The sequence below is a fragment of the Crotalus tigris genome, unplaced genomic scaffold (genome assembly GCF_016545835.1).
Source record: "Crotalus tigris isolate CLP2741 ecotype Arizona unplaced genomic scaffold, ASM1654583v1 scf7180000018549.3470463, whole genome shotgun sequence".
Taxonomy (NCBI): domain Eukaryota; kingdom Metazoa; phylum Chordata; class Lepidosauria; order Squamata; family Viperidae; genus Crotalus; species Crotalus tigris.
The window spans coordinates 834,558-902,070 of NW_024097072.1; the positions used below are offsets into that span (position 1 = coordinate 834,558).

The window sequence follows — 67,513 nt, forward strand, 5'->3', positions numbered from 1 at the left end:
TTATATTCTTTGTGTGTTCTTTGTGCACTCAATGTACTCTAATGAGTTTATTTAGTGAATGATTGTTTGAGATTATTGTATTTGCAGCTCAACTTTAGTTCTCCTGCCTTTCTGTTCATAATGATATTTTGAAGAGCAATTAGGAGAAGATTGCACAAATAATGGGCAAGAGTGGATAAACTAGTGACTGGGTGCAAAAGCTAAAATTTCATGGGGCATCCAGATTCTCTTTCTCTCTTATCTATTTCTTCCTTGCTTTCTAAGATATCATCTTTCTTCCTCTTCATATAAAAGACAAAGGATAGCCCATTCTTGCCACAATTATGAACCATTGTTGCAGTGGTGTTGGTGTTTGGCAACGAATGTTTCATACTTCGCTAAAGATTTGCAAAGATTTTTATTCTATAGTCTAATTTGATAACTTTTGTAAATAATGTATATAATGTATTGCATTAAATATTAATTTGAGGTGAAAATTGGGGTATAAATGAAATAAGTAAATGAGTATATCATGGCTAAATTCCATCGTTATAAATTTTGTATTAACAAGAAGCCTGCATTAAAATTTGTATGCGTGTACATGAACATCTAATATATTTATTTTCCAATGTACTTTTCCTAGTTCAAAGAATTGTATTAAGACATTTTGTACTACTGTTGCTCTAACTTCGTTGTCCTTTTTAAAGAGGCCTTTCCATGTGCATTTTATGAGTTGTAGATTACAGGGAAGCCTTCTGAAAGTGGGGGATTTCATCAGAAGTGACCATCCAAATTTATTGAAAACCTTACCTATTTAGACATCTCTCTCCAGGTTTTTTTTTAATACCATAAACAGGATGAAGAATTTAGAGGGATTAATTAGAAGCAGAGTCAACCAATGAAATTCAGTCATGGAAATAAATCTCTATTCTTGTATGTTTGTTTTCATTTTTACAGAACATATCATTCAACTTTGGAACCGGCTACCATGAGAGGTGACACTAGTTACCAGTTTAGCTGGTTTCATTGAATATAGAATCATAGGGTTGGAAGGAACCGCAGAGATCCTGTAGTCCAACCCCATGCTCAAGGCAAGAGCCTTAGACTATCCCAGTCAAATGGTTAACCAGTCAATTGTTGAAAGCCTCCAGTGATGGAGCGCCCACCACTGCATGAAGCAAGCTATTCCATTGATTAATTGTTCTTACTGTCAGATATTTTCTCCTTACTTTTAGGTTAGATATCTCTTTAATAAGTAATCCCCTCTTCACTAGGATAGTCCCACAATTACTGGAAGATCATTATCGTGTCCTTCTTAATCCTTCTCTTTGATAGGCTGTACATACCTAACTCCCTCAATTTTTTTTTTTTTGCAAAGAGTGATACTCGGAAGGTATGTAAAAAATACTGTGTTGAGACCTATTTCTTCAAAACCTATTTATTTTGAAATGAACCTATTGCTGTTTGGCTCTTCTTCATGTTACTTTCTCAAGAGCATTTATTTCTGAACATTGTGGCTGTTTACCACCCATGCTCCTTCCTTGTTTTAAAAGAGTAGAAAATTGTTATTTACTGCAGTGGATCAAAAGATAATTGACAGAAGAAGAGAACATATTTTAGCTCTTTTGTCTCATGAATAGCCTTGTCCATGTAATCTTACCTGGCACTGTCCACTTTTATGTTTACAAAATTTTCAGTATGACTTGTGATGGCATTTCATTTTCTTTTGGAGATGGTCCTAATCCTTGAAAAACAAATACAAAACATTTATCAGGCTAAATCTCATCCATGCCAAGAACCTGTAATAATAAATACACATGCTGATATTTAGCTTTCTCATGGCAGGGATTAGGAAATAATAGGAAAATATATATACCCTAATCACTTCTGCAAAGGAACTGTTTAACACAGTGAACAAGCTGAAGCCCTTATTTAGATTTTACTACTGTCCTCTACACAAGGTGATGGCCCTTTCCCTGGCATTTGATAGCATTTTACAATCTTATCTAATGCCTCAGCTCCTGTTCAAAAAATAAAAATAATAACTTCCCTGAATCACCCAGCTTTTCTTAAGATTTTAGCATTTCACAAGTTAGTATTTTTCAAATAGATCTTCAGATTTCAACTTTAAAAAAAATAGAAGTATGCACTTTGATTTGTGGACACCCTCCTCACCTGTAAACATCTTGCTGCCAACTATTGTCCATTTCCCATTGGGATTATTGCAGCATGTTCTACGGGGGGCTTCCCTTGAAGAGTAGTCTAGAATGTTGTGGCACAGAAAGTTTTGGAGACCCCTTGGGTGGATATGTAATGCCATGCATGAGCTGCACTGGCTGCTGATCTGTTTCTGGGTGCTATTCAAGTGTTGGTTGTTTATGCCATGTCCAGGATATCTGCAGAGCCACCATAGGATTGACTTGACCTACTCATGCTGGCAGAAGGGGGCTACTCTGGATCCTTCTGCCAAGAAATTTCAGCTAGTGGGATCCAGAAGAAGAGACTTTTCTGTCATGGTTCCTGCCCTTTAGAACAGGGCAGGTATTGTCCAACAGTGTACCATTGGAGAACAGAAATAAAAAATTCTCAGTTCTGAGGTAAGATATAATTAACATACTCAATATCTATATCAAGTTTTCCATTTTGGTTCTTCATTTCTGGATTTTATTTATATTTTATCCCCATATTTATTATTTTTTATAAATAAGTCAATGTCTCCTGGTTTCTAGACCAGTATCTTAACCACTACACCAAACTGGCTCTTTATGACTCCATTTGTTATTCATTTATGAAACTCTCCAATTGTAACTACGACTAACAATATCCAGTGATTTTCATGAGTTTTGACTGCAGCTATGGGCATCTGCAGGGAGGGTTAATAAAAAAAAGTGCCAAGATGGTGGCCACAAAGCCTTCTCTCTTTCATATTGGCAGGTGAAATGTCTGCATCCTTGACTGCCACTAATTCTAATGTTGCATAAGCCCCATATCACCCTTTACAGCTTTGGAAGATAAAATCAAAACAAGCAGAGAAAACAAAGAAATAAAGAAATAGATCAGGGAATAAAATGGTTCTTTTCTATATTCTCTTTGGCACTGATCTCCTTTTAATCTTCTTTAATCTCATTTTGTTGGTTATTTTCAATCAGATGCTGGCAAGACACAAGGCAAAACAACTGTCAAAGAATTATTATGCTTTTCCTTTTGGAAATCAGTTATTATTAGTGTTATTAAGGCTGTTTTTTTTTTAGGATGCAGGCTTTAATACTGTAAAGCGATTGTTTACAGTGCTGATACTACTGCTGTTTTTAAGCAACTGTTGCTCATGAATACTGTGGGATCCTTTTGTCTTGCACACATTTCATTACCAAACTAGGTAATATCATCAATGCTGGAAGTGAATGGGATTTGCTCTCTATTTATATACAAGTGGCTTTCCTTATTGGTATTGGTGGGAATCTTTGTAGTCCCAAGGTTTTTGCTGCATACCATTACTGTTTCTAATTCAAAGGATACTAGATACTGGAAATGCCACTCCTTCCTATTTTCTGGGATCTTATCCTGCCTGTCATCAGAACAATGTGTGTTAAAGTACATCTGGCAAAAGAAATGCAAAGTTTACTCTCTTTACATTGTCAACATCCACATAATTAGTGAGCTTCATAGTTGTATTGTTCCCAAAAGCTTCTGTTTCCTCTGCTAGTTGTGTCTGACTCTAGGGGGCCTGTTCATCTCAGATTCACAGCTGAAGAGCTTCTGGGGTCACATGGCCCTCATGAATATATGCAAATAGAAAACAAATATCTAGAATGTGTTTAAGACTGATGTACAGTAGGAATCTGCAATCAGGGAATTTCCACCTTTTTGAATCCAGAGAATCTTCACTAGCAGTCAGCATTTAGAATTGTCAAAGAATCATAGATCTGGAAGGGAGCTTGGAGGTCTTCTAGTCCAACCCTCTGGCCATGGCAGGAGACCTTATACCGTTCTGGAGAAATAAAGGCCTTGAAAAGCTCCAGTGATGGAGCAGCCACACCTTCTGGAGTCAGCCCATCCCCACCCATTAATGGTCCTCACTGTCTGTGGAGATTCTCAGTCTTCCAAGTCAGGGCTGGCCCAAAAGTGCTGTTCAAAAGGCAAATGGACTTTCTTGGTTGTTGTTGATTTCTGAATATTTAAGACAGAGATATTAAATCTGAAGGTTGTTTTAGGTATTAGGGACAAATCAATTGAAAAACAATTTGGGACATTATCACTTTATGTTATGACTGCTGTGAAGATTGTACTTGCTAAGCCCTGTGCTGACTGTGGAAGAATGGATCTTGAAATTGTCTGAACTAGCAGAGATGGCAAAACCAACTGCTTTGATAAGACAATGGACTAGAAGGTTTATTAGAGCCTGGGAGCCATTGGTGGACTTTCTACTGTTGAACACAATAATAGATGGATTCTCTCCTCTGGAATATTTGTTTGTTTAATATAGTATTTTTGTCAAGTAAGGATGGGAAAGCTTATAACTATTTGTAGACCCATTACGTAAGAGAAGGAGAACCTACCGTTCTTTTCAATGTTTCAGAATCCAGCCGGGATGGGCTCTTTTTGTTCCATGTCAGACACGAATGAAGGAGAACATAATGTTGCAGGATCCAGTCTGGTTCAGTCACCAGGACCAGTTTCTGTTTCCTGACCTTTTGGACTCATGCTGGACACAGAGACGGGCTCTGAGGATGGGCTCCAGCATGAGACTGGAAGCTTGGAAGATGAAGCTTCTGGTCCTGACGACTGACCCAGATTGAATCCTGCAATATTACATATATTAAACATTTAGGTTTCCCTACCTTTTTTTGTACCCATTTAAAAAAACACTTTATTTTTCTTTTTTCTGCACTCTTATGATGGTGCTCATTTTTCTGTTTCTCTGTTTTCATTTTATTCATGTTGACAAATGAAAATAAATATTTTTTTACAAAAAGAAAATGTTTTGCTTCATCCAAGAAGCTTCTTCAGTTCTTCACTTGGATGAAAAGTGAAAGATTTTCAAGAAAAAAAAAATAAGAAGGTCCACCTGCCTTTTGAAAAGCACCTTTGGAATTGTATTGCAATATGTGGATGATTTATTGTTCTGAGACAAAATATACTATATTTTGAATTTTCTGGATGAATGTGAATAAGTTCCTTATAAGTAGACAATTCACCTGATAGTTTACCTCAGGATTGCATGCAAGTTCTTGATGCGGTTTACTTCACAAAACCATATTTGAAAGATGAGCTTTTACAAAATGCAGAATGAGAATACTTAGTTTATTGATGAAAGCAGCTACATGTTGGAAAGCCAGCATGAAATTTTGACTTCGAATACACCAGCTCAAAAGCCAGAATTTGTTGCATTAAATGTGCTTGCAATTGGCAAACGGTAAAATGGCCGTTTTTTTTGTTTTTTTTGACAGCAAACAATCTCTTGGTGTTGTACATGCCCATGGAGCTTTGTGGAGGGGAAAAGGTTTGATTACAGCAAAAGGTAAACAGATTAAATATGGAGAAGAAACATTGCGGAATTTGGATGCCATCTGGAAGCTAAGGGTGGTTTACTAGAAGGATGCAGGCAGATGGGTCTCTTCGGACTTGAGGGAAGTTGAACCTTCTGGAAGAAGAATCTCCTAAACCAAATCTGAGAGAAGTCACAGCAACACACTGCCTGTTGCTGCAGGCCTGAAAGTCAAAGCAAGAAATTATCAATGGAGTAAAACAGAACTTTCTGAACTAATCAAAACTTCTTTCAGGTTCTCTATTGCATAGAAATCAAGGGAAAGTGATTCCTGATCCTTTGAGGGAAACTTTGGGTTTGCTTCATTGTTAGGTCACAACCAGCTCTGTCCTGATTCTCTCATTTCTCTCTTCCACCTAAGCACAAGGCTCTGAGAAGGCCAGGCGTTTTGTTCTTGGAAGAAAGATACAGCACTGTGACATTGAACTCATTTGTTGTGGTTGCTGTTTGAAGAAAAAAACGAACGCTAGATCAATACTTTTTCTTCTATGTAGATTCACAGCTTTCAGCATTGATCGATTGCAAAAGATTTTTAGCAATCACCCCTTGGAATCAGACTACAGAGCACAGACATTAGAGGTATTCTTTTACTAACCTTTCCATCTCCATTGTTGTTTAGCCATAGAGGCCATTTCTGGGACAGTCAGCAGATTGGCCAGTGCAGGTATCGTCATTCCAATCACCCCTTGCTACCCGGCATACTGTTCCTGCTTTTATAAACTGTGGGTGAGAATAAAAAATACTCCAGCTATCACTCTTCAGCAACAGAGATCAAAGAGTCAAACTATGATTCACAACACATTTCAAATCCTCCTCTTCATTTGTCTTGTGGATCACCAGGCAAGGCATCCCTGTCCTGCTACAACTGTGTGTGATGCCTAGAAGTCCCAGTCTGTCTTATTTGCTGTGGGGAAATGGTTGCAATGAAAGGCTCAGTTCCTGAAAGACAAGTTCTACCTGTTGGCTAACCATAAAGGGAAAATCAAGTGGGCTGCCATGAAAAAGCAGCAAAAAGTGAATTGCTGAACTTCTCATGATATATTTTTATTTCTCTACATAGGAAGAAGCATTCATAGCATTTTCTGTCATATGCTGAAAAACATGTGTCTCCCTTCTCTTCCTGTGAATCTAGGCTTGTGATGGAAATATGGAAATAACAAAATGTTTTGGGCCACTCTCCTCAAAAGGTTCACTACAGAGTCTTTGTTTAAACTGGTTTCCACGCAATCTCAGTTAAAGAACAAATATATTATTTTCACAGATATGATTTAACATGGTGAAAGAGTGCATTTGAGGTTGAGAGCAGATTGAAATTTTATTAAATTACCCTCCCTATGGATATGTTCATAAGGGTCAGATAAATTGGAAGAAAGGATAGGAATAGGGTTGAAATGTTTTGATCATAGTAAACAGCCAAGAGATATTAGATTTCTATATGGCTAGCATGGAGCAGAATAAAATCTCTCCTGATGTTAAACATAAACAAGTCTTACTTTGCATTGCTCACAACAGTCTCCATGTCCACACTGTGACCCTGATTTCAGTTTACACGTTGCAGCATCGCAGCACTCATTTTGACAATTCTGAAAACCAAAACATATCAAATGATGTCAGAGAATTTTCTACCTGGTCTTTTTTTACTGGTCTATTTTGAAAAGGGAAACTGACAAGGAAAAAGACATTTCTGCAATGTGTTCCCTCTTATGGGTTCATGCTAGCAAATGCACAAATTGTTTGTTATTGCAACAGATAATGACATCTCTCTGTGAAAGAACCTTACCTGATATTTCCTATGTGACAAGAATAAAACAAAAATATCCTCATTTCCTAATTCTGAAGCCCATATAACCTACAGCCTCATTCTTTTCTTGTTCATGAGGGATTTTGTACTCATCATGCCAGCCTTTGAGGTAGTCCAAACATGAATATTAACACTACCTTGATTGAAAGGTGACAGTAGCAGAATCTTTCAATACTGAAAGTATATTTCTACCACCTCATCTTTGAGACCAAGAGAATGGGTGGGAGGTGTTCTTCTTGAGAAGTTTGCCATGCCTCATTGCTTCTGCAGGCTAGTCTACATCTTATATGACCATTAAGTAGATATTTTCTCCTTCTTTTGTCTCTCAAGGACATTCTCACAGACCATTACAAGTGTATTTAACAATATAAAAAGAACACTAAATTATAAAATATTATTAGGATCAGAGCATAGATTAAAGATTATCAGATATGGGAGAAAGCAGCTCAAGAAAATAGTGGGACAGATAATGTGGCCATGTCAACAAAATGGGAGTTTTCAGGAGGGAAAGATTTTCTTGGAGTGGTCAATCACCCATTTTTAAAAATACGTGGTCTTCTCCAAATGGTAGAGAGATACTAGTTCTCCATTCCTCTACAACTGGTTAGCCAAATCCAAGAAACCCCTTCATACATGCATGTACATAAAAGGCACAAATCTATGCCATTCACAGACTGACCTCTTGGATGGCTCAAACCACTTACAAAGCCAGACGATTTTTCAAGGATTCCCATTTTTGAGAAAATTCTGCATATTCTTATTGATTTTTTTAAAAAAAGACTTACTTCAGGAGTGCCACAGTCACATTCTTCTCCCATCTCCAAAAGTTCATTTCCACAAACTGGAGGTGAAATAGTATCTGTTCTCAAGGGTTCATTGAGAATGCATTCTGGGTTGTGATTCATAATAAAGTCCCAACAGTCGAAATAACTACAATTGCTGAAAAATGTGGAAGGTTCAGGGCTGTAGAGATGAACCAAAATAAGACCATGACATCATCCATATTTGGACTAGGAACAGAATTCATTGCAAAAACATATAAGACGGAAAAAGGATGGCTAATGAAGAAATGCAGTGATTTTTTTTCTCTAAAGCTAACAAAATAGATAAGAGAACCCTTTGTAACCCTTGATCTAAGTCCCAGATTATGCTCCCTCAGTTTTAATTTAATTTCCTTTCTTTTCTAACAAAATACATTTGCAATGAGAACTCCATGTGATATTAGTTGATTGAGCTGCATCTTGTGACATCATAAGCCCAGCAAAGCACCTTCCTAATGTTAATTCAAATCATTGGGGATATAATCATCGGCCCTCAAGTTATGGGGTGGAAACAAGAACACAAAGAGAATCTGCTGGTGGCCATTAAATAGACAAGATGTTCTTCTTCCAAGGTCAAAGTTGCACCAGACCCCTTTTGTGGGGTTAATTGAGGAAAATTGTTTCCTAAGCAAAGTCTTCTGTACACAACACCCTGAAGTGTCTAGAAGTATTAAAGAGAAATCATGATGTCTGGAAATCCTTCAGGAAGGACAGGAAAGGCTACGTGGCATTCTCCATACTTCCTGGCCTCCTTGCCATTGCATGAAATGGGAGGCAATGAAGTTCTCAGGCTTTAGCTGAAGAAAACAGAAATTGATCAATAGCTGAGATGCTCACTGAGCCTACACAAAACGCTTACACAAAAGTTTTGGGGAGTTTTGCAACAGACAATTGCTGAGAAGGTTTTGCTTCCTTTTTCCTTTTCTTTTCCTTCTTGATGAAGTAAGGCCTAAACTTCCACCTGGAAGAAAATATTGGTAGTCCTTGACTTGCTGTCACAACTGGGAGCAGAATTTCCATTGCCCAGCAAGCCAGTTGCTAAGTGAGTCGTGCTTAGTTTTACAACCAGTTTTGCTACTTTATTAAGTGAACCACACAATCATTAAGGGACCCAGCTTACTCCATTGGCTTTGCATATGGGAAGATAGCTGGGAAAGTCCCAAATGAGGATCCCATGAATGCAGGATGCTGCAAGCATCATAAATACATGAGTCTGTGACTGAAGGGAGGCTGCGATGGCTGTAATTGTGAGGACCGGTCATAAGTCACTGTTCTCAGGGCCATTGTAACTTCGAACGGTTGCTAAACAAATGGTTGTAAGTCAATGACTTCCTTTACATTTCTACCTGCTGATTTCAGAAGACTGCAATCTATGACAGAGATGTAACGTATTCTACCTTGATGAAAGGGCGAGGCAGAAAATCCCCAAGGATGCTAATTTATCCTTTTCTTCCTGCTGTTGCCTGGTCCAGAATATTTTTTCCCCATTCTGCTTCCCACTTTAGGAAACTCTTTAACGTCTAACTTGGTTTCCTCTTTTATCCATCACAGATATTAATGTTTGGTTTCTTTGGCTATGCTTCCTACGCTGTTTCTTTAAACTCTGGTGTTTTGGAGGAAGCTACTGAAGGATGGCTATTCAAATGTTGAGGACATTTCTACCTTTTTAAATACGACACATTTTAACTACACAGGGTAAAGTGACACACAAATGACCAAGACCTTTGTTTTTGTACCTCCCTGACCTTTTCATTTTTGTAAGTTCTCAGTATATTTAATTTAACAATTAATTGCAACCATTTAAAAATAACTTGATTGGAAAGGCATTAAAAGTTTTCCTCAATCCCAAAAAAATGTATGATTGGTTAGAGATAAGGAGGATCACTGAGATGATTATTGATTGACTAGCTGATATCGTAAGGACTTCTTATTAGTACCTATACTAGGACACAAATGATAGATATGTAAATACAACATTGACGATTGAAAGATGGTTTATCAAAAATTTACAGATGTTATACGCACAGTTTTTTATATTCTGTCCTGTTATAGAATGTATTTTAAATTTCTGTTTTTCTTTCTGTAACATAAGGTAATGCTAATAGCACTGTTGAAGCCAGGGAAGTTGAATCATGTCCATTTTTGTTTTTAAAATGTACATTTAATAAAATTTGTATAAAAAAAAAGTTTTCCTCAATTCTTACCTTAACACGGGAGACATAATGCATGAGTAACCACCGCAAGAACAGGAATTATTGTCATGACCCATGCCCAGATTATGACCCAGCTCATGGGCCATTGTAACTGCAACCCGAAGATTTATTTCACTATGATCCTGAAGAAAAGAGAATACTTTGTTTATTGTTAGTCTGCCAAGAAAGTGAAAGTGAATCCAATTATTATTAGCACTAAGTGGCTAAAACTGGTGACTAAGTGACCAATTTTAAGTTGAGGATACCATCTCAGGATTCCTCTAGCTCTTCTGAATGTATATGGGCCCACCAAGACTCCAGAACATATACAAATACATCCAGAAGGAAACTTTAAAGCCCGGAAGCTACAGCACAGAAGATCAAAACTTATGCATCCATTTGCTGTCTGCATTTATTCAGTTATTAAAACTTACAGGCAACTTCAGTCCAAAAACTAATCAGTGTCTTTTGCTACAAGCTAGCATTTTCAGAATATTGAAGGTAGCCATCCTAAACAGATTCATTCTTGAGTTGCTTTTTCTGAATAAAATGACCTTGAGCAAGCAGATTTACGAATACCTCCTACTATCAGGATCCTAATTCTGCTTAGTAAGAAACAAAACTTTATGAGCTTTGCTGTATAAGTTTTGTTTATTACCAAGATACCAACTCTGCCTTTTAAGAAACAAAAGTTTATGAGTTTTGTTTTATATGTTTTGTTTATTGCCATCTCTCTCCATTCTTTCTACGTGAACAAAAAGCTAAGTTTACTGTTTCTCAATAAATGCATAGCATCACCACAACTAATATGGTTTTCTTGAAGGATCTTAAAATACTGGAGTTTTTTTTCTTTTTTAAGTAGATTTTCACAATATACTTTAATTCAGTCACATGCAATCTAGATACTAAATTTCTTGGAATGATAGAAGGGTGATTCATGTTTGTCATTAGGACTGCTAAGAATATTGTTCAGAAGTATTATTTGGAAGTATTGTAACATGATTTGATCTGCTCATTTGCCAATCACTTTGACTCTTCCTGATCCAGAAACAGTATAATATATTGTCATCTTTGACATATGGCTTATTGCATACAAATAGCTTGTTCTACAACATATTTAGAATGCATTGTACCAAAATGCCATCAGTTGAGGCAGGACCTGGAGATGTCAAATCCACAAATAAATATGGATGAAAATGACATAGATCAAAAATAAGAAGAGACTTTATTTATAAAGATGTTTTGCCTGTATGTAAGTTTTTTCTTGAGTAGAAATAGATAACAGGTATCCTTTTTTTCCTACTAACCTGGACAATTCCTACAGAACGCTTCAGGTCGCACATGCCGTCTATGTTAGCTATTCCTATAGTTGTTCCATCGAGGTCAATGGCCCTATAAGAAAGAAGGGGAGGGGGACAAAATTGATAGAAGAGAGAAGCATATTTTGTAGTCTTAGGGCATACAGAACTATGGCTTTTTGCAAACCCCTCATCCTATATTAGAATTCATTCTAATCTCAGAAGCCATTTAACTAAGCAGGTCTGTTAAAAATATTCAGGATGCATTTTCACTGTATGGTGAGTTTGGCTGGTGTTAGCATGAATGAGGTTGGGGAGAAGGGTTAGCATGTTGTTTGAATCCAGCCCATTGGGTTAATTTAATTCCATTAACTATGAAAACCCCAAATATATATTTATTTAATATATTTTGTCTATCAATTTAGCTGTGGGGTTATTGAAGACTAGATGGTTGGGTGGAAAATAAAATTGATTTTTCTGTTATTTTTTAATATTCTCACTTGCACTTAGATCTGCCCTCCATCTAGCCCCTATTTCATAAAATCTGTAAGATTGCTCATAACACAATTGTTATTTGTGCAATATTTTATAGATATAAGAGAATAACCATGTCAGTTTCCCACTCATAAAAATGAATGACAATATATACTGTAGGCTGATGGGGTGTGGAACTGAGCAGTGAAGACAGTGGGGTTGTTGACTGGAAGGTGGACAGTTTGAGACCCAAGTTCTGCCTGATACAGTGAGCTCCTGTTACCTGTTCCATCTCCTGCCAGCCTAGCAGTTCAAAAGCACACAAACATAAGTAGATAAATAGGTAGCATTTTGGGGAATGTAATAGCATTCCATGTGGTTTTGACATTTGATCATGGTGGCCACATGACCATGGAAGCATCTTTGGACAATGCTGGCTCTTCAGCTGTGAAACAGAGTTGAGCACAAATTCCTAGATATTACTGGCAGGGAAACATTCACACACACACACACACACACACACACACACACACACACAGAGAGAGAGAGAGAGAGAGAGAGAGAGAGAGAGAGAGAGAGAGGTATATGTATATATTGCTAAACACTATGAATAGATTGGATATTTTATTATTTTACTTTATTTTTGGTTTATCTGTTGTATAATGCAAGTGTTCATTTAGTTGGTGCAGAACAGGAACTAAAACATCACTTAATTGAATTAAAAATGCATGTGTAAGTAGGGCAAAAATATAGCAGGATAATCATATAAGATTCAATTTTAAATCCAGGTGAAATGAAATCAAGCTGAGTTTTTCACCTTCAATCATTCAAGGACTTCTCAAAAGCAGCTCTCATCTACAAAATAAGTGGTTGACTTTGACCCAGAAGTATAGTTCACACATAGTTTAAAGCACAGAGCATAGAGTAGAAGCTCTGTGCAAGCACTAACCTCCCCATAACCCTCCACTCCAGCCACCCCCACTCCCTTTCCCCACAATGAGACTTACGTGAGTAACTGAGCATTATCATGTCTTTTGCGCTTCAGCAAATCTGTCGCTCTCCAGTTTCCAAATGAGTCCAAAGCAACATTTGCTGCTGACGTCATGGTAATCAAATCTTGGTTGGACCAAATTTCTAGGCCAGTCAGAGTTACGCGAATATTCAAAGGTCTGAAAATCTGTCAGGTGGACATGGCATCAATCAGAAACTCAAACACAAGTAAACTTTGAGAAACATTTCAAGATTAAAAAGCATCTGACATTGGCTTCTGTAAGCAGGTTTCTTCTCAGAGATAATTTTCATAATCAACTGAGCTTGGAATAGGCTGAATCAGTCCATCTCTTTCTGACCTCCCAGTTCAGAACCATTAACCACAGCCTGAAAGAATCCAGCTACAGATATAGTTCTGATTGAATTTTTGCAACACTTTTGGATTAGCATCCTCCCAACACAGTGGCTGTATTCCATAAGAGGCTTATTAACCTAGTTACTGAATTAACCCATTTTCTGGATGGCCTCACATGTTGGATCACCAGCTGGCCAAATGACCTAGTTTTGCCTCACTCAAAGCCAGCAAAGATTGCATTCTTGTAGAAATCCATCTTAATAATAGTAATAAAAAGTTGGAAAGGACCTTGGAGGTCATCTAGTCCAACCCCCTGCTCAGGCAGGAAAAGAAGTGTGTTGTGTGAACACAGTGAAAATCTGGGCTGGGGCTGAGAGATGTTTAAAATCAACAACTGAAATGTATTTGCCTTGTTCTCTTACATCATTCACAGTGTTGGCAAGTTCATACATTCTTGTTTTTATCTTATCTAAATCGCCATTGTTTTTCGTGACCTACAGAAAAGATAAAAATGTTAAGATGAGATTATAATTATAGGAAGGGAAAGAAGGAGGGAGAGAAAGAAGATATCAGTGAAAAGATCATTGAATTTGTTGATGTAATAATAATTTTTATCCAAGCAGTCCAAAGAATTCTTTTGTGCTGATTTTTTAACCTACATTTGTGCCATTAATATATTAAGGTTTTTAACTTTTCAGCAGCATTCATGGGCTTTTTTCCTGGTTGGAGAAAATTTTGGTCAGCCCACTGAAATGATTTCCTAAATTGGATGCTATATTTTCATGTTCAGAGATGTGTGAGATAAGCATTCTTCACTATGCATCTTTTTCTTTGTGTGTTGTCAATTTGGACAAACAAAGAGTGCAGGAACATTTCAAAGAAACCTACAGAACTGTTTAACCAGTGTGGGATAAAAATAAATTTAGATGTTATCCAGGAAGAACAAATGTGCAAATTAGAGTATATTTACAAATGACTCTTAACTTTGTAAATATTACTTGGGTTCAATAAGAAAAATATCAAAGTTTATGATAAAGCACATTTTAAGAGAAAGGATGTTTTTTAATCTCTTCAAAAATGCCCATATTTTAAAAGGAAGAAACAAAATGCTGTGCTCAATGCAGAAAGAAAATGGAGAGATATCCAGGATACTTACCATTCTGTGATCTGGTATCCAGAAAGAACAAATGTGCAAATTAAAGTATATTTACAAATGACTCTTAACTTTGTAAATATTGGTTGGGTCCAATGCAGAAAGAAAATGGAAAGATAGCCAGGTTACTTACCATTCCTTGGTCCACAACTAGAAAAAGCTCAATGTATTTATAGGGTTTATATCTTTGTTGCTAAACAGAACAATAAAGAAAAGGCTGTTTAAACATGTCGCTCCCAGCAGCCAACAAGAATGTTGCTCAACCTCAGATAATCAGAAAAGTGCTTGTTTTACTCTCTGGTCAAAATACTTGAACTTTCAGAAATATTGGTTCTTTTAAGAAGACATTTATAGGGAGACAGCTTGTTAAAATTTTAGCCCTGGGCCTTGAGCCCTTCAGAAGTGGCAGGTGAGCGCCTGCATCTCCACTTCATGACCAATGAGTGAGCATGGGAGGGTGTGCTCCATTTGCATGAGTGGGTGTGTGTGCCCACTGCTCGCACAAATCCAGCTGTGTGTACGCATGACCCCGCTGCTCACGTGGTTGGAGAACTCTGACTTAGAGAAAGTGCTGACACAGTTTTGAGGAAAAAGTATATTATGCAATGGATTGTCAAGCACAAACAAAAGTGGTCACCTTGAAAAAAATTCACTTTCTTTGTATTAATAAGGTTTTTCACTTGTTTCCAATTAATCTGTTTTTGGAATTTATGATGCCTACATTTAAAGATAAAGGTATATATGAATACCTAATTCTGAACAGAATTTAATAGGAATAAGAACAGGCATGTGAGGAAATTGCTTTCTTTGATCTATTTTTCAGCCTGTCTAAATGATGCTCCAATGACTTTCTCATCTTTCCTTCCCTTTCTCAAACAAAGGATCCCAACCAATCACGTGAGAAACACGGTGATGTGGTCATGCTATGGAACCCATTAGACCTTTCTAATTGTACCTTTATTCTGATGTAATTATAAAATGATTACTGAAATATCCTTTCAGGCACAAGGAACAAGAAACCATGGTTAATTGGTCAGAGTAGTTTCTTTATTGCTGTTCTCATGTAGACGGGAATCTTGCCAGACTAAAGCACACTGTGTGTAACCATGAGATACACCTGTGAAGGTTTTAGGGAGGATCCCTTCCAGGCTTCTTTCTGCCATCTAAGGATTCATTGCTGATCTGCCTCTTATTTCCCTGGGAAAGAGCCCCTCCCTCCTGCATTCCCCTGCTAGATTCCACCACTAGAGTACCCAGATTGCTCAAGAAGTAGACTTATGCTAAGACCTGAAGGTGTGAGGGTGCATTACTTGCTTCTTTCCCTAGGAAAGTGTACTCCTGTTTTTTCAGCATACAGAACTACAAGGCCAAATTGCCAATTCCAGAGTGCAATTTCTCTCCTTGCTCTCTGACAGCCACTTTCTTAACTCTGCTGCACAAGATCCAGTTTGAATAAAGTGATCATGATCTGACATTGAGACAAGAACATTCAAGATAGAGGACCAATTAATGTATATAACCACAACTTGCTGAGGATAAAGAAACTTGAACTGCCAGAAACACTGAAGCCAAAAGACAAACTGACTTCACAATCAATTGTGGCATCTGCACTTGTGTTTTGGTATTCCATGGTAACAACAACTGTTGTTTCATGTCAACTTTAATATTTTAATAGAAAACTTGAGGTTTTGAACTTCTAGATATGTATCAGCCAGTTTCAACTTTTGCCACCAAAAGGAAGGAATGAAGTGTCACTTTGGATGCAATGTTTTGTTTTCTATTTTTTGTCCCTCCAGTAAAGGAGGAAAATATTGGGAGCATGAAGGTTAAATGTGACCAGATTCAATTTTTCACTTTTTATTCAATCATTGCATCAATCCAATGTGATGATTCAAATCAAATTTGAAAATGGAGTCAAGATTATGTAATGGTCTTATCAGACATCTCAAAACCGTTAAATATTTCAAACCAGTTTCTCCTCCTATCCCAAGTCCTCTCTGCATGCATAAAAGAGGCATTCAAATTGATAATTTGATTATTTTTAAAAATTGATTTAGAAAGTTGAGATTATTTGGAGATTCATTTAACTTCATTTGGATTCAAATCTCCAAACTAAGTTTGTATCACCAAAGAAAATGCTATAAGCCTGGAACATGTATTTTCTATTCATCATATTTCATTATTTCTTTTATACCATGGCTAGAATAAAAAAAAATAAAAATGGGGGGTCCTTCCTTTTGAATTCTATCTAAAGAATTTCTCTCTTACTTTATATTTTAGAAACAAGTAAATGAATCCCTGTTCTCAAACCATGTTTGCTATGAGACTTACTTCAGCAGTAACATCTAAATGAGAGGTCTTTTTGATGGGCTCATATGATTCCCAATTCTGGGTTACCCCACACATTTTGGGGGCCTCATCCTCCTTTTCTACATTTTCATATTTGAAGACTGCATGGGCTTCACTGTCGGGAAGCTCCAAGGGTTCAATGAGGTACATCTCCCCTTGAAGCTTGAAATGTCCTCTGTAAAACAATGTGGAAAAGGGTGATCAGAGATGGAGAAGCGGCAGAAGAGAATATTGTTAGGTCAGAGATAACCTGCACTGATGATGTTAGCTAGTTGGGTAATGAAACTCAGCTCTGAGACCCATTTTTAACTAACAAAGTCAACATTCTCTGTGTTTTTGAATTCTTTCTTAACACTCAGCACTCATATTGCTTTCTCATACTTCTCAAAGATACAGCTATGAACAGAAAGATATAAGAGATTTCACATACAAAATACAACCATGAAATATCTGTACAGTATTCATTTGGAGATACTTTTGCATGAATAACCTTTTAGCAAGGTATTCAATTTGAAACCTATTTATCTTCTCTACCTGTAACATCACCTCCTATATGTAAAGGAGACAGGGGCTTGGAAGCTCCTTTAGACAGATCTGATTTAGCTCCCTTGTATCTCTACTGGCTGGCAGTAGCTCTTCTTGATATTCAACCGAAGTCTTTCTTAATTCTGCAGAAGTCTTGGATCACACCCAACTCATTTGCATGAAAAACTGATGTCCTCCATTTTAACTGTGACAACTCCAAGACCAGTATATTATTTTTAATAAAATAAATAAAAGATTAGAGACTATCTTACTTCAAACCGTTGCATGCACTGATGCTTGCAGTTGAGTCAGCATCATTCGAGATGTGTCCATGATAATAGCAGTGATCCTGGAGGGAGGCAAGAGGACTCCACTGGTTAAAGCTGGTTTGTAGTGTGATTTGATGAGCAGAAGTACAGTTCCAATGTATTCCACCACATCAAGGAAATATTAAGACAGCAGTTATTCAGAAAATTTTGATTCAGGGGGACAGAAGACCTGCTTAATATTGATTGTTGCAAAATAAACATAGGATAAATGCAAATCTCCATAAATCAAGTCACACTGCAGGGGGAGTCCCACTGATGGCACAAAGATAAGAACTTTTGGCAGACAACCAACACACAAATATAAAATGTTTTCTTGAAGGTCAGCTTTAGTGCTGAACCACAGGATTTGCTGAAGAAACTTTCAGACTTGATGGTTGTCCTATGTTCTGAAATCTTACCATAATGTATAGAAAATTCCACATTTACTAATGATACCAAATAGTCATTATTTTCTTGAGCTCACACAAGGAAAGTTTCAGAATATACAGAGAGATATAATTCCTAGCATTATCTGGAAGCAGGATCCATGTAGACATTAAAATGAAGAGATTTCTGTTACACACTAAATGGAAGCAATTTGTATGACCTTTGAAGATGCTAAGCCAGAAGTAGATAATTTTGGGAGACAGAGAATGTGCTTTTAGATGAATTTGGAGGCAAGGAGCCAAGGAATTCACAAAGCATGTTAGTGTGTCATTTTTTTGCAGCTGGTAGGGCAACATTTTGCACTAATGTAATACGAAAGATATTATATGGATTTCTGTCTAGAAGCAAAGTTGTTATAACTTTTGGTATTACAAATAAAAGACTTTGCATGTATCCCTGTAGTCTGGTTCAAAAATGAAAATATAGACCTTATAAACCTGATCTTCTCATAATAAATCTATTTGTGAAACTCACTCCCCCAAATGCTGGCTTTTAACCAGTAGGAAAGAACTGGATGATTGAAATACTGCCATGGTAATTCAATGAGTAAAACAAACTGGGTTTAACAATCCATACATCCTTATAAGTCCATATCAATATAATATGGCCCTTCTTTTTTGAGTAGCCTGGTCTCATTCTTGTATATTTATAATATTGTGCACAAACATTTGCTTCAATTTACTACTACTATTACTACTACTACTACTACTAACAACAACAACAACAATAAGAATAATAACAATAATAACAACAACAACAACAATAATAATAATAATAACGTAAGACACTTAAAAATAAGACCCTACCTCAACCGAAGGGTTTGTTGTAATTTCTCTGCCATCGGGGGAATAATGAGTCTCACTGTAATCTTTTGAAAAAAGTCCTCTGCAAAGAAGAGAATATCTATGTCAAGAATTAAGTAGGACTGAGATAATTTTATAATAAGTTTACAACTTTTGTATAATGGCATATTAAACATCTTGTTTGTTATCAAAAGAATGGAACAAGTATTTCAATCCCATGGCTATATAAGAGGAGGTCAGTGCATACTAGATTCACCTGAAGAAAGAGATTTACACCAAAGAAGCTGTGCAATTCTCTTCATCAAGGCTCAGAGAGGAGTATGATTGACTAGGAGAAGACATTTTGTGTTGCGTCTTCCTTTTATTCTTCTGGTCTATGAAATAATCTGATGAAACTGCTTGGTCTATAAAGGGGAGCAGTATAGCTCTATTTAATATAAAGTAAATGAAGCCACCTCAAGGAAATGGATGCCTTGAACCTTCATACAGAAGCATATCTCTTGAAGCTTTAAACCAGTATATGGAGTCACATTCCACTCCTGATGTCACATCATTGCCTTCCATTTTTCCAGTCTAGAAATCCTTGCTGATCTTCCCCCTGTAGCCCTGCTTTGCTTCCATGCCAAAACAAGATCATCCAGATGCTACCCTTGAATTTCTGAATAGACTTCATATTTAAACAAAACAAAAGGGGACACTAGAACTTCTAAAGCACACATTAGAATTTAGCATACTCAATATGTATATCCACTTTTCCTACACAGTAACATTTAATTTGGTTTTAATTTCCCAACAAAGGAATGTTATTATTATTTCTCTTAGATTGTGTCCAGGAATATACATTTTCCACATTGACCACATAAAGTTAACAAAAAGTCTGAGTTAACATACTTATTTTTTTCCAGGTGAAGGACCACTGGCTCTCCATTCACCTTAAATTCATATTGCATGGCGTCTTCATACTGAAAAGCAAAGAGTTCAGGCTGGTACTTTGAACTGTAAGATCTTAAAATAACTTTCCTGCATAAGTTCAAGATTTCATTTTCTAATTGAACATCTTGGTGAGTGAGGTTATGCTGGGACAGAGAGACTGACTCAAAAGAGACTTGAATCTCATTCTCAGAACTAATCTTGAGTTGTAACCACTATACCATCTTCCCCTAGAAACACATCTTTTATATTTCTAAGTGATGCATGTAGACATGCAGAATTTAAATTAAGCACTTTACTGTATTCTGCCTATTGTGGGGGAAATTGCACGTGCAGCAAACTGCCATGTTTCCCCCCCCACAAACCTCATAACCTTTTGATACCCTTTGTCCTAGTGAAGCAGCCAGAAGGTCATACCCTTTTGACTTAATGCCTTACCTATCTAAACAGATAATATGCTTAATTCCTTCTCCTATCTCTTCCTGTCTTTGTTAGTTCCTTCTGTTTTCATCTACCTGTATTTATTCTTACCTGATCTTTGCCCATATAATGTGTTACTAGAAAATAGTTATACTAACTATTAGTATACTAACTATATATACTAACCTATACATATTAGGAAATTCTATTTGTAAATTGCCAGGAATCTCCTCAATCTTGTGTGAATTGGGCGGCCATATAAATTTGTTTAATTAATACATAAATAATTCAAGGAGGAACATAGATTGCAATGCAAAATCCAGATAACCATTAGATGGCAGCAATGAAATAACAAAATTTCTGGGGGCTGACAAGAAATAATTTGTTGATGAAAGAAAGATCTTTTTCTTACCTTTTGCTGAACTGCTCCTTTGGGCAATGCAGTGACTTTTCGTGGATAGACTATTTCAGAATCATTCACGTTCCCAGATTCCAGAATTATAGAGCTCCCTTTGTAAGGAAAAAGAAGGTTTGGTTTACTTTGGGATGTTATTCTACCATTCTCACACCCACAACACAATTTGTTATTTGGTTATCAGTGAAGAATGGAATCTTTTTCTAGTGGGACACAGCATAGAAATCCAGATTTTCTCAGGGAATGCAATTTGTGAATGATGTTTGGGAGCTGGAAGTCTAAGTGGAGACATTGTTTTGGGCAGGTGCAAAAGAAACATTTTGGAGCTTGAATAATCAGAAATAAATAAATAAATAAATAAATAAATCTCAATCAATCTGGAAGTTTGTGCACTGAGTCATAAGGATAACACCAGAAATTGTAAATCACAATAATCTGATTCACACTATTCAGTAAACCATACTGCATTATGGTTTAGCACAGTGATGGCGAACTTTTTAGAGACCGAATGCCCAAACTGCAATCCAAAACCCATTTATTTATTACCACGGTGCCAGGTGGGCGTGGCTGTGGTGGTCATGGCAGATTGGGTGGGTGTAGCCAAGGTGGGCGTGGTCATCTCAATGTTACTCGTGGGGAGGGATGCCTGTGCGGGGCGGGCAGGGTTGGGAGAGATCCAGATGGTCTCTAGAAGGTGGGGCGATAGGCAGGAAGCTTGTCCTACGGGGTGAGGTGAGGCAGGGTGGGGGTGCCATTGCCATGGGGCAAGGCAAGGACCAGGGTAGTTGCTGCCTGACACAGAGAGCATGGGGACCGACGGTGTCCGTCAGCAGTCACAGTCTGCCGGCCCCTCGACCAGCACACTCTGGGGCTCCACAGAGTAGGCTAGCAGTTCAAAGAAGCCACCTCTGAGCTGGATGGCTGGCCGACGGCTGAGGAGGCAATGCAGTGGGTCATACCTGGGAAAAGGAGAGCATGCAAGACCAGGAAGGATGAGACGTGAGAGAGGGAAACCAGTGGCAAGTTAGCAGGAGGCTGGTTGAAGAGAAAGGGTTGCCATCTCCCGGGCATGGCTCTTGTGTCCACAGAGAGGGTTCTGAGTGCCGTCTCTGGCACACGTGCCATAGGTTCACTACCACTGGTTTAGCACTACACAACCACAATAGCACTAGCTTTTCTTTGGCTGAATATTATGCAAGCTTAATTACAGGATGTCTAATTGACATTGAAAGAAAATTAAAACGGAAAACACTTTATTTTTCTTTAACATTTTGCTTTCTGAAATTTTCTTGACAAAATTGGCTTGACAAAATTTAAGAAAATACCAAGAAACCATTTGTGTAACTTTAGAACAAATGTGATCCTTGAGACCATTCTTTTACTAAATCTGTAGAAACTAAAGTGGAGCAAATTTGGATTAATTGTCAAAAATAAAACCCAAAACAAACCCATCAACATAGCAATCTGTTGGGTGCAATAGTCTTTTAGCAGTAAGAATCTGAACAAGGGAACCAAAGAGAACATCTTACCTTGATAAGGAAAAGCTGCTAAGCATATAGTTACCAATAGAACCTGGATCATTTTGGAGGCTGGATTTGGCTGGAAGACAAGCAATCTCTTCCTGCTTTCAAGCCAACCTGAACTCTTCCTCTGTTGACTATGAGAAGCAAGGAATGAGTCCTTCAGCTTCATTCATGCCCTTATATGAGAAGGTGTTTGCTAAAGGATTTGCACAAATTCTGAGTTGTAACAATACTACTGGAGGGCAGTTTTCCAGCTGGCTTACCACATGTCATTCCAAAAATGACAGCTGGGAGGGTTCGTTCAAGGCATCCCCAAAGCAAAAGCCCAAAGGAGGCTATTAATTGTTCACAGCAGACCTTTCCCTGGCTCACCTGTTAATACAACTAAATTTGGGGCCTCTGGTGCATGGGGTCTTAAATGCCAAGAGTTGGTTTTTACAGTATTTTGTGAGTAAGAGGCACTTTGGGAGCAATCTAGCATCCTTTCAATATTGCTAGCATTGACTGAATCCATTCAATGCATTTGCCTAAAGGATCCCTGATTTCACTTTGTGCCTTAATAGATTCTCACTTTGTAGAGAACTCAAGAACTTTTGTTATCTCTTCATATAATTCCTTGAACAGGACCTCCAGTTTCTGAAACAGGGGATTTATATGTTGATGCAAATGTCAGCTGCAATAATATGCATTCAAATTGAGGATAATTAATCAGTGGAATGACTTGTTTTCAGAAGTTGTGGGTGCTCCAACATGGGAAGTTTTTCAGAAGAAATTGGACAACCCTTTGCCTGGAATGGTATAGGATCTCCTGTTCGAGCAGGAGGCTGGACTAGAAGATCTCCATGATCCCTGTTATCCTATAAAGATCATTTGAAGGGGAACTCTGAGATGAATCACAGAGCAGAGCGAATCATTTCAATTGCTTTAAGAGGACCCACTTTCCCCCTATAATCTCTCCTTTTGTCTCCACCTGGGATAGAAAGCTATAAAGGCACAATAAAGACCAGTGTGGAAAGAGGGGCACTACCCACCCTCTTGTTAAAGGCAAAGCAGAAATCTTTGGTGAATGAAAAGGAAAAGAGGAAACTCTACTTTTGATTAGTCTGTTTGGCAATTTTAGGGGAAAGAAAGCCCACAGTAGAAACAGCAGCTTCATTCCAAGAGGACAAAGGCAAAAGAACCATCTCTTCATTTAGAAACAAGGAGGTATGGGAGCCTTTGAAACTCTCTTTGGTGGCCAACTTGTTTTCTTTCAGAACTTCTGCCCTTAACATCACCAGCGCTCCTCTCTTGAAATAATTCCAGACTAATTAAAATTGCAAAGCCTGTTTGTTAGGGGGAGAGTTATAAAAGTAGCACCAAGCCACATCTTATGCTGAATTTAACTTTTCTGTTCAAGGAGAAAATAAATGATAAACCAGAATTACAAAGTGTGCCTGCTTCTACAAATGTATACCTTCTTTTAATGCTTTTCTTATCTCAGTTTGATGCTGAGTCTGATCTAAAATTTCTAAATACTTCTCTCATAATAAAAAAAGGAGGAAAAGCTTTCCCTTTCAATTACCTTAAACATGAGTTACCCAATCAGCTTCCCTGAAGTGAGAACATGGTTCTGGTTTAAAGTGATCAAAGAATGAAGAGAAATCCAGAATTCCAGGATTGAGGTCATTCCTCATAGCTGCTACTCACCTGAACAACCTCATCTCCTCCATTAATTTGTCTCTCTGTAGCTCTATATTTATTTCTGAAGGAGAGGTCATCACTCACATCAGTAGACAAGGAAATTTCTAGATCATCTCACATTTCTCCCCTAGGATAATTGTTCTTCATTTCCAGGTGATTCAGATTAATTCTGTCTAAATTATTATTGCCTGATCTCAGTTTTCCTTTCTCTGAATGTGGCTACGTTTTCTGTATTATTTATAAAAAACCCTGTATTTGGACTGTACCATTTATTTAGTTTTATTGATGTTTTATTTGCTAGAACTAGAATTTGTCTTTTTCCTTTGTGTGAATTGGTCAATGACTGTAAGAAAGTTTCTTGACTGATAGATAACTAGCTATGCCATAAGCCAATTTTATGTGTAAATTATTAAATCACTATTATTTATTTTTTCTTCTATGTAAAGTATGAAAACAAAAGCTATATAGCAACTTTTGCTCAGGAATCCACTAGCTTAGTCAATATATATATTTTTTTTACCTGCATTTTATTCAACTGGGTGAATGTATGTACAGGTATATGTACTCTATGCATAACGATTTTTCTTTCAGAATCTTTTGCCTTAAATTACTAATAGTCCCTAATAGTCCCTTAGACTTCCAGATATTGCTAATCAACTGGGCATCTCCCAGCAGCCCTAAGCAGTGTGGTCAATATATCTAGTTTTAATTTAATACCATCTGGAAGTCTTAGGGTTTCCATCCCTTCTATAAATTCATAAGGACTTATTGACAATTTTTCAGCTTCAAGAACCCTTCAGTCCTCTTTGCTGATGTAGCAGTTCTTGTCTAGGTTGAAGTTGCCTCTTGGATTCCCATCCTCTATCATGCATGCCATTCTTTAGAAGAAGAAGCTTTGGTACATCTCAATGATCTGTTTGTTCTTTTCAATTGTATTAGGAGGTGAACCTCTTGAGGTCCTTGTATTAGAGGTAGCTATCATAAATTCTTCTCTGCTTTGAGTGCAACAAATGCTCTTGGTTATGTGTGGATAAACTAGTGACTGAGTGCAAAAGCTAAAATTTCATGGGGCATCCAGATTCTCTTTCTCTCTTATCTATTTCTTCCTTGTTTTCTAAGATATCATTCTTTCTTCCTCTTCATATAAAAGACAAAGAGTATTCCATTCTTGCCAGAATTATGAACCGTTGTTGCAGTGGTGTTGGTGTTTTGCAATGAATGTTTGATACTTGGCTAAAGATTTGCAAATATTTTTATTTTATAATCTAATTTGATAGTTTTTGTAAACTTATTGCATTAAATATTAATTTGAGGTGAAAATTGGGGTATAAATGAAATACGTAAATGAGTATATCATGGCTAAATTCCATGATATACTGATGTGTAGATGATGTGTATCTCTGTGTACCAGATGATGGTTGGTTTGTTTGAGTTCCACTCTTCCAGGAATTCACTAGGTTTTTTCAACTTGGCTTGATCTAGGATGCTTCCAGTCTCCCAGTTGAAATTATGCTTTAGCCTGTCCATGTGTTGTACAGTTAAAGATTTTATATCTTATCTTCTGACTACTAGTTGGCATTCATGGATGTGCTCTGTAATACACTATAAACAGCAATCATTTTAAAGGGTACAATACAATGGGGAAGTTAGACTTTTCTTCCCCTAAATTCTTAAACTCTTGTTTTTCCATGTTTGCATTTCTTTCAGTTCACTCCCAAATCAGGTTGTATTTTTAATTCTGCATTCTGCACATTTTTCCTACAGACGTTTCCCTAATAATCTTAATTTGTGTATTTTTATATTTTCTCTTCCCACCCCAATCATTGGCAATTTACAGATTATTTCCCCTAATATAATGTACTTTTCAGTAGGTTTTCACCTAAATTATGCAAATGTATAATAGGGTGCTCATTTTTTTTACATATGCTTTTTGATAACTAAGTCCTCTAGAGTGAACTGAATCACAACAAATTGCAGTTTTCAGCATATAAGTGTGCTTTGTAACAGCATTGCAAAATTCTAAATAGAATAAATAGGGGCTTCTTTTCCCATTCAAAGTAGATTTAGGAAAACAAATGAAGTAAATTCATGTAAAATGTAAAGGAACAAAGCTATTTCAGTACACACTGCAATCCTCCTGCTTTAAATGGTAAAGCCAGCTATAAGCTTCACCATATAAATTATGCCATGAGATGCTGACCCCAGGATCCTTGTTTCTCAGCCTTAGCAACTTTAAGCTATGTAGATTTCAACTCCCAGAATTCCCCAGTCAACTTGCTGAGTTGAGTTGCTGAGGTTGAAAAAGACTGCACTAGAAAAGATACGACAGCCTTCAAAATTATGGAACAGCTAAGATTATGCCAACTGTTTAAGAAGCATTAATCTTTAAAAGATTAAAATCATTATATTCTTTGTGTGTTCTTTGTGCACTCAATGTACTCTAATGAGTTTATTTAGTGAATGATTGTTTGAGATTATTGTATTTGCAGCTCAACTTTAGTTCTCCTGCCTTTCTGTTCATAATGATATTTTGAAGAGCAATTAGGAGAAGATTGCACAAAGAATGAGCAAGAGTGGATAAACTAGGGACTGGGTGCAAAAGCTAAAATTTCATGGGGCATCCAGATTCTCTTTCTTTATCTATTTCTTCCTAGTTTTCCAAGATATTATTCTTTCTTCCTCTTCATATAAAAGACAAAGGATAGTCCATTTTTACCACAATTATAAACAGTGGTTGCAGTGGTGTTGGTGTTTGGCAACGAATGTTTCATACTTGGCTAAAGATTTGCAAAGATTTTTATTCTATAGTCTAATTTGATAGCTTTTATAAACTTATTGCATCAAATATTAATTTGAGATGAAAATTGGGGTATAAATGAAATAAGTAAATGAGTATATCATGGCTAAATTCCATTGTTATAAATTTTGTATTAACAAGAAGTCTGCATTAATATTTGCATGCATGCACATGAGCATCTAATACATTTATTTTCCAATGTACTTTTCCTAGTTCAAAGAATTGTATTAAGACATTTTATACTAATGTTGCTCTAACTTCATTGTCCTTTTTAAAGAGGATTTTCCATGTGCATTTTATGAGTTGTAAATTAAAGGGCAGCCTTCTAAAAGTGGAGGATTTCGTCAGAGGTGACCATCCCAATTTATTGAAAACCTTACCTATTTAGACATCTCTCTCCAGGTTTTTTTTTATACCATAAACAGGATAAAGAATTTAGAGAGATCAATTAGAAGCAGAGTCAACCAATGAAATTCAGTCATGGAAATAAATCTTTATTCTTGTTTGTTTCTTTTCATTTTTACAGAATATATCATTCAACTTTGGAACTGGCTACCATGAGGGTTACGCTAGTTACCAGCTTAGCTGGTTTCATTGAATTTAGAATCATAGGGCTGGAAGGGACCTCAGAGATCCTGTAGTCCAACCCCATGCTGAAGGCAAGAGCCTTAAACTATCCCAGTCAAATGGTTAACCAGTCAATTGTTGAAAGCCTCCAGCGATGCAGCACCCATCACTGCATGAAGCAAGCCATTCCATTGATTAATTGTTCTTACTGTCAGATATTTTCTCCTTACTTTTAGGTTGGATATCTCTTTAATAAGTCAATCCCCTCTTCACTAGGATAGTCCCACAAGTACTGGAAGATCATTATCATGTCCTCCTTAATCCTTCTCTTTGATAGGCTGTACATACCTAACTCCCTCAATTTTTCTTTTGCAAAGAGTGATACTTGGAAGGTATGTAAAAAATACCGTGTTGAGACCTATTTCTTCAAAACCTATTTATTTTGAAATGAACTTATTGATGTTTGGCTCTTCTTCATGTTACTTTCTCAAAAGCCTTTATTTCTGAACATTGTGGCTGTTTACCACCCATGCTCCTTCCTTGTTTTAAAAGAGTAGAAAATTGTTATTTACTGCAGTGGATCAAAAGATAACTGACAGAAGACGAGAACATATTTTAGCTCTTTTGTCTCATGAATAGCCTTGTCCATGTAATCTTACCTGGCACTGTCCACTTTTATGTTTACAAAATTTTCAGTATGACTTGTGATGGCATTTCATTGCCTTTTGGATATGGTCCTAATCCTTGAAAAACAAATACAAAACATTTATCAGGCTAAATCTCATCCATGCCAAGAACCTGTAATAATGAACACACACGCTGACATTTAGCTTTCTCGTGGCAGGGATTAGGAAATAATAGGAAAATATATATACCCTAATCACTTCTGCAAAGGAACTGTTTAACACAGTGAAGAAGCTAAAGCCCTTACTGTATTTAGATTTTACTACTGTCCTCTACACAAGGTGATGGCCTTTCCCCTGGCATTTGATAGCATTTTACAATCTTATCTAATGCCTCAGTTCCTGTTCAAAAAATAAAAATAATAACTTCCCTGAATCACCCAGCTTTTCTTAAGATTTTAGTATTTCACAAGTTAGTATTTTTCAAATAGATCTTCAGATTTCAACTTAAAAATAATAGAAGTATGCACTTTGATTTGTGGACACCCTCCTCACCTGTAAACATCTTGCTGCCAACTATTGTCCATTTCCCATTGGGATTATTGCAGCATGTTCTACGGGGGGCTTCCCTTGAAGAGTATTTGGAAGCTACAACTAGTCTAGAATGTTGTGGCATAGAAAGTTTTGGAGGCCCCTTGGGTGGAAATGTAATGCCATGCATGAGCTGCACTGGCTGCTGATCTGTTTCTGGGTGCTATTCAAGTATTGCTTGTTAGCTTTAAAACTCTTTATGCCATCTCTAGGATATCTGCAGAGCCACCATAGGATTGACTTGCCCCACTCATTCTGGCAGAAGGGGGCTATTGTGAATCTTTCTGCCAAGGAATTTCAGCTAATGGGATCCAGAAGAAGAGACTTTTCTGTCATGGTTCCTGCCGTTTTGAACAGGGCAGGTATTGTCCAGCAGTGTACCATTGGAGAATAGAAATAAAAAATTCTCAGTTCTGAGGTAAGATATAATTAACATATTCAGTATCTATATCCACTTTTCCTGCACAGTAACATTTAATTTAGTTTTAATTTCCAAACAAAGGAATTCAATTATTATTTCTCTTAGATTGTGTCCAGGAATATACATTTTCCACATTGACCAAGTAAAGTTAAGAAAAAGTCTTGAGTTAATGTACTTATTTTTTTCTAGGTGAAGGACCACTGGCTCTCCATTCACTTTAAATTCATATTGCATGGCGTCTTCATACTGAAAAGCAAAGAATTCAGGGTTTATTTTTTTAAAAAATAGGCAAATAAAGTGTGTACCCTCTTAACAACTCTACACCTGTATCAATTTAAATCTAATGAATAATTTGCCATAGCCAAATTATTCATTAGATTTAGAGTATTTCATCCAGTGATGTGAACTGTAAGAGCTTAAATGAACTTTCCTGCATAAGTTCAAGATCTCATTCTCTGATTGAACATCTTGGTGAATGAGGTTGAGCTGGGACAGAGAGACGGACTCAAAAGTCATCCAGTGATAGACTTGAATCTGGTTCTTAGTCCTAATCTTGAGTTGTAACCACTATACCATCTTCACCTAGAAACACAACTTTTATATTTCAAAGTGATAGAAAGGTAGAAAGGATAATTTGAAATCTCATGGTTCACAGTTGTCACAGCTTTTATGAAGGATGACTGAAGAGCAGAAAAAGGAAGAAGAAATCCCCCAAAGTTGCTTATTAACAGTAAATTTATGTTAGGCACAAGTAACCAGATCCCCCATGCAGAGTTTGAATCAACTACTTTATTGTATTCTGCCTATAATATAGGAATCTCCCTAGACTCTATTGTCCCCTCTATGCAGGTGCTTGCCAAGAATTATTTCTATTCTTTACTAAATAATCCGGTCATTCTGGTTTGGTTTATTTCAAGACATTATTATTACATCAATCTGCTTACATTTCCTTGATCATAGAAAGTACTGTCCTGTAATTTGTACAGAATGCCATACTTACTCTAATCCTTTTTAAATATTTTAGAACAATTATATTTTTTTTCCTTTTTAGCTTATTTACCTGTGATATTTGTGTTGTATTTGCTGGTCTTATTATCTATTGTCATAATCTAGGACAGTGGTTCTCAACCTTTCTTATACTGTGACCCCATAATACAGTTCCCCATGTTGTGGTGACCCCCAAGTGGGTGTGGCCATCAATAAGAGGGAGTAGGACAGCTAGGGAAAAGGGAAAAAATGGCGGACAGTGTGGTTTGGCGACCCCTGTGAAATGGTCATTCGACCCCAAATGGGATCCCGACCCACAGGTTGAGATCCACTGATCTAGGAGTTATTGGGAACTAAAACAAATAATATTATCTTGATCAAAGAGAAGAAATATAAAGAGAAAACTCATCAATGTATCTAAGAAAATTGCTGCATAAGAGCTGTATTCAAGAATCTCTTTTATTCTCTTACATTAATCCCCTCATTTCCTCCATGGAGCTGAAATGACATCATTTCTCATTTTATCCTCACAGCACTAATCTTGGGAGTTAGTCTGGGCTAAGAAAAATAATTGTCCAAAGTCACCCAGTGAGATGCATGGTAACTGGAGACCTAAACATGGCTATCCTGAGTCCAATCCAACATCTTAATTTATATCACACTGGCCCTTGAAAAAGATATCAAAGTAAAATAAATGTTAAAATTCATTGGAAAGTCTAGGATAGACCTTGGTAGATTTACAGATGATTCAAAGCTTGTTTGTATCATTCTTCCTTTTTGTAACTTAACCTGAAAATATTTTTGTGGGCACAGACTTTGCAGGCTGAAAGTCCTCCTGAATCACAATGTCAATAGAAAAGGAAGGAGAAGAAGGTTTCATTTGTCATTTATGAGCTGTCAGCAAGATGTTTCCAAAGAGGATGATGTTTACTGTACTTGAGAAGTGGCTCCTTTGCAAGCCACAATATTCCATAACTGGCAGCAGCCATTTCCAATCCACTTATAGCATTGTTGCACTGGGATTAAAGTCTTATTTTTCTTGGAAAGTAGGCATCAAAGAAAGAAGGGCCAGATTTAAGTCTTGGGAACCAGGACCTGTCCCTGGAGACCTCTGAATATCAGCACTATCCACATTGTGCAACTCCTATTGTATAATTACAGACCTGTTGTCAGCTGCAGATAACCAAGAGCAATCATAGAACATAGAACAATGGGGTTGGAAGAGACCTTGGAGGTCTTCTCTCCCATGATCTGCCCAGGGCAGGAGACCCTGTACCGTTAGAGACAAATGGCTGTCCAATCTCTTCCCAAAAACCCCATCTAAAGCGTAAAAAGGTATTTCACTATTTGAGAAAACTTAATGCTCATATAATCTGTCTCCAAGAAACACATATTAAAAACAAGACCAGAATTATTTAACAAATGAAAGACATGGGGAGAATTTTATATCTGCTGGGCTAAAAAATATTAATCAAGTGGTGTCATATATAAAATCCCAATTTAAACCTAGGCTTCTTTGATCAGATGAATATGGAAGATTTGTAATGGTGGAAATTGAATTTAACGGAACAAAATCAATAATGATTGGTTTTTATGTGCCAAATGAGGGAAAAGAAATTTCTTTGAGTATCTTATGGACCAACTCTCGCCTTTTTCATATGAAAGTTGGCTTATGTGGGGGATTGGAATAGTGTGACTGCACCATTTTGGGATAAAACATCTATTAAGAGGATCAGACCCCCCCAGGGTAAATTGCCAAATATATTCTTTGAAATGATGGACAATTTAATGTCAGTAGACTCATGGAGGCATAAAAATGGCTCCGCAAGAGAATATACCTTTTTTTCAGAAAGGCACAAAACTTTTCAAGGATTGACATGATATGGATCTCTAAAAAAGTAGCAAATAGAATTTTGAAAGTTGATATCCTACCTAAATCTTTTTCTGACTATAATCCAATTTTTTGGTACTTAGAAAAAAGAGTTTGAGTTACAGGGTACAGTGTTCAAGTCTTTCACGGTCATTCTGAGTCTTGAGCTTATCTTTTAAAGTGTTGGCTATTCTCCCCAGCTTGGGGTTGCCTTCAATTTGATGAGTTCCCCTTCCATTCATTCATCTCGATCACTTATGAAGATGTTGAAGAGTACTGAGCTTAAGATAGAACTTTGGGATACTTCACTGCATACTTCCTGCCATGTAGATGTAGTTCCATTGAGAACTACCTGCTGAGTGTGGTTGGTCAGTCAGTTGTGAATCCATCTTGTGGTGGCACTGATTATCCCACATTGTTCAGTCTTACCAAGAGGTAGGCCGTAGTCTACTTTGTCAAATGCCACATTGAAGTCTAGTAAAACTATGTCCACACTGTTTCCCTTATCCACTGATTTACCATAAATGCCGGCGTATAAGACGACTTCTGCGAGCGTTGAAATCGGCGCCAAAGACCGGGGTCGTCTTATACACCGAGTCATCTTATACGCCGGAAATACTGGTAGTTTCCGGCGTATAAGACGACGTTCTAGGAATGCGGCCCGGCTATAAAGACGGGGGTCGTCTTATACGCCGGGTCGCCTAATACGCCGGCATATACGGTAGTCATTTTGTCAAAGAAAGAAATAAGGAATGATCTGTTTTTGACAAACCCATGGTGGCCTCTGAGCTGGTCAGCTATACTGGACTTAATTCTTACAAACAGAGATGGAATGATTGAGGGAATTGAAGTTGAGGAACTTTGGCAGAGAGTCACCCTGTCATGCTGGAATTCAACACAATGCAGGAACAATTAATTAAATGAAGCCATTGAAATCAAGGCACAGGAGGGTTTATACTTGCCACTATACACCAGAATCTAGTCAACTAATAGTCAGTGATGAATTGGCACTAGATAAGGGTCAATGGAATTCATGGAGGGCAGGAACTGGGTCTCTTGTGCCAATGGAATGATTCCAAACTGATGTGACATTTAACTCCACCCTCCAGCTTTGTCTGTTCTTCTTCTATATCTATATGATACATGGCCAAATGTTTTGTTCTTCATTTCTGGATTTTATTTATATTTTATCCCCATATTTATTATTTTTTATAAATAAGTCAAAGTCTCCTGGTTTCTAGACCAGCATCTTAACCACTACACCAAACTGGCTCTTTATGACTCCGTTTGTTATTCATTTATGAAACTCTCCACCAATTGTAACTACGATTAACAATATCCAGTGATTTTCATGAGTTTTGACTGCAGCTATGGGCATCTGCAGGGAGGGTTAATTAAAAAAAGTGCCAAGATGGTGGCCACAAAGCCTTCTCTCTTTCATATTGGCAAGTGAAATATGTGCATCATTCATTTCCACTAATTCTAATGTTGCATAAGCACCATGTGACCCTTTACAGCTTTGGAAGATAAAATCAAAACAAGCAGAGAAAACAAAGAAATAAAGAAATAGATCAGGGAATAAAATGGTTCTTTTCTATATTCTCTTTGGCACTGATCTCCTTTTAATCTTCTTTAATCTCATTTTGTTGGTTATTTTCAATCAGATGCTGGCAAGACACAAGGCAAAACAACTGTCAAAGAATTATTATGCTTTTCCTTTTGGAAATCAGTTATTATTAGTGTTATTAAGGCTGTCTTTTAGGATGCAGGCTTTGCTACTGTAAAGCAATTGTTTACAGTGCTGATACTACTGCTGTTTTTAAGCAACTGTTGCTCATGAATACTGTGGGGTCCTTTTGTCTTGCACACATTTCATTACCAAACTAGGTAATATCATCAATGCTGGAATGGGATTTGCTCTCTCTTTATATACAAGTGGGTTTCCTTATTGGTATTGGTGGGAATCTTTGTAGTCCCAAGGTCTTTGTCGCATACCATTACTGTTTCTGATTCAAAGGATACTAGATAGTGGAAATGCCACTCCTTCCTATTTTCTGGGATCTTATCCTGCCTGTCATCAGAACAATGTGTGTTAAAGTACATCTGGCAAAAGAAATGCAAAGTTTACTCTCTTTACATTGTCAAAATCCACATAATTAGTGAGCTTCCTTTAGTTGTATTGTTCCCAAAAGCTTCTGTTTCCTCTGCCAGTTGTGTCTGACTCTAGAGGGCGCTGTTCATCTCAGATTCACAGCTGAAGAGCTTCTGGGGTCACATGGCCCTCATGAATATATGCAAATAGAAAACAAATATCTAGAATGTGTTTAAGAGTGCAGTTGAGATTCATGTACAGTAGGAATCTGCAATCAGGGAATTTCCACCTTTTTGAATCCAGAGAATCTTTACTAGCGGTCAGCATTTAGAATTGTCTTCCAGGTCATGGCTAGCCCAAAGGTTCTGTTCAAAAGGCAACTGGACTTTCTTGGTTGTTGTTGATTTCTGAATATTTAAGACAGAGATATTAAATCTGAAGGTTGTTTTAGGTATTAGGGACAAACCAATTGAAAAACAATTTGGGATGTTATCACTTTATGTTATGACTGCTGCGAGGATTGTACTTGCTAAGCCCTGTGCTGACTGTGGAAGAATGGATCTTGAAATTGTCTGAACTGCAGAGATGGCAAAACCAACCGCTTTGATCAGACAATGGACTAGAAGGTTTATAAGAGACTGGAAGCCGTTGGTGGACTTTCTACCTGTTGAATACAATAATAGATGGATTCTCTCCTCTGGAATATTTGTTTGTTTAATATAGTATTTTTGTCAAATAAGGATGGGAAAGCTTATAACTATTTGTAGACCCGTTACGTAAGAGAAGGAGAATCTACCGTTCTTTTCAATGTTTCAGAATGCAGCCGGGATGGGCTCTTTTTGTTCCATGTCAGACACGAATGAAGGAGAACATAATATTTCAGGATCCAATCTGGTTTGGTCACCAGGACCAGTTTCTGTTTCCTGACCTTTCGGACTCATGCTGGACACAGAGACGGGCTCTGAGGATGGGCTCCAGCATGAGACTGGAAGCTTGGAACATGAAGCTTCTGTTTCTGATAACTGACCCAGATTGAATCCTAGAATATTAGATATATTAAACATTTAGGTCTCCCCACCTATTTTTGTACCCATTTAAAAAAACACTTTATTTTTCTTTTTTCTGCACTCTTATGTTGGTGCTCATTTTTCTGTTTCTCTGTTTTCATGAGTTTTGTAAATATTTTTTTACAAAAAGAAAATGTTTTGCTTAATCCAAGAAGCTTCTTCAGTTCTTCACTTGGATGAAAAGTGAAAGATTTTCAAGAAAAAAAAAAGAGAAGGTCCACCTGCCTTTTGAAAAGTACCTTTGGAATTGTATTGCAACATGTGGATGATTTATTGTTAGGGGCTCCTTCTGAGACAAAATACTATATTTTGAATTTTATGGATGACTGTGAATAAGTTCCTTTAATGCCAGTAGATAATTCACCTGATGGTTTACCTCAGGATTGCACGCAAGTTCTTGATGCAGTTTACTCCAGCAAACCAGATTTGAAAAATGAGCCTTTACAAAATGCAGAATGAGAATAGTGAGTTTATTGATGGAAGCAGCTACATCTTGGAAAGCCAGCATGAAATTTTGGGAGATGAAGCATTGACTTTGAATACACCAGCTCAAAAGGCAGAACCTGTTGTATTAAATGTGCTATACAATTGGCAAATGGTAAAATGGCCATTTTTTTTCTTGACAGCAAATAAGTCGTTGGTGTTGTACATGCCCATGGAGCTTTGTGGCGAGAAAAAGGTTTGATTACAGCAAAAGGTAAACAGATTAAATATGGAGAAGAAATATTACAGAATTTAGATGCCATCTGGAAATTAAGGGTGATTTACTAGTAGGATGCAGGCAGATGGGTCTCTTTGGACTTGAGGGAAGTTGAACCTTATGGAAGAAATCAAATCTGAGAAAAGCCAGCGGTTGTTTAGTAGGCTGTAGTCACATCAATACACTGTCCATTGCTGCCGACCTGAAAGTCAAAGCAAGAGATTATTAATGAAGTAAGACAGAACTTTCTGAACTAATTGAAACTTCTTTCAGGTTCTATATAGTATAAAAATGAAGGGGAAGTGATTCCTGATCCTTTAAGGGAAGCTTTGGGTTTGCTTCATTGTTAGGTCACAACCAGCTCTGCCCTGATTTTCTCATTTCTCTCTTCCACCTAAGCACAAGGCTCTGAGAAGGCCAAGTGTTGTTCTTGGAAGAAAGAAACAGCCCTGGACATCCACCTCATTTGTTGGGGTTGTTCTTTGAAGGAAAAACAAAATAACAACAACCAAAAGAACGCTAGATGGATACTTTTTCTTCTATGTAGATTCACAACTTTCAGCATTGATTGATTGCAAAAAATGTTTAGTGATCACCCCTTGGAATCAGACTTTAGAGCACACAGATTGGAGATAATCTTTTACTAACCATTCCATCTCCATTGTTGGTTAGGCATGGAAGCGGGGACAGTCAGCAGATTGGCCAGTGCAGTGATCATCTGGGTTATCACCCCTTGCTCTCCGGCATATTTTTCCTTTTTTTATAAACTGTGGGTGAGAATCAAAAATACTCCCAGCTATCACTCTTCAGCAGCAGAGATCAAAGAGTCAAACCATGATTCGCAACACATTTCAAAACCTCCTCTTCATCAGTTTTGTGGATCACCAAGCAAACATCCCTGCCCTGCCACAACTGTGTGTGATGCCTAGAAGTCCCAGTCTGTCTTATTTGCTGTGGGGAAATGGTTGCAACGAAAGGCTCAGTTCCTGAAAGACAAGTTCTACCTGTTGGCTGACCATAAAGTGAAAATCAATTGGGCTCCCATGAAAAAGCAGCAAAAAGTGAATTGCTGAACTTCTCATGATATATTTTTATTTCTCTACATGGGAAGAAGCATTCATAGAATTTTCCGTCATGTGCTATAAAACACGTGGCTCCCTTCTCCTGCTGTGAATCTAGGCTTGTAATGGAAATATGGAAATAACAGAATGTTTTGGGCCACTCTGCTCAAAAAGTTCATTACAGAGTCCACTGGGATCCCACAAAGAAAGAAGGAATGAGAAACTTGCACCTCTCTTTTCATGGTCCTGCAGCACCTCCAGAATGTGCCACCAAAACACCTGAATTTAGAGCTTTAGAGAGCAGGTAGAGAACTTAAAGTGGGAAAAAGGTAACTTTACTTCCAAAGATCTCCTGCACCTATTTCCATCCTAAAAGGCTCAGAGAGGAAAATGTCACAGCATTACCAGGGACCTCTTAGAAATTTTCAGAAAGTCAGGAAGCTGAGTTAGGGCATCAGTCTCAAACATTGCCTATTCTTATTTAAAATGGGTTTCCATGCAATCTCAGTCAAAGAACAAATATATTAGTTTTAAAGACACAATTTAACGTGCTGAAAGAGTGCATCTGATATTGAGACAAGGCTGAATTTTGGTTAAACTATCCTCTGTATGTAAATGTTCATAAGGGTCAAATAAACTGGAAGAAGGGATAGGGATAGGGTTGAAATGTTTTGATCATAGTAAACAGCCAAGAGATATTACTTTTCTGTATGGCTAGTATGGAGCAGAATAAAATCTCTCCTGGTGTTAAAAATAAACAAGTCTTACTTTGCACTGGTCACAACACAGTCCTTCTGCACACTGTGCCCCTGGTCTCAGTTTACAGGTTGCAGCATCGCAGCATGGATTCTGAAAACCAAAACATATCAAATGATATCATAGAATTTTCTTTTTTAATTGGTCTATTTTGAAGAGGGAAATTTCTGCAATGTGTTCCCTCTTATGGGTTCATGCTAGCAAATGCACAAATTGTTTGTTATTGCAAACGGATAATGGCATCTGTCTGTGGAAGAGCCTTATCTGATATTTCCTATGTGACAAGAATAAAACAAAAATATCCTCATCTCCTAATTGTGAAGCCCACATGACTTACAGCCCTATTCCTTTCTTATTCATGAGAGATTTTCTACTCATCATGCCAGCCTTTGAAGTAGTCCAGAGAAGAAGCACTAACCATGAATATTAACGCTACCTTGATTGTAAGGTGACCATAGCATAATCTTTCAATACTGAAAGTACATTTCTACCACCTCATCTTTACGAACCAAGAGAATGGGTGGAAGGTGTTCTTCTTGAGATGTTTGCCATGGCCCATTGCTTCTGCAGGCTAATCTACTTCTTATATGACCATTGAGTAGACATTTCCTCCTTCTTTTGTCTCTCAAGGACATTCTCACAGACCGTTACAAGTGTATTTAACAATATAAAAATTACTGTTCTTATAAAAATATTATTAGGATGAGAGCATAGATTAAAAATCATCAGTTATGGAGAAAGCAGCTCAAGAAAACAGTGGGCAGATAATGTGGCCATGTCAACAAAATAGGAGTTTTCAGGAGGGAAGGATTTTTTGGGAGTTGTCAATCACCCATTTTTTAAAATACACCATCTTCCCCAAATGGTAGTGAGGTACCAGTTCTCCATTCCTTTACAACTGGTTAACCAAATCTCAAAAACCCCTTCATACATGTCTGTATGAAGGGCACAAACCAATGCCATTCACACACCAACCTCTTGGATGGCTCAAACCACTTAGACAGCCAGATCAGTTTTCAAGGATTCCCATTTTTGAGAAAATTCTGCATATTCTTCTTGATTTAAAAAAAAAAGACTTACTGCAGGAGAGCCACAGTCACATTCTTCTCCCGCCTCCAAAAGTTCATTTCTAGAAACTGTATCTGTTCTCAAGGGTTCATTGAGCATGCATTGTGGGTTATGATCAGTAAGATACGTCTGATATTGATTCAGACTACAATCGCTGAACTCAAAGGAAAGTTCTTCACTGTAGAGATGAACCAAAATAAGACCATGACATCATCCATATTTGGACTAGGAACAGAATTTATTGCAAAAACACATAAGATAAAAAAGGGATGGCTAATGAAGAAATGCAATATTTTTTCCCTCTAAAGCTAACAAAATAGATAAGATAACCATTTGTATCCCTTGATCTTAGTTCCAGATTATGCTCCCTCAGTTTCAATTCCACTATGTTTCCTTTCTTTTTTAACAAAATACATTTGCAATGAGAACTCCATGTGATATTAATTGATTGAGCTGCATCTTGTGTTTGAATGGGCTGCTTTTTATTTTCATTTTTAGTCAGCCTCTCTGTGGAAGGAAAATAATATTTGAAGGGAAAACAGTGGAATTTTGATCCAGTTTTTCTTTTCTTCATTTGGAGGCATTGTACTTTTTATAACAATGAATAAAGAGCTAAGTGTGCTACCTCTCTATTTGCCTTAAAGTATTTGTTGTTCTTTTGTTTCTTGAAAGGTGATAATATCAGCAACATGCCGTTGACCTCTGAAGCTGAATACTTAAATAGATGCAAATATGGCATCCTAAGCCCAGCAAAGCACCTTCCTAATGTTAATTCAAATCATTAGGAATATAATCATTGGCCCTCAAATTAAGGGATGGAAACAAGAATGCAAAGAGAAACTGCTGGTGGCCATTAAATAGACAAGATGGTCTTCTTCCAAGGTCAAAGTTGTTTTCTAAACAAAGTCTTCTGTATAAAACAGCACAAAATGTCTAGAAGTATTAAAGAGTAATCACGATACCCAGAAATTGTTCAGGAAGGACAGGAAAGGCTACGGGGCATTTTCCATACTTCCTGGCCTCCTTGCCATTGCATGAAATGGGAGGCAATGAAGTTCTCAGGCTTTAGCCAAAGAAAGCAGAAATTGATCAATAGCTGGGATGCTCACTGAGCCTACACAAAACACTTACACAAAAGTTATGGGGAGTTTTGCAACAGACAATTGCTGAGAAGGTTTTGCTTCTTTTTTCCTTTTCCTTTTCCTTCTTGATGAAGTAATGCCTAAACTTCCACCCAGAAGAAAATATTAGTAGTCCTTGACTTGCTGTCACAACTGGGAGCAGAATTTCCGTTGCCCAGCAAGCCAGTTGTTAAGTGAGTCGTGCTCATTTTTTACAACCAGTTTTGCCACTTTGTTAAGTGAACCACACAGTCATTAAGGGACCCAGCTTGCTCCATTGGCTTTGCATATGGGAAGACAGCTGGGAAAGTCACAAATGAGGATCCCATGAATGAAGGATGCTGCAAGTGTCATAAATACATGCCAACTGCCCAAATTGTCGCCAACTGCCCAAATTTTGATTCTGTGACTGAAGAGAGGCTGCAATGGCTGTAATTGCGAGGATCAGTCATAAGTCACTGTTCTCAGGGCCATTGTAACTTTGAACGGTTGCTAAACAAATAGTTGTAAGTCAATGACTTCCTGTAAGTTGCTACCTGCTGATTGCAGAAGACTGCAATATATGACAGAGATGTAACATATTCTACCTTGATGAAAGGGCAAGGCAGGAAAACCCAAGGATGCTAATTTATCCTTTTCTTCCTGCTGTTGCCTGGTTCAGAATAATTTTTTCCCCATTTTGCTTCCCACTTTAGGAAAGACTTTAATGTCTAACTTGGGTTCCTCTTTTATCCATCACAGATATTAATATTTGGTTTCTTTGGCTATGCTTCCTAATGCTGTTTCTTTAAACTCTGGTGTTTTGGAGGAAGCTACTGAAGGATGGCTATTCAAATGTTGAGGACATTTCTACCTTTTTAAATATGACACATTTTAACTACACATGGAAAGTGACACACAAATGACTCAAACCCTCTTTTTTTGTAACTCCCTGACCATTTAATTTTTGTAAATTCTCAGTATATTTAATTTAACAATTAATTGCAACCATTTAAAAATAACTTGATTGGAAAGGCATTAAAAGTTTTCCTCAATCCTTACCTTAGTTCTTCACTCATAATGCATGAGTCAGCATCGCAATGACACTGATTTCCATCATGACTAATGCCCAGATTATGAGCCAGCTCATGGGCCATTGTAACTGCAACCCAAAGATTTATTGCACTATGATCCTGAAGAAACGAAAATACTTTGTTTATTGTTAGTGAAAGTGAATCCAATTATTATTAGCACTAAGTGGCTAAAACTGGTGACTAAATGACCAATTTCAAGTTGAGGATACCATATCAGGATTCCTCTAGCTCTTCTGAATGTATGTGTGCCCACCAAGACTCCAGAACATACACAAATACATTCAGAAAGAAACTTTAAAGCCCAGAAGCCACAGCACAGGAGAAGGTCAAAATTTATGCATCCATTTGCTGTCTGCATTTATTCAGTTACTAAAACTTACAGGTAACTTCAGGACCTGGAGATGTCAAATCCATAAATAAATATCGATGAAAATAATGTGGATCAAAAATAAGAAGAGATTTCAGTAGTAAAGGAGTAATGCCTGTATGTAAGTTTTCACTTGAGTACAAATAGATGACAGGGATCCTTTCTACTAACCGTAATAATTCCTACAGATTTCCTCGGGTCGCACATGCTGTCTGTGTAAGCTCTTCCTATAATATTTTCTTGGAAGTTAATGGCCCTATAAGAAAGAAGGGGAGGGGGATAAAATTTATAGAAGATGGAAGCACATTATGTAGCCTTAAGGCAGACATAACTATGGCTTTCTGCAAATCCCTCGACTCGTCCTCAGTTACTACCAGTTTTCAGAATGTTAGAATTCATTTTAGGCTCTAATCTCAGAAGTCATTTAACTAAGCAGGTTCTGTTAAAAATATTCAGGATGCATTTTCACTGTATGGTGAATCTGGCTGGTGTTAGCATAAATGAGGTTGGGGAGAGGGGTTAGCACATTGTCTGAATGCAACCCATTGGGTTAATTTAATTCCATTAACTATGCAAACCCCAAATACATATTTATTTAAAAGATTTTGTCTATCAGTTTAGCTGTGAGGTTATTGAAGACTAGATAGTTTGGGGAAAGGTGATTGGATGGAAAGTCAAATCATCATCTGTGGGAAAAATAAAAATGTTTTTTTTTTTTGGTAATTTTTAATATTCTCCCTTGCACTTAGATCTGCCCTCCATCTAGTTCCTATTTCATAAGACCTACTTGTTATGCAAGTGTCCTGTAAAATTGCTCACAACACAATTGTTATTTGTGCAATATCTTATAGATATAATGTCAAAGCAAGGGTCATCAACAATAAGCACGTCAGTTTCCCCACTTATAAAATGGAATGACAATATATAGACTGATGGGGTGTGGAACTGAGCAGTTAAGACACTGGGCTTGTTGACTGGAAGGTGGACAGACCTAAGCTCTGCCTGATGCAGTGAGCTCCCATTACTTGCTCCAGATCCTGCCAGCCTATCAATTTAAAAGCATGGAAACACAAGTAGATAAATAGGCACCATTTCGGGGAAGGTAATATCATTCTGTGTTGTTCTGTATAATGCAAGTGTTCATTTACTTGGTGCAGAAGGGGAACCAAAACATTATTTAATTAAATTAAGAATGAATGTGTAAGAACAGCAAAAGTATAGCAGGATAATCATAATAGTTTCAATTTTAAATCCAGGTTTTTCACCTGCAATCATTCAAGGACTTCTCAAAAGCAGCTCTCATCTACAAAATAAGTGGTTGACTTTGATTCAGAATCTTAGTTCACACATGGTTTAAAGCATAGAGCAGAAGGTCTGTGCAAGCACTAACCTCCCCATAACTCTCCACTCCTGGCCACTCCCACTCCCTTTCCCCACAATGAGACATACGTGAGTAACTGAGCATTATCATGACTTATGCGATTCAGCAAGACTGTCTCTCTCCATTCTCCAAATGCTTCCAAAGTATCAGCTGCTGCTGACTGCACGTTGATCTGATCTTGGTTGGACCAAATTTCTAGGTCAGTCAGTGAGACAACAATATGCAAAGATCTGTAAAACTGTCAGGTGGACATGACATCAATCAGAAACTCAAACAAAAGTAAAACATTTCAAGATTGACATTGGCCTCTATGGGCATGTGAAAAAAATAGATCTAGGCATCAATAGAAGAGAAATCTTTGGAGCTCAAGGTTAAAGTCCTTGGTGCTCTCTGAGTTTGCTGCTTTGCTTACTCATGTGGAGTAGTCAGATAATGAAATGTCTGCAAGGATACCACCAAGCTCAGATAGCACTGAGGACTCTGTATATTGAGGAATAATAATAATGTATTAAGTAGGAGAAATAAATAAAAATATAAAAAGAAGCAGGAGATTATCCTCTGTAAACAGGAACAGAAGACTAGGAGGACTAAAAGGAGAGTTGACTCATCAATCTTCCTGTTCTCTCCCTGTTTCTAACTGATCATCCACAGTGAAAATATAAACAAGGCGAATAGGAGACTGCAATATGAGCATATCTCCTCCTAAGTACCACAATCCAAGTCAAGTTGATGTCCTCTCTCCAGGTTTCTTCATAGGGATCAGTTTCATAATCAACTGAGCTTGGAATAGGCTGACTCTGTCCATCTCTTTCTAATCTCCAAGATCAGAACCATTAACCACAGCCTGAAAGAATCCAGCTACAGATATAGTTCTGATTGAATTCTTGCAACACTTTTGGATCTGCATCCTCCCAACACAGTGGCTGTATTCCCATAAGAGGCTTATTAACCTAGTTACTGAATTAACTCATTTTCTGGGATGGCCTCACATGCTGGATCACCAGCTGACCAAATGACCTAGTTTGGCCTCACTCAAAGCCACGAAAGTTAGCATTCTTGTAGAAATCCATCTACTCTCTCTCTTTACCTGATTAAGTGTGTTGTGTGAAAACAGTGAAAATCTGGGCTGGGGCTAAGAGAAGTTTAAAATCAACAAGTGAAATAATATTTGCCATGTCCTCTTACCACATTTATAGTGTTGACAATTTCATGTACCCATATTCTTATAGTATTTAAATTGCTGTTGTATTTCGTGAACTACAGAAAAGATAAAAATGTTAAGATGAGATCATAATTATAGGACAAAGGGAAAGAAGGAGGGAGAGAAAGAACAGATCAGTGAAAGGATCATTGAATTTGTTGATGTAATAAGAATTTTTATCCAAGCAGTCCAAAGAATTCTTTTGTGCTGATTTTTTAATCTACATTTTTGCCATTAATATATTAAGGTTTTTAACTTTTCAGCAGCATTCATGGGCTTTCTTCCTGGTTGGAGATAATGTTGGTCAGCCCACTGAAATGCTTTCCCAAATTGGATGCTACATTTCCATGTTCAGAGATGTGTGAGATAAGCATTCTTCACTATACATCTTTTTCTTCCTGTGTTGTCAATTTGGACAAACAAAGAGTGCAGGAACGTTTCAAAGAAAGCTACAGAACTGTTTAACCAGTGAAGGATAAAAATAAATTTAGATGTTATCCAGGAAGAACAAATGTGCAAATTAGAGTATATTTACAAATGACTCTTAACTTTGTAAATATTGCTTGGGTTCAATAAGAAAAATATCAAAGTTTATGATAAAGCACATTTTAAGAGAAAGGATGTTTTTTATTCTCTTCAAAAATGCCCATATTTTAAAAGGAAGAAACAAAATGCTGTGCTCAATGCAGAAAGAAAATGGAGAGATATCCAGGATACTTACCATTCTGTGATCCGCAACTATGACAAGCTCAATGTATCTTTGGGGGAATCTTTGTTGCTAAACAGAACAATAAACAAAAGGCTGTTTAGACATGTTGCTCCCAGCAGCCAACAAGAATGTTGGTCATCATCAGATAATCAGAAAAGTGCTTGTTTTACTCTCTGGTCAAAATACTTGAACTTTGAGAAATACTGGTTCTTTCAAGAAGACATTTATAGGGAAATAGCTTGTTAAAATTTTAGCTCTGGGCCTTGAGCCCTTTGGAACTGGGCCATGGAAGTGGCAGGTGAGCACCTGCATCTCCACTTGCATGACCAGCGAGCAAGCATTTTTGATCATAGTAATCAGCCAGATATCAGCTATTTGCATGGGTGTGTGTGTGTGCCCACTGCTCGCACAAATAGAACGGGGTGCATGCATGACCCCACTGCTCATGTGGAACCATCCCCTCCCCCCACCTGTCTACAAAACTGAAAAGGTTGGGGAACTCTAACTTAGAGAAAGTGCTGACAAAGTTTTGAGGGAAAAATACATTATGCAATGGATTGTCAAGCACAAACAAAAGTGGTCTCCTTTAATAAAAATCACTTTCTTTGTATTAATAAGGTGTGGCAGTTGTTTCCAGTTAATCTATTTTTAGAATTTATGATGCCTACATTTAAAGAAAAATTATATATGAACTGAATTTAATAGGAATAAGAACAGGCATGTGAGGAAATTGCTCTCTTTGACCTGTTTTTCAGCCTGTTGAAATGATGCTCCAATGACTTTCTCACCTTTCCTTCCCTTTCTCAAAGAAAGGATCCCAACCAATCACGTGAGAAACACGGTGATGTGGTCATGCTATGGAACCAATTAGACCTTGCCTGCAATCATATCATATGACACATCAAAGAGAAAGTAATGGGGAGGCAATCAGACATTTTGACCCACTGAACTCACTCTAAATGGTCAAAGAATTATGCCTTTCTTTTGATGTAATTTTAAAACAATTACTGAAATATTGCTTCAGACTTCTCAGGCAGAAGGAACAAGAAAACATGGTTAATTGGTCAGAGTATTTTCTTTATTGCTGTTCTTGTATAGACAGAAAACTTGCCAGACTAAAGCACACTGTGTGTAACCATGAGATACACCTGTGAAGGTTTTAGGGAGGATCCCTTCAGGCCTTCTTTCTGCCATCCAAGGACTCATTGCTGATCTGCCCCTTGTTTCCCTGGGAAGGAGCCCCTCCCTCCTGCATTCCCCTGTTGGATTCCACCACTAGAGTACCCAGATTGCTCAGGAAGTAGACTTATGCTAAGACCTGAAGGTGTGAGGGTGCATTACTTGCTTCTTTCCCTAGGAAAGTGTACTCGTGTTTTTTCAGCATACAGAACTACAAGGCCAAATTGCCAATTCCAGAGTGCAATTTCTCTCCTTGCTCTCTGACAGCCACTTTCTTAACTCTGCTGCACAAGATCTGGTTTGAATAAAGTGATGATGACCTGACATTGAGACAAGAACATTCAAGATAGAGGACCAATTAAGGACCAATTATACGTAATGTATATAACCACAACTCTGTTGAGGATAAAGATTCTTGAATTGCAAAAAGACTGAAGCCAAAAGGGAAGCCAGACTTCAAAATCAGTTTTGGTATTCCATTGTAACAACAATTGTTGTTCCATGTCAATTTTAACATTTTAATAAAAAAAGTTGAGATTTAGAACTTCTAGATATGTATTAGGCAATTTCCTCTTTTGCCACCAAAAGGAAGGGAGGAAGGAAGGAAATGTCACTTTGGATGCAATGTTTTGTTTTCTAGTTTTTGTGCTTCTAGTAAAGGAGGAAAATATTGGGAATCTGGCCAATTGTGACCAGATTCAATTTGTCAGTATTTATTCAAACTTGATGATTCAAATCAAATTGGAAAATGGAGTCAAGATTATGTAATGGTCTTATAAGACATCTCAAAATTGTTAAATATTTCAAACCAGTTTCTCCCTCTATCCCAAGTCCTCTCTGCATGCAAAAAGAGGCATCCAAATTGACTGCTTTTCAAAACGAACTTAGGAACTGGATATGATTTGGAGATTCATTTAAATCCATTTTGATTCAAATCTGTACGACCAAAGAAAATGCTATAAGCCTGGAACATGTATTTTCTGTTCACCATGTTCCCATTATTTCTTTTATACCATGGCTAGAATAAAAAGATAGAAATGGGGGGTCCTCCCTTCTGAATTCTATCTAAACACCCCCACCCAAAGAATTTCTCTCCTACTTTATATTTTAGAAACAAGTAAATGAATTCCAGTTCTCAAACCATGTTTGCTATGAGACTTACTTCAGCAGTAACATCTAAATGAGAGGCCTTTTTGATGAGCTTATCTGATTCCCAATTCTGGGTTACCCCACACATTTTGGGGGCCTCATCCTCTTTTTCTACATTTTCATATTTGAAGACTGCATGGGCTTCACTGTCGGGAAGCTTCAAGGGTTCAATAAGGTACATCTCCCCTTGAAGCTTGAAATGTCCTCTGCAAAACAATGTGGAAAAGGGTGATCAGAGATGGAGAAGCGACAGAAGAGAATATTGTTAGGTCAGAGATCACCTGCACTGATGATGTTAGCTAGTTGGGTAATGAAACTCAGCTCTGAGACCCATTTTTAACTAGCCAAGTGAACATTCTCTGTGTTTTTGAATTCCTTCTTAACACTCACTGAATTTTTTTATTTTCTTTCCTCAGCATTCTTATCACTTTCTCATATTTCTCAAAGATACAGCTATGAACAGAAAGATATAAGAGATTGCACACACTCAATACAATCATGAAATATCTGTATAGTACTTTTTTGGAGATACTTGGCATGGAATCCAACATTGTATATTTCTTAGGATATAAAAAAAAAGTTTCTAGCTATACAAATGTAAGATTAAAGCTATTTGAAAGATTCTATTTTTGGGTAAAACTTTATCTGATAAGGGTGAAAAACATTATATTTATCATATATTTGACCAACAGATAAATTTCAAGAATCACAACTAATTATGATAAAAAAGGACAAATATAACTGTTCTAAAATATCTAAAAGGAATTAGAGGAACTACTGCAATTTGCTTTACAAACTATAGAACAGTATTTGGCTGCGGTCAAGGAAATAAAATCAGATTGAAATGATAGCAATTTAAGATAAGAGTCAGGATGACCAGGATATTTAATAAAAAATGGAAATAAGAATTCTTGGCCAGCATCTTCATAGAGATGCAAAATAACATGAGTAACACTGAAGAATAACAATGCAGACTAACAAGGAACTGAAGGCTAAAACATATGATGAATGGATGCAGGAACTGGGTACATTCAGGCTAACAAGGAGTTGAGATGATGTGATAGTCTTTCAATTTTGGCTGTCCATCTATTGATGGCAGGAGAAGAAGCAATGGATGGAAAGTAATGTAGGAGAAAATCAATTTAGAACTAAGGAGAAATTTTCTGACAGTTGGAACAATTAACCAGTGGAAAGGTTTATATTCAGATATTGTGGGTGTTCCATCACTACTGCTTTTTAAGTAGAGATTGACAGCCATTTGTCTAGAATGATATATGTCTCTTACTTGAGAAAGAGGTTGAACTAGTAGACCTCCAAAGTCCCTTCCAATGCTATTATTCTGTCATTCTGTTTTTCCTTTATTATTCTGTTGTTATTCTGCTGTGTTGTATCTTTTCATTTATTCCTCCACTGCATGGACACAGTCTCTGTTCAAAGGGGATCTTTCAGTGTCTTCCTTCAGTAACAGATTTTGAGAGGACATTGATTCTGACTAATTAAAAGGACCTTCTGAATTTTGGGATCTTTATGTGTCTAAGATATCAAGCTGGTTGGAGAAGGTGTGTAGAGTGGCTCAAGAAAGTGTTTCTGGGTAGAACTGAAGAGTCTGCTTGCCTCTTCCTGTACACTTTCTATCAAGGTATGCAATCTGAAACCTACTTATCTTCTCTACGGTGTAACATCACCTCCTATATGTAAAGGAGTCAGGGGCTTTGAAGTTCCTTTAGACAGATCTGATTTAGCTCCCTTGTGTCTCTTCTGGCTGGCAGCAGCTCTTGGTATTCAACCAAAGTCTTTCTTAATTCTGCAGAAGTCTTGGATCACACCCAACTCATTTGCATGAAAAACTCATGTCCTCCATTTTAACTGTGACAACTCCAAGAGCAGTATATTATTCTTAATAAAATAAATAAAAGATTAGAGTCTATCTTACTTCAAACCGTTGCATGCACTAATGCTTGCAGTTGAGTCAGCATCATTCTGGATGCGTCCAAGATAATAGCAGTGATCCTGGAGGGAGGCAAGAGGACTCCACTGGTTAAAGCTTGTTTATAGTGGGATTTGATGAGCAGAAGTACAGTTCCAATATATTCCACCACATCAATACAATATTAAGACAGCAGTTATTCAGAAAATTTTGATTCAGGGGGACAGAACATCTTCTTAATATTGATTGTTGCAAAATGAACATAGGATAAATGCAAGTCTCCATATATCAGGGGGAATCTTTTGGGCAGACAACCAACACACAAATATAAAATGTTTTCTTGGAGGTCAACTCTAGTGCTGAACCACAGGATTTGCTGAAGAAACTTTCAGACTTCATGGTTGTTCTACATTCTGAAGTCTTACCATAATGTATGAAAAAAAATTCCACATTTACTAATGATACCAAATAATCATTATTTCCTTGAGCTCACACAAGGAAAGTTTCAGAATATACAAAGAGAGATAATTCCTAGCATTATCTGGAAGCAGGATCCATGTAGACATTAAAATCAAGAGATTTCTGCTTCACACTAAATAGGAGCAATTTGAATGACCTTTGAAGATGCTAAGCCAGAAGTAGATAATTTTTGGAGACAGAGAATGCACTTTTAGATCAATTTGGGGGCAAGGAGCCAAGGACTTCATGAAGCATGTTAGTGTGTCATTTTTTTGCAGTTGGCAGGGCCATGTTCTGGACCATTTTAATGTGAAAGAGATTAAATGGATTTCTGTATAGGGGCAAAGTGAATTGTTATCACTTTTGGTATTACAGATAAAAGACTTTGCATGTATCCCTATAGTCTGGTTTAAAAATAAAAATATAGATCTTATAAACCTGATGTTCTCATAATAAATCTATTTGTGAAACTCACTCCCCAAAATGCTGGTTTTCAACCAGTAGGAAAGAACTTGATGATTGAAATACTGCCACGGTAATTCAATGAGTAAAACAAACTGGGTTTAAAATCCATACATACTTCTAAGTACATATCAATATAAGATACTTCATGGATATATAGCCCTTCTTTTTTGAGTAGCCTGGTCTCGTTCTTGTATATTTGTAATATTGTGCACAAACATTTGCTTCAATTTACTTCCTAAAAGCAACACTCTTAAAAGTGAGACCCTACCTCAACCAGGGGGTATGTTGTAATTTCTCTGCCATCGGGGGAATAATGAGTCTCGCTGTAATCTTCTGAAAAAAGTCCTCTGCAAAGAAGAGAATATCTATGTCAGGAATTAAGTAGGACTGAGATAATTTTATAATAAGTTTACAACTTCTGTATAATGGCATTATAAACATTTTGTTTGGTATCAAAAGAATGGAGCATGTATTTCAATCCCATGGCTATTTAAGAGGAGGGTGGTGCATACTAGATTCACCTGAGGAAAGAGACTTACACCAAAGAAGTTGTGCAAGACTCAGAGAGGAGTATGATTGACCAGGAGAAGACATTTTGTGTTGTGTCTTCCTTTTATTCTTCTGGTCTATGCAATAATCTGTTGAAACTGCTTGGTCTATAAAGGGGAGCAGTATAGCTCTATTTACTAAAGAGTAAAATGAAGCCACCTCAAGGAAATGGATGCCTTGTCACATCTATAAACTTGTCATTGCCTTTCATTTTTCTAATCTAGAAATCCTTGCAAGTCTTCCCCCTGTAGCCCTGCTTTGCTTCCATGCCAAAACAAGATCATCCAGATGCTACCCTTGAATTTCTGTATAGCCTTCATAAAACAAAAGGGGACACTAGAACTTCTAAAGCACACATTAGAATTTAGCATGAAATGTCTCCAGTGGAATAGAATAAAGTGACACACAGATACCCACATATAGGGCAATTTCTTTATAGCTTGTATTTAATAATAAAGACAGTATACATTTAGAGACATATATAGAATGGTGAAAGCCAAAATCCATTTTGTAATCAAAGCCAGACATTCATTCCCAATGCACCAACAATGTATCTCAATATTAAACTGCACCAGGCTGCAGAGACATGTTTATAGTGTAGTGGCTGCCATACTAATTTAAATGGTGATATGGCATTTACAGGATTTAGGGTACTGAAAATGGCATAGCTATGGAATGGTATAGTCTGCTGATTGAGCAGGGGGTGGACTAGAAGGCCTCCAAGGTCCCTTCCAACTACGTTTGTCTTTTGTGCTGAAAAATAGTTTCATTCCATTTCTGTGGCTTACATTTTCATAATATTTTTATTCATATCTTGATTTACAGTTCAAATGGAACACCATTGAGAATACCCACATGGCATTCTTTAAAAAAAGTGTTGGGAAATCTGGGCTTATTAGGTCATGTCCCTTGTTGGGCCCTAAGAGGACATGACATTTCCTGCCTTTCCTGCTTTAACATATAAATTCTGATGTAAGTTGAGCAGCTATGCAGGTCTTGTAGGAAATGTTATTCAGATTAGTGGACTATTTGTGAAGCAGCATAAGCAATCATTTAAAATTTCTGCAATATTTCAAAACTAAACTAGTTAATTCAAGTGATAGACGGTTATGAGCCTTGTATGGTTCAACTCAATCTAAAATTGTTATGATCGAGCAATGTCCCATAGGAGAGCAAGAATAAAAAATTCTCAGTTCCGAGGTAAGATATAATTAACATACTCAATATCTATATCCACTTTTCCTACACAGTAACATTTAATTTAGTTTTAATTTCCAAACAATTGAATGCAATTATTATTTCTCTTAGATTGGGTCCAGGAACATAAATTTTCCACATTGTCCAAGTAAAGTTAAGAAATAGTCTGAGTTAACATACTTATTTTTTTCCAGGTGAAGGACCACTGGCTCTCCATTCACCTTAAATTCATATTGCATGGCGTCTTCATACTGAAAAGCAAAGAGTTCAGGGTTTATTTTTTAAAAAATCAGGTAAATATAATGTATATCCTCTTAACAACTGTAAACCTGTATCAATTTAAATCTAACAAATAATTTGTCATAGCCAAATTATTTATTACATTTAGAGTATTTCATCTGGTGCTTGGTACTGTGAGATCATAAATAAACTTTCTTGCATAATTTCAAGATCTCATTCTCTAATTGAACAGCTTGGTGAATGAGGTTGAGCTGGGACAGAGATTCAAAAGTCATCCAGTGACACAACCTTTACATTTCAAAGTGATGCATTCTGGGAAGCTAGAAAGGATAATTTGAAATCTCTTGGTTCACAGTTGTCACAGCTTTTATGAAGAGCATCAAAAAGAAAAAGAATTCCCTCAAAGTTACCTATTAACAGTAAATGTATGTTAGGCACAAGTAATCAGATCCACACATGCAGAGTTTAAATTGAATACTTTACTGTATTCTGCCTATAATACAGGAATCTCCCTAGACTGTTTCTCTTGTATTCAGAACAAATAGATAAACTTTAATGGAATTTCCTGGGAGGGGCAGAGGATGTCAGTCCTGGATCTGTTGCAGCTATGAAATGACTCATGGCTAATTCCCTACTTGATCCCTCTTCCCTGTACGGCTGGGTATCTCCCAACACTTTATTAGTTATACTAACCTATTAATATTAGGAAATTCTGTTTGTAAATTGCCAGGAGTCTCCTCAATTTTGTGTGTATTGGGAGGCTATATAAATTTGTTTAATTAATAAATAAACAATTCAAACAGGAACATAGATTGCAATGCAAAATCCAGATAACCATTGTTGTTGTTAATTGCAAAGTCGTGTCCGACCCATCGCGACCCCATGGACAACGTTCCTCCAGATCTTCCTGTCCTCTACCATCTTCTGGAGTCCATTTAAATTCACATCTACTGCTTCAGTGACTCCATCCAGCCATCTCATTCTCTGTCGTCCCCTTCTTCTATTGCCCTCAATCTTTCCCAGCATTAGGCTCTTCTCCAGTGAATCCTTCCTTCTCATTAGGTGGCCAAAGTACTTGAGTTTCAACTTCAGGATCTGGCCTTCTAAAGAGCAGTCGGGGTTGATCTCTTCTAGGACTGACCGGTTTGAACGCCTTGCAGTCCAAGGGACTCGCAGGAGTCTTCTCCAGCACCATAGTTCAAAGGCCTCAATTCTTTTGCGCTCAGCCTTTCTTATGGTCCAACTTTCACAGCCATACATTGCAACTGGGAAAACCATGGCCTGGACTATACGCACTTTTGTTGGCAGGGTGATGTCTCTGCTTTTTAGAATGCTGTCTAGATTTGCCATAGCTTTCCTCCCCAGGAGCAAGCGTCTTTTAATTTCTTGGCTGCAGTCCCATCTGAGGTGATCTTGGAGCCCAGAAAAATAAAATCTGTCACTACCTCCATTTCTTCCCCATCTATTTGCCAGGAGTTGAGAGGGCCGGATGCCATGATTTTGGTTTTCTTAATGTTGAGTTTCAAGCCAACTTTTGCACTCTCCTTCTTCACCCGCATCAAGAGGCTCTTTAGTTCCTCTTCACTTTCTGCCATTAGAGTGGTATCATCTGCATATCTTAGGTTGTTGATATTTCTCCCGGCAATCTTAATTCCAACTTTTGATTCATCTAGCCCTGCCTTTCTCATGATGTGCTCTGCATATAAGTTAAATAGGCAGGGCGACAGTATACAGCCTTGCCGGACTCCTTTTCCAATTTTGAACCAATCAGTGGTTCCGTGTTCGGTTCTCACTGTTGCTTCTTGACCCACATATAGGTTTCTAAAGAGACAAATGAGATGGTCTGGTACTCCCATCTCTTTAAGAACTTGCCACAATTTGTTGTGATCCACACAATCAAAGGCTTTTGCATAGTCAATGAAGCAGAAGTAGATGTTTTTCTGGAACTCCCTAGCTTTCTCCATGATCCAGCGTATGTTGGCAATTTGATCTCTAGTTCCTCTGCCTCTTCGAAATCCTGCCTGTACTTCTGGTAGTTCTCGATCCACATACTGCTGGAGTCTAGCTTGTAGGATTTTAAGCATAACTTTACTAGCATGTGAAATGAGTGCAATGGTGCGATAGTTTGAACATTCTTTGGCATTGCCTTTCTTTGGAATTGGAATGTAAACTGACCTTTTCCAATCCTGTGGCCACTGTTGAGTTTTCCAAATTTGCTGGCAAATTGAGTGTAGCACTTTTACTGCATCGTCTTTTAAGATTTTGAATAGCTCAGCTGGAATACTGTCACCTCCACTAGCTTTGTTGTTGCTCAGATTTTCTAAGGCCCATTTCACTTCACATTCTAGGATGTCTGGTTCGAGGTCAATGACCATCTCATTGTGGTTATCTGGGATGTTAAGCTCATTCTTGTATAGTTCTTCTGTGTAGTTTTGCCATCTCTTCTTAATCTCTTCTGCCTCTGTTAGGTCTCTGCCATTTTGGTCCTTTATCATGCCCATCTTTGCATGAAACGTTCCCTTCATATCTCCAATTTTCTTGAAGAGATCTCTGGTCCTCCCTATTCTGTTGTTTTCTTCTATTTCTTTGCACTGTTCATTTAAGAAGGCATTCTTATCTCTTCTAGCTACTCTCTGGAATTCTGCATTCAATTGGGTGTATCTTTCTCTTTCTCCTTTGCCTTTCGCTTCCCTTCTTTCCTCAGCTATTTGCAAAGCTTCCTCAGACAGCCATTTTGCTTTCTTGCATTTCTTTTTCTTTGGGATGGTTTTAGTTGCTACCTCTTGTACAATGTTGCGAACTTCCATCCATAGTTCTTCAGGCACTCTGTCTATCAGATCCAGTTCCTTAAATCTATTTGTCACCTCTACTGTATATTCATCAGGAATATGATTTAGTTCATACCTGAGTGGCCTAGTGCTTTTCCCTACTTTTTTCAATTTAAGCCTAAATTTTGCAACGAGAAGCTCATGATCTGAGCCACAGTCAGCTCCTGGTCTTGTTTTTACTGACTGTATAGAGCTTCTCCATCTTTGGCTGCAGAGCACATAGTCAATCTGATTTCTATGTTGACCGTCTGGTGATGTCCATGTGTAGAGCCGTCTCTTGGGTTGTTGGAAAAGAGTGTTTGTTATGACCATCGTATTCTCTTGACAAAATTCTATTAGCCTGTGCCCTGCTTCATTTTGTACTCCAAGGCCAAACTTGCCTGTTATTCCGGTTATCTTTTGGCTTCCTACCTTAGCATTCCAATCCCCCATGATGATAAGGACATCATTTTTTGGTGTTAATTCTATAAGGTGCTGTAGGGCTTCATAGAACCGGTCAATTTCATCCTCTTCAGCACCAGTGGTTGGGGCATAGATTTGGACTACTGTGATATTGAATGGTTTGCCTTGGATTCGAATTGAGATCATTCTGTCATTTTGAGGATTGTATCCCAGTATTGCTTTTCCTATTCTTTTATTGACTATGAAGGCTACTCCATTTCTTCTGAGGGATTCTTGCCCACAGTAGTATACCTGATGGTCATCTGAGTTAAATTCACCCATTCCTGTCCATTTTAGTTCGCTGATTCCTAAGATGTCGATGTTCAGTCTTGTCATCTCTTTTTTGACTACGTCTAGCTTGCCTTGATTCATGGATCTTACATTCCAGGTTCCTATGGAGAAAAAATCTTTACAGCATCGGACTTTCCTTTCACCACCAGATATATCCACAGCTGAGCGTCCTTTCGGCTTTGGCCCAGTCGCTTCATTCTTTCTGGCGCTACTAGTACTAGCCCTCTGCTCTTCCCCAGTAGCATATTGGACACCTTCCGACCTGAGGGGCTCATCTTCCAGCGTCATATCTTTTTTCCTTTTAGTACTGTCCATGGGGTTTTCATGGCAAAGATACTGGAGTGGTTTGCCATTTCCTTCTCCAGTGGATCACATTTTGTCAGAACTCTCTGCTATAACCTGTCCGTCTTGGGTGGCCCTGCACGGCATAGCTTATAGCTTCATTGAGTTACGCAAGCCCCTTCACCACGACAAGGCAGTAATCCATAAAGGGGATAACCATTAGATGGTAGCAAAGGAATATCAAAATTTCTGTGGGCTGAAAAGAAATCATTTGTTGATGAAAGAAAGATTTTTTTCTTACCTTTGGCTGAACTGCTCCTTTGGGCAATGCAGTGACTTTTCGTGGATACACTACTTCATAATCATTAACATTCCCAGATTCCAGGATTATAGAGCTCCCTTCGTAAGGAAAAAGAAAAGAAGGTTTGGTTTACTTTGGGATGTTATTCTACCATTCTCACATTCACAATACAATTTGTTATTTAGTTATCAGTGAAGAATGGAATCTTTTTCTAGTGAAACACAGCAGAGAAATCCAGATTTTCTCTGGGAATTCAATTTGTGAATGATGAATAATAAAGTCTAACTGGAGACATTTCTTTTGGTAGGTGCAAAAGAAACATTTTGCAACTTGAACAATCAGAAATAAATCAATAAATAAATCTCAACCAATCTGCAAGTTCGTGCACTGAGTGATAAGGATAACATCAGGAATTGTAAATCACAATAATCTGATTCACACAATTCAGTAAACTATACTGCATTGTGGTTTAGTATATCCATTAGTCAAAAAACTAGGCAAACTTATATTTCTATGCAAATGCGGCTTATTAGGAATTCCTTTCAGTTGAATTGCTTTTTCACTGCCATCCTAATAGTTTTGCTGATTTTTCTTTCTTTCACTTTCAAAAGAATCTATCGACAGCCCACAACATCATAATTATCACTGGAACACCTAACAACATGTAAATAAGTAGTGGTTTCAGAATTAGACTAATAGTTGAAAAATTTAGAGTTGGTACCCATATGGACATTGCATGGTCACTTGCTATTTGTTCCTTAACTTATTTTGGAAAAATGGCAGACTGACACCTGCAGATCCTCTTGGATGCACAGTCACAACTGAGACCAAGATTTGTTAGCAGATAAATGGAAGCGAGGGGGTAAGGTTGTGCTTATACTTGCAAGTGGAAACAAAAGAATAAACTCAAATATCAATAACCACAGGGTACAGGAAAGAAACTGCTAGCCCAACACCTACAGGAGAGAGAGAGAGAGAGAGAGGGAGGGAGGGAGGGAGGGAGGGAGGGAGAGACAGAGACTAGTATTTGGCCCTGGAAATGTGTCTTCTCAGACTGATGGGCAGCCCCAGACAGGAGAATACATCTTTCTCATACCTATTTATGTACCTACCCATTTGTACCTGAGGCTCCCAGAAACACAGAGGGGTTCAACTCCACCTACTAGCAAGCAAGCTTACTATTCCTCTCTTGCTTAGAGCACAGAATAAGCAGCAATTTCCTTTCCATCTCCCTTTCTTCTTTCCTATATTGTTCTCCATAAGTTACTGCTGCCCCATCTTTCCTTGCTATTTAAAACAAACAAAAAACAAAAACAAAAAACAGGGCTACCTCACTGAGTCTCTAACCCTTAATTGTGTTTGGCAACTTCTGAATCAATTGAGTATCATTATTTGTAATGCTCTATGGGAATGACTTGGGAGACAGGAAGAAGAGCCATAGACTGGTCAACTGGCATGGAAAAAATATCTCAGCCCACAGAAAGAAGCAGAACTTGGGAAGAATTTCAGAAGGGAATATCCCTGGTTTTCTGCAGAGTAAAAGGAAAGGAGGGAAAAAATAATTTAAGATAATTCAAAATCTTGCATTGAGAAAAGTTAGTGTCATATTATCTTGAGTACAGTTTGAAGATTCTCTGTCACAACAATAGCACTAGCTTTTGTTTGGCTGAATATTATGAATGCTTAATTATAGGATGTGTAAATAACTCATTGAAAGAAAATTAAAACCGAAAACACTTTATGTTTCTTTAACATTTTGCTTTCTGAAATTTTCTTGCTACAAACTCTGTCTCTCTGTCCTCTTTAGTCTTCTAATCCTTTTTAAAAAACCCATATCATTGGAAAACGTTCTCTCCAACGTGAACGTGCTTTTCTTCAGAAGATCTTAAGACTTTTCTTTCTTAGGATCTGCTTGTGGCTTGACAAAATTTAAGAAAATACCAGGAAACCATTTATGTAACTTTAGAACAAATGTGATCCTTGAGACCATTCTTTTGCTAAATCTGTAGAAACTGAAGTGGAACAAATGTTGGTTAATTGTCAAAAATAAAACCCAGAACAAAACCCATCAACATAGCAATCTGTTGGGTGTAATAGTCTTTTAGCAGTAAAATTCTGAACAAGGAACCAAAGAGAACATCTTACCTTGATAAGGAAAAACTGCTAAGAATATAGTTACCAAGAGAACTTCAATCATTTTGGAGGCTGGATTTGGCTGGAAGACAGGCAATCTCTTCCTGCTTTCAAGCCAACTGAGCTCTTCCTCTATTGACTATGAGAAGCAAGGAATGAGTCCTTCAGCTTCATTCATGCCCTCATATGAGAAGGTGCTTGCTAAAGAATTTGCATAAATTCTGAGTTGTAACAATACTACTGGAGGGCATTTTTCCAGGTGGCTTAGCACATATCACTCCAAAAATGACAGCTGAAAGGGTTCATTCAAGGCATCCCCAAAGCAAAAGCCCAAAGGAGGCTATTCATTGGTCACAGCATACCTTTCCCTGGCTCACCTGTTAATATAACTAAATTTGGGGCCTCTGGTGCATGGGGTCTTAAATGCCAAGAGTTGGTTTTTACGGTATTTTGTGAATAAGAGGCAGTTTTGGAGCAATCTAGCCTCCTTTCAATATTGCTAGCGTTGACTGAATCCATTCAATGCATTTGCCTAAGGGATCCCTGATTTCACTACAGGGGAAAAAAAACCCTCTGTGCCATAATAGATTCTCACTTTGTAGAGAACTCAAGAACTTTTGTTATCTCTTCATATAATTCCTTCAACAGCTCCTCCATTTTCTGAAACAGGGCCTTTCTATGTTGATGCAAATGTCAGCTGCAATAATATGCATTCAAATTGAGGACAATTAATCAATGGAATGACTTGTTTTCAGAAGTTGTGGGTGCTCCGACATGGGAAGTTTTTCAGAAGAAATTGGACAACCCTTTGCCTGGAATGGTATAGGATTTCCTGTTTGAGCAGGGGGCTGGACTAGAAGATCTCCATGGTCCCTGTTATCCTATAAAGGCCTTTTGAAGGGGAACTCTGAGATGAATCACAGAGCAGAGTGAATCATTTCAATTGCCTTAAGAGGACCCACTTTTCCTTTCTAAACTCTCCTTTTGTCTCCACCTGAGATAGAAATCTATAAAGGACAATAAAGATGAGTGTGGAAAAAGGGGCACTACCCACCCTCTTGTTGAAGCCAAAGCAGAAATCTTTGGTGAAAGAAAAAGAAAAGAGGAAAATCTACAAATGCAAACGAACCATCTCTTCATTTAGAAACAAGAAAGTAAGTGAGCCTTTGAAACTCTCTTTGGTGGCCATATTGTTTTCTTTCAGATCTTCTGCCCTCACCATCACCAGCGCTCCTCTCTTGAAATAACTCCAGACTAATTAAAAGTGCAAAGCCTGTTAGGGGAAGAGCTATAAAAATAGCACCAAGCCACATCTTATGCTGGATTTAACCTTTCTGTTTGAGGGGAGGATAAAATGTATGCATGATGTATACCTACTTATAATGCTTTTCTTATCTCAGCTTGATGCAGAGTCTAATCTAAAATTTCTAAATTCTTCTCTCATAATAGAAAACAGGAGGAAAAGCTTTCCCTTTCTGTCACCTTAAAAATGAGTTAACCAATCAGCTCTTTTGAAGTGAGAACATGTTTCTCAAAGAATGAAGAGAAATCCAGAATTTCAGGATTGAGGTAGCTCATAGCTGCTACTCACCTGAACAACCTCACTCTCCTCCATTAATTTGTCTCTCTGTAGCTCTATATTTATTTCTGAAGGAGAGATCATGACTCACATCAGTAGACAAGGAAACATCTAGATCATCTCACATTTTTCTCCTAGGATAATTGTTCTTCATTTCCAGGTGATTCAGATTAATTCTGTCTAAATTGTTATTGTCTGATCTCAGTTTTCCTTTTTCTGAATGTGGCTATGTTTGCTGTATTATTTATAATATATGCTGTATTTGGACTGCAAATTTATTTAGTTTTAGCATAGTTTTATTTGCTAGAACTAGATTTTGTCTTTTTCCTTTGTATGAATTGATCAATGGCTATAAGAAAGTTTTTTCACTGATTGATAATTAGCTACTTCATAAGCCAATTTTCTGTGTAAATTATTTTAGTTGTTTGCCACAACAGCCTGAAAAATAGGTTTCTGATCAAGTCCAAGTTTTTTCCCTTTCCTTCTCTTCTTCCACATTCTGGGCAGTTCAAGATGTTAGGATTCCCCATCTGTTCTCTTATTCCACATCTCCCTCATTTGGTAAAATCAACATTATTTATTTTTTCTTCTACCTCCACTATGAAAAGAAAACCTATATAGCAAATTTTGCTGAGTAATTCACTATCTTAGTAAAAAAAAATTTTTTCTGCCTGCATTTTATTCAACTGGGTGAATGTATGTATAGGTATATGTACTCTACACATAAGGATTTTTCTTTCAGAATCTTTTGCCTTATCTTTAATAATAGTCCCTTAGACTTCCAGATATTGCTAATCAACTGGGCATCTCCAGTGTGGTCAATATATCTAAATTTTAATTTAATAGCATCCCTTCTACAAAATTCATTAAGACGTATTGCCAAATGTTCAGGTTCAAGAATCCTTCAGTCCTCTTTGCTGATGTAGGAGTTCTTGTCTAGGTCGAAGTTGCCTCTTGGATTTCCATTCTCTATCATGCATGCCTTACTTTAAAAGAAGAAGCTTCGGTATATCTCAATGATCTGTTTGTTCTTTTCAATTATATTAGGAGGTGAACCTCTTGAGGTCCTTGTATTAGAGGTAGCAGTCATAAATTCTTCTCTGCTTTGAGTGCTTGACAGGCCTCTTTAATTGTGATTTATGGCTTTTAGTGCTCCTGAAGGGATATAATACATCCCAAATTGCAACTTTATCAGTTTTTGGCCAGCCATCACCATGATGGGCCATGAACAGGCACTGGCACTCTAAATCAATGGCCCACTGAACTGAAACAGTGGGCCATTGATTTAGAACTGTAAGCAGAATCTCCAACTCTACTCGTGGAGAATGAGTGTGCAGCCATATACATTTCCTAAATAAATAAATAAATTCTCAGAAATCCCTTCTTCAGCTACTCTGCACATCTTCTCCAACCAGTCCGATATCTCAGTCACACAAGTATCCCAAAATTCAGAAGGACCTTATCCCTGGCACAATTCAATACCCTCTCAACAGCAATTCCTGAAGGAGGAGACCAAAAACCCCCTTCTGTCCATGTGGTAGAGGAACTATTAAATTGATGGAACATGTTATTCTCTAATGTTCTCTCTATGCAGGTGCTTGCCAAGAATTATTTCTATTCTTTACTAAATAATCTGGTCATTCTGGTTTGGTTTATTTCAAGACATTGTTATTATTACATCGATCTGCTTACATTTCCTTGAGCATAGCAAGTACTGTCCTATAATTTGTACAGAATACCATATTTACTCTAATCCTTTTTAGATATTTTAGAACAATTATATTTTTTCCTTTTATCCTATTTACCTGTGATATTTGTGTTGGTCTCTTATTATGTATTGTCATAATCTAGGAGTAATTGGAAACTAAATCAAATAATATTATATTGTTCAAAGAGATGAAACATAAAGAGAAAACTCATCAATGTTAATCTAAGGAAATTGCTGCATAAGAACTGTATTCAAGAATCTATTTTATTCTCTTACATTAATCTCCTACATTTCCTCTATAGAGCTCAAGATATACATGACATCACTTCCCATTTTATCCTCACAGCACCAATCTTGGGAGTTAGTCTGGTCTAAGAAAAATAATAGTCCAAAGTCACCCAGTGAGATATGGTAACTGGAGACCTACACATGGCTATCCTGAGTCCAATCCAACATCTTAATTTATATCACACTGGCCCTTGAAAAAGATTCCAAAGTAAAATAAATGTTAAAATTCATTGGAAAGTCTAGGATAGACCTTTGTAGATTTGCAGATGATTCCAAGCATGCTGGGATCATTCTTCCTTTTTGTAAGTTAACCTTTAAAAAAAAGGTTAGTGAGAGAACCTCAGAGAAGTATTTTCTCCAGGAAGTTAATATCCGTTTCACCCCACTCATCAGCTGACAGAAAGTTCTTTACAAGGAAAATAAAACTGAAAATATTTGTGTGGACACAGACTTTGCAGGCTGAAAGCTCTCCTGAGTCACAAGGTCAATAGAAAAGACAAAAAGGTTTTGTTTGTCATTCATGAGCTGTCAGTAAGATGTTTTCATTTGGATAAGAGGAAGATGTTTACTGTAAACAAGAAGAAGTGGTTCCTTGCCAAGTCACAATATTCCATAACTAGCAGCAGCCATTTCCAATACACTTATAGCATTGTTGCACTGGGATTAAAATCTTATTTTTCTTGGAAAATAAGCATGAAAGAAAGAAGGGCCAGATTTAAGTCTTTGGAGCTGTGACCTGTCCCTGGAGACCTCTGAATCTCAGCACTATCCACATTGTGCAGTTCCCATTGTATAATTACAGACCTATTGTCAGTTGCAGATAACCGAGAGCAATCATAGAACATAGAACAATGGGGTTGGAAGAGACCTTGGAGGTCTTCTCTTCCAAGCTCTACCCAGGGCAGGAAACCCTGCACTGTTAGAGACAAATGGCTGTCCAATCTCTTCTCGAAAACCCCATCTAAAGCGTAAAAAGGTATTTCACTATTTGAGAAAACCTAATGCTCATATAATCTGTCTTCAAGAAACATATATTAAAAAACAACACCAGAAATTTTTAATAAATAAAAGACGTGGGGAGGAATTTATATCTGCTGGGCTAAAAAAGATTAATGGAGTGGTTTTATATGTAAAACCGAATTTAAACCTAGGCTACTTTGATCAGATGAATATGGTAGATTTGTAACAGTGGAAAGTGAATTGGTCTTTATGTGCCAAATGAGGAAAAAAAAATTTCTTTGAGTACATTATGGACCAAATTTTCATATGAAAATTGGCTTATGTGGGGGATTGGAATGGTGTGACTTTGCCACTTTGGGATAGAACATCTATTAGGAGGATCAAACCCTCCCAGGGTAAATTACCAAAAACATTCTTTGAAATGATGGACAATTTAATTCAAGTAGATTCATGGGGGCAATTGTAAAGGACTGTAAGAAGAAATTACATGACTATTTTGATAATAATCTAGGCAAAGGGACAGACCTAACAACTGTCTGGAAGAGTAGTAAGGCAGTTATGATGGGTTATTTCATACAATATAATCAGTTATAATCTGGAAAAGACCCAAAAGATATTTGATCCAATCAGAAAGAAAGAAATTGAATTGCAAAAGTCACCTGTGGACACCTAAGAAAAATAAAATTAGGTGAAGCCCCTGGCCCAGATGGACTTACATGTCTATATTATAATTTTTTTTGAAGATGAACCTCTGCAGCCATTAAAGAATGTAATGAATGTTATATTTTAAGGGAGAAATGATACCCCCAACTTGGACAAAAGCTAATATTGGGTTACTTCCGAAGGAGGGTCAGGATGCTATGATGATAAAGAAACTACAGATCAATCTCATTATTAAATGAGGATTATAAACTATTCGCTGCAATTTTGCAGAAAGACTAAATTTTTTTTACAGATATATTCATGACAACCAAGCTGGCTTTCTGCCAAAAAGACAGTTAAGGAATAATGTGAGTAAGGTTTTGAATATTATTGAATATTTACAATATCATAATGAGCAACAGGCAGCTTTAATATTCTTAGATGCTGAGAAGACCTTTGACAACTTAAATTGGGTCTTTATGTTTAAAGTCCTACAAGAAATGGATTTTAATGGGAATTTTATTCAAGGAGTCAAAACTGTTTACACATCACAAGAAGCAAAAGTTGTTATTAATGATGATCTAGCTAATTCATGTGAAATTCGTAAGGGTACAAGACTAAGATGACTGTTGTCTCCACTGCTGTTTATCCTGCTGTTGGAAGTTCTGAATAGAGATATTAGGGAAGTTGGGAAAATAAAAGGTATAAATGTTAAGAAGGAATTTTATAAACTGAGGGTCTTTGCTGATGATTTGGTGATATTTCTACAAGCCCTAAAACATAATATAGAATATTTAATGAGTTTGGGTACTTGGCTGGTTTTAAAATAAACAAGCAAAAAACATAAATGTTGATTAAGAATATGACCTCACAGGATGGTGATATATACTGATTAAAAAGTTTGGCTTTAGGGTTGAAAAAAAGGTGAAATATTTAGGGGTTATGTTAACAAACTCAAACACAAAAATTGTTCAAAAATAATTATGTGCCTCTCTGGAATGGTATTAAAAAAGATGTACTAAGATGGGATAAATTGTTTTTATTATTATTGGGTGGAAGTTCTGTAATCAGGATTAATGTTTTGTGAAAGATGCTTTTCCTGTTTCAAACATTACCCATACTGGCAACTGATATTCTATTTAAACAATGGCAGAGGTTTATTTCAAAATTTATATGGCTGGGGAAAAACCCGAGAATCAGATGTGAATTACTGAAAAGAAAGAAGGGCTTTGGGTTTACCTGAAATTGTACTTTGATGCTTGTTGTTTGGTTTGGCTAAAAGAATGGGTGAACGTAGTTCTCAATCACAGTTACTCCTGTTGAGCCAGGTACCACCTAGTCTATATTTGTGCATTTGGTTTTTTCTTGCCTATGTATAAACCTTTATTCTTCTGACCACTGAATTACATTTTGTTGGCTAGGGCCCATTGTTCAAGTCTTTCATGGTCATTCTGAATCCTGAGCTTATCTTCTAAAGTGTTGGCTATTTCCACCAGCTTAGGGGTTGCCTGTAAATTTGATGAGTTCCCCTTCCATTCATTCATCTAGATATCTTATGAAGATGTTGAAGACTATTGATCTTAAGGCAGAACATTGGAGTACTTCACTGCATATTTTCTGCCATGTAGTTGTAGCTCCATTGAGAACTACCTGCTGAGAGTGATTCTTCAGTCAGTTGTGAATCCATCTGGTGGTGGTACTGATTATTCTACGTTGTTCTGTCTTACCAAGAGGTAGGCTGTGCTCTACTTTGTCAAATGCCATATTGAAGTCTAGTAAAACTATTTCCACAGTGTTTCCCTTATCCACTGATTTAGTCATTTTGTCAAAGAAAAAAATAAGGAATGATCTGTTTTGACAAACTCATGATGCCTTGTATTAATTCTGAAAGGAAATAATAGCTGGTGAGGTCAGCTATACTGGACTTAATTCTTACTAACAGAGATAGAATGATAGAGGATATTGAAGTTGAGGAACTTTGGCAGAAGGTGACAATGACATGTTGGGATTCAACACAATGCAGGCACAATTAATTAAACAAAGCCATTGAATTCAAGGCACAGAAGGGTTTACTCTTGCCAGTATACACAACAATCTAGTCAACTAATACTAAGTACTGAATTGGCACTAGATAAGGGTCAATGGAATTCCTGGAGGGCTGAAACTGGGTTTCCTGTGGCAATGGAATGACTCCAAACTTATGTCACATTTAACTCCACCCTCCAGCTTTGTCTGTTCTTCTCCTATATCTATATGATATATGGCCAAATGTTTTGTTCTTTATTTCTGGTGCTTATTTATATTTTATCCCGTATTTGTTATTTTTTATAAATAAGTCAAGATTGTGCAGATGCCTAATATTCTTTCCTAGTCCTATTTTCCCCAACAAGAACCCTGTGGGATCAGTTGGGCTAAGAGAAAAGCCCAAAGTTACCCAATTGGCTTTCATGCCTAAGAAAGGCTCACAGTCTCCTGGTTTCCAGACCAGCATCTTAACCATGACATCAAACTGGCTCTTTATGACTCCATTTGTTATTCATTTATGAAACTCTCCCCCAATTGTAACTACGACTAACAATATCCAGTGATTTTCACGAGTTTTGGCTGCAGCTATGGGCATCTGCAGGGAGGGTTAATAAAAAAAGTGCCAAGATGGTGGCCACAAAGCCTTCTCTCTTTCATATTGGCAGGAGAAATGTCTGCATCCTTGACTGACACTAATTCTAATGTTGCATAAGCACCACGTGACCCTTTACAACTTTGGAAGATAAAATCAAAACAAGCAGAGAAAACAAAGAAATAAAGAAACAGATCAGGAAATAAGAACTATCAAACAATGTTACAGATGCATTAAAAAGTGTAAATGTTTCCCCTGCCAGTTGTGTCTGACTCTAGGGGGACCTGTTCATGTCTGATTCACCGCTGAAGAGCTTCTGGGGTCATGTGGCCAGCATCACTCTATGCAGATAGAAAACGAATATCTTCAATATGTTTGAGGGTGCAGTTGAGACCCCTGGACAGTAGATATCAGGGTTGCTGCACATACAGTATAAAGATCCTTTAAAAAAAAAACAAATCTATGTTTTAAAAATCTAAATGTTTAAAACTGACGTCTTTTAATGTCCTCTGAATTTTTCACTAGGAAGCAAACATTACCAAAACAAATAGTTAGCCTCTTTAAAGAGCACAAAAGATAGGAATCTGCAATCAGGGAATTTCCATCTTTATGAATCCAGAGAATCTTTACTAGCAGCCAGCATTTAGAATAGTCATAGAATCATAGGTCTGGAAGGGACCTTGGAGGTCTTCTAGTCCAACCCTCTGGCCAAGGCAGGAGACCTTATACCGTTCTGGAGAAACAAAGGCCTTGAAAAGCTCCAGTGATGGAGCAGCCACAGCTTCTGGGGTCAAGACATCCCACCCATTAATGGTCCTCACTGTCTGTGGAGATTCTCAATCTTCCAGGTCAGGGCTGGCCCAAAGGTGCTGTTCAAAAGGCAACTGGACTTTCTTGGTTGTTGTTGATTTCTGAATATTTAAGATAGAGATATTAAATCTGAAGTTTTCTTTAGGTATTAGGGACAAATCAATTGAAAAACAATTTGGGACATTATCACTTTATATGATGACTGCTGCGAGGATTGCACTTGCTAAGCCCTGTGCTGACTGTGGAAGAATGGATCTTGAAATTGTCTGAACTAGCAGAGATGGGAAAACCAACTGCTTTGATCAGACAACGGACTAGAAGGTTTATAAGAGACTGGAAGCCGTTGGTGGACTTTCTACTGTTGAACACAATAATAGATGGATTCTCTCATCTGGAATATTTGTTTGTTTAATATAGAATTTTTGTCAAATAAGGATGGGAAAGGTTATAACTATTTGTAGAGAAGGAGAACCTACCAGTTTTTTCAATGTTTCAGAATGCAGCCGGGGGGGGGGCTCTTTTTGTTCCATGTCAGACATGAATGAAGGAGAACATACGTGTCCCAGGATAATGTTGTAGGATCCAATCTGGGTCAGTCACCAGGACCACTTTTTGTTTCCTGACCTTTCGGACTCATACTGGACACAGAAACGGGCTCTGAGGATGGGGTCCAGCATGAGACTGGAAGCTTGGAAGATGAAGCTTCTGGTTCTGATGACTGACCCAGATTGAATCCTGCGATGTTGGATATATTCAATCTTTAGTTTCCCCCCCACCTTTTTTGTACACATTTAAAAAAGCACTTAATTTTTCCTTTTTCTTCACTCTTAGTGTTGGTGTTAATTTTTCTATTTCCCCGTTTTTATTTTATTCCTATTGACAAATGAAAATAAATATTTTTTTAAAAAAAGAAAATGTTTTGCTTCTTATCTAAGAAGCTTCTTTATTTCTTCACATAACTAAGAAGTGTAAGTTTTTTAAAATAAAAAACAAGAAGGTCTTTTT

General features: G+C 37.4%; 2 protein-coding genes across 3 annotated transcripts in view; both read right to left on the reverse strand.

The window, feature by feature from the left end:
• LOC120312895 (zinc metalloproteinase/disintegrin PMMP-1-like) overlaps positions 1-22,497 on the reverse strand; it is a 52,554-nt gene extending 30,057 nt beyond the window's left edge. The window contains exons 1-15 of one of the 2 annotated variants that reach the window (XM_039354200.1): positions 22,335-22,497; positions 20,803-20,900; positions 19,932-20,002; positions 19,044-19,122; positions 17,755-17,831; positions 16,940-17,132; positions 14,742-14,801; positions 13,878-13,949; positions 13,118-13,287; positions 11,646-11,730; positions 10,351-10,481; positions 8,111-8,288; positions 7,018-7,107; positions 6,120-6,244; positions 5,262-5,688 (exon numbers count right to left, since the gene is read on the reverse strand). In XM_039354200.1, the coding sequence (XP_039210134.1) occupies positions 6,140-6,244; positions 7,018-7,107; positions 8,111-8,288; positions 10,351-10,481; positions 11,646-11,730; positions 13,118-13,287; positions 13,878-13,949; positions 14,742-14,801; positions 16,940-17,132; positions 17,755-17,831; positions 19,044-19,122; positions 19,932-20,002; positions 20,803-20,900; positions 22,335-22,497 (1,572 nt within the window). In that variant the 3' untranslated portion in view covers positions 5,262-5,688; positions 6,120-6,139. Of the gene's footprint in view, positions 1-5,261; positions 5,689-6,119; positions 6,245-7,017; positions 7,108-8,110; positions 8,289-10,350; positions 10,482-11,645; positions 11,731-13,117; positions 13,288-13,877; positions 13,950-14,741; positions 14,802-16,939; positions 17,133-17,754; positions 17,832-19,043; positions 19,123-19,931; positions 20,003-20,802; positions 20,901-22,334 lie in introns of those variants that run through there. The other variant, XM_039354201.1, reaches the window with a different exon arrangement.
• Positions 22,498-35,477: 12,980 nt separating this feature from the next.
• On the reverse strand, positions 35,478-58,093 carry LOC120312896 (zinc metalloproteinase/disintegrin VMP-II-like). The gene is given in 15 exon segments (XM_039354202.1): positions 35,478-35,928; positions 37,556-37,636; positions 38,624-38,789; positions 40,774-40,904; positions 41,344-41,428; positions 42,622-42,791; positions 43,739-43,810; positions 44,476-44,532; positions 46,805-46,997; positions 48,725-48,801; positions 49,911-49,989; positions 51,569-51,639; positions 55,772-55,869; positions 57,917-58,024; positions 58,027-58,093. Coding segments are annotated over 15 exon segments (1,485 nt in total). The 5' UTR covers positions 58,079-58,093; the 3' UTR covers positions 35,478-35,883.
• Positions 58,094-67,513: the final 9,420 nt, after the last annotated feature.